General features: G+C 32.3%; 5 protein-coding genes across 5 annotated transcripts; 2 read left to right on the top strand and 3 right to left on the bottom strand.

Annotated features, from left to right (window-relative positions):
- Window positions 1-195: 195 nt before the first annotated feature.
- LOC134717910 (uncharacterized) lies at window positions 196-1,700 on the bottom strand. The gene is made up of 2 exons (XM_063580409.1): window positions 803-1,700; window positions 196-632 (listed from the first exon to the last, which is right to left on the bottom strand). The coding sequence occupies exons 1-2, from the start codon at window positions 1,698-1,700 to the stop codon at window positions 196-198; spliced, it is 1,335 nt and encodes a 444-aa protein (XP_063436479.1).
- A 13,456-nt stretch (window positions 1,701-15,156) lies between these two features.
- Window positions 15,157-17,402, top strand: LOC134719623 (uncharacterized). Its single transcript, XM_063582612.1, has 2 exons — window positions 15,157-15,673; window positions 17,142-17,402. Exons 1-2 carry the CDS (start codon window positions 15,328-15,330, stop codon window positions 17,291-17,293), a joined length of 498 nt encoding a protein of 165 aa, XP_063438682.1. The 5' UTR covers window positions 15,157-15,327; the 3' UTR covers window positions 17,294-17,402.
- A 229-nt stretch (window positions 17,403-17,631) lies between these two features.
- LOC134717909 (uncharacterized) lies at window positions 17,632-21,440 on the top strand. Its single transcript, XM_063580407.1, has 4 exons — window positions 17,632-17,638; window positions 18,870-19,501; window positions 20,467-21,314; window positions 21,368-21,440. Exons 1-4 carry the CDS (start codon window positions 17,632-17,634, stop codon window positions 21,438-21,440), a joined length of 1,560 nt encoding a protein of 519 aa, XP_063436477.1.
- Window positions 21,441-25,024: 3,584 nt separating this feature from the next.
- LOC134717908 (ATP-dependent DNA helicase RecQ-like) lies at window positions 25,025-32,600 on the bottom strand. Its single transcript, XM_063580406.1, has 5 exons — window positions 32,511-32,600; window positions 30,824-30,887; window positions 28,077-28,663; window positions 26,978-27,119; window positions 25,025-25,566 (listed from the first exon to the last, which is right to left on the bottom strand). Exons 1-5 carry the CDS (start codon window positions 32,598-32,600, stop codon window positions 25,025-25,027), a joined length of 1,425 nt encoding a protein of 474 aa, XP_063436476.1.
- A 7,382-nt stretch (window positions 32,601-39,982) lies between these two features.
- Window positions 39,983-54,526, bottom strand: LOC134717907 (L-xylulose reductase-like). The gene is made up of 7 exons (XM_063580405.1): window positions 54,475-54,526; window positions 53,433-53,530; window positions 51,596-51,750; window positions 50,316-50,358; window positions 49,287-49,451; window positions 41,858-41,975; window positions 39,983-40,107 (listed from the first exon to the last, which is right to left on the bottom strand). Exons 1-7 carry the CDS (start codon window positions 54,524-54,526, stop codon window positions 39,983-39,985), a joined length of 756 nt encoding a protein of 251 aa, XP_063436475.1.
- Between the last annotated feature and the right edge of the window lie 17,563 nt (window positions 54,527-72,089).

Below are 72,089 nucleotides of genomic sequence, written 5' to 3'. Positions count from 1 at the left end.
ATCCGCCTGCAGCACGTTCATCTACCTTAGAAAATGTGCTATACATGTTGTATCCTTTTAAAGATACGTTGTCACTTTCTTTTAGATGAGTTTCTTGAAGACAAAATGCAATAGGTAAAAAAGACTGAACTAGAAGTGTTAACGCGAGAAGATTTATTTTAAGACCTCGACAATTCCATTGGATTATATTTGTCATTATTTAATAAAAGAAGGGCGAATGCTGTCGAGTTTGCCAGCATTCTTATTTCGCTCACCCTGAGATCGTGATCTTTCGGGTGGCGGAACACTTTCGGTTTCCATTTCAGTGTCGTCGACAAGTGTTGAAAATCTGTTGTGCGAGGAGAGTCGTCGATCTCCAGGACTACGCGCAGCTGGTGTTACTCCGCCTCTACCCCTACCCCGCGACCTCGAATCAGAAGACTTTTGAGAGGATGTATTTCCTGGCTTCTTTTGGACATCCTTCTTTTCTTGAGAACGAAGAGGAGATGGGGCTCTGGTAGACTGTGTACTGAACGAAGAAGATACCTTCTTGGATGCAGATGAAGGAAGACTTTTGGAGGTGGAAGAATCATCTATGTCATTGGGAAGATCCCAGACAGATTCACCGCTCCAACTGTGTATTTCTACTGTTTCTTTTTTATTTGATTTTTTTTTCTCTTTTTGTTTTTGTGATGATAGTGAGATCTGTAAGGAAGATTGAGTTGACTGAGTACTGGTTTTCTTGGAATTAATATTTTATCGGTAGGTTCTGTTTCAACAGGCAGCATTTTAAAATTGTCCGCATCAATTGGCCAAGTCATACGAGTTTGTGTATTCTCGTGACTGAATGAGCGGACAACTTTGCTGGCGTACGATGGTCTGTTTGAAACAAGGAGATCATTCGAAACAAAAGCTATCTGTTTAGCTTCTGGGTAACTAATGTTCCTTTCTGTTTTAATTTTAATAATATTTTTTTCTTTAAGGTAAACAGGGCAGTCCCTAGACGATGAAAAATGGGATTCACCACAGTTTACACTTTTAGAAGATTCAGAGTGACAGTTTGTTCCCTCGTGTCCTTCGTCAGAACACTTGAAGCATCTCTGCTTACCACGACATTGTTTGCTTCCATGACCAAACTTTTGACAAGTAAAGCATCGAATTGGGTTAGGGATAAACATGTCAACTCTGATTCCGAAGCAACCTAAAGTGATAGATGGAGGAGGAGTTGGAGTTCTAAAGGTCAAAAGATAAGTGTTTAATTTGATTATATTTCCATTCTTTTTAATTTGAAATCTAATAACATCAGTTACACCTTGGCTTGAAAGTTCCTCACCGATTTCTTCCACGGTAAGGTCACCAAGGTATTGACTTCTGTCTCGAATGATCCCCTTACAGCTGTTCAAACTGTTATGAGGAGAGGCAGAAACAGGAAAGTTTGATATTGTAGACATTGTACGTAAATTTGTTGATTGACTTTTGTTGGAACATTCAACCAACAAATTGCCAGATCTCATTTTTGAAACTTTTTTAACAGTACCAGCAACGCTTTGAATTTGTTTATGAATTACAAAGGGTGATATTTTTGAAATTGGTTTTTCATCTGTTCCTTTTATTACAATAAATCTGGGCAAACTGTCATCTTCCCGACAGGGCTCTGAATCATCACATTTTCCTTTTTTATGTATTAAAGCTGATTTAGAGGGTTTGTTTTGTTGTGCCATATGAATGATACTTATAAAAAATCCGCTGCTGGCCAGAAAAAATAATCATTTTTTCAAGATGGCCACCATACATTTTGAAAATGGCGTCATAACAAATCAGCCATTAATGGTTAATCCTTTGAAAGGTGTGTTATTTGTGAAATCCATTGTTAGATTTGATAAAAAGAAAATGACAGTTCATAAATAACGACTAGACAATACATTAATGAAACTTAAGGTGACTTCCGGTTTCAAAATGTCGACTAACGAGTCAAATTTTTTTTACTTTCAAGCAATTTTACAAGGGATTTTAATCCTTGAAAGATGAGTTATGTATAATACAATGTAAGAAATGATAAAACGTTAAAAACAGCTCCTTAGTACGACAAAACAACACATAACTGAAGAAAAATAGTGGTTTCCGGTTCCAAATTAGATGCAAATACGTAAAAAATATTTTTCATCAACTTAACAATTATAACACATGCATGAAATACAAGCATGAAATTTGGTAAACAGGTGGACTGAACGATAATTAAAAGAAATCAGGTGCTGGCCATCAAAAATTTCCATTTTCTCAAGATGGCCACCGATCATTTTGCAAATGGCGTCATATCCAGTTGTAAATCTCTGAAAGTTGTGTTATAGGTATAATCCGATGTAAGGTTTTATTAAGCGTAAATTACAGTTCCTTAAGTACGGAAAAACAACACACAAATGACAAAAAAGAGTAATTTCCGGTTTCAAAATGGCGGCAAAATTTTTGAAAATGTATTTTTTTATAATTTTCATCATCTTAACAAGTGATATCACATTCTTTGTAAAGATTTAATGTCTAGTTTTATTAGAAAGACAGGTTCGTTATCTTAAAATTATCGGTCAGTAGCCAATAAAAAAACTCGTATTCGGACAGAACGGTAGCATTTACAGTCACCAACACAACTGGATGTTTCGCCTCGTCATTTCAAAAGTTCCCGACAGGAGGATGCAACTTTAACGGTAGCCGAAGGAGTCCTCGATTTTTTTTCTTTCATCCAACCCTAGTGTTCATGAATTGGTACATAAATCAGGCTGAGCCCAAACTTATCATCCTTGATACGCTGCCCTTCGATGTGCTCCGGAAAAAAAATACTCTTGTAGGCGGAACTACATCACAATGCCGCTGCTTCCTGGGTAAAAATTTACATCGTGCCTCGTTAACAGCAAATAGTGATGTTGTTTTGTCATACATGATGCAAACAAATGCTTCTTTTATGTCCTTGTATGTGTCTTTATATACTTCAGCAAAGAAATAAGTACGTCCCTTACATGTTGAAATACTTCCTATGTCATTCAAACTGACCTATTCCCTTAGTGTCACATGCACTGAATGTATGAATAAAAGGAAGAGTAGCTACACGAGGACCAAACGCATTTGATATATCACGTACAGGAAGCCACCAAAAGTCTTCATTCCTGCCAAAACCTATCCACAGTTTGTTCCACCATAGTTTTGGAGTGCTGCAATTCTTAATACTACTACATCTGTGTCGGTGCTACCTTGAATTACCGTCCTACAACAATTTTCATAATCAGGCCGAACATGGACAAACATTCGTATATCTGCTTCTCCATGCTTACAAGGGGTAGCTGGAAAGTATCCTTCTTAGTCTCTACAGAAGCATTTCTGTCGGCAAGACACTTGAAAAATTTCGTTTCGTTGTCATCTTCATAGAGAAAACTACTCCAGAACCCAAGTGTTGTCTTCTCACATCTAGCCTTTCAATGATTCATTTAGTAAATCTAAAACAATATCTACTCTTGAATACTTATCGATGCAAGATTTTTTTTATGGCCGTATAACACAATTGCAAAATCATCCAATATTGATTCCCTACAAGGTGGCCTGGAATTAACCATTGCTGCTCTATCAACGATAAATTCGTAAGAATTTGGATCTGCAAATTACAAAATGTTTCAAGTTTATCCATTTGCACCGATTTAATACCACTGTTTAAAATGCCATCCGAAGACAAAAACGGAGGAGCAGTTTGTCTTTATGGATTAAGAAATATTCCAAATCAATTTGTCCACTGCGACAAAAAATAAAGACTAGAAAAGATATCTAAGAGTGCTCTAGCTTTGTTTTTTACAAAAACGTTTACAGTTTTATATAATAAGAGTTGTTCTTTTTTAATCTGGTTATAAGAAACCGGTTCTCCTTCGTTTTGTATTTACTTCAAAGGATCTTCAAATTATTTGCCTTTGATCTTTTTAAAGAAACCCTTGTGTGTTCATTAAGACGTTCATCTATTATAGAATGCCTCAAACCACTAGATCTTGCAAATTTATCTGATAGTCTACTGACTTCTGGTCTAGCTACCATCAATACGTCTAAATGAGGTCTTCGGTTAAACCTATGACAACACATCGCCCTTTACAATTGCATTATTCTGTTTTTGTCTGATCAATTGTGTCATAAGAAAAATATGTTTTGGTCTTACGTACAGTAAAATTATCATTTTCAAAATCAATTGCCACCTGTGGGTGACTTAAGCGAAGGGAAGCCATATCTCGGAGAAGGTCGGTCGCGATCGAGAATATGTTACACGATCAAGACCTAAATGAATATAGTATCATGCTTTATATGGACTGTTGGTACAAAATCTGACTCATGAAATAAGCATACTACCAAATTCACAATAAGTTCTTATTTTATAATTGAACGCCAGGAATTGAACTGTGGTAGATATGACTATATTTTCTTACGCCAGTCTATCAAATCATTGAACGTCACAGAGTCATGACATGATTATAATTTCTGTGTTTAGCTTTCTTAAGCCGATATATATCTTTCAAGCTAAAACACATAGAGTTATCTGATCCGCGTGTCTAGTCCTAGGTACATTTGAACATACATACAAGAATATGCCGTTCTAGCTGTTGCAATAATGGTTTTAGTGAGGAAACATTAAACATGTGTCCATCTACCTTCACGTAATATATCACCAAGAACTTTAAAACAAGTCATTTCAACGTGAAATCCACCTTACATGACGATAAACTTATCTTCAATGTACAAATCAGGCAATTTCCACTGAATATCCATTACTAAAAGTGGCTGATCTACCGTTACTATTGATGTTCTTCTCGTTTTAACCACATTTTCCGTCTTATCCATCAAATACCTGTTCATTGCAACTGAATTGGCTTGTTTTTTAAAAACAGTGGCATTATAGATTTTACACTTACTTGCTTTTTAGAGAAATGAGATGAACTACGATTTATACCAGTTTGCCCTTGTAGTGCATACAAATCACTCATTATGTCTATGAATAGTTTGCCCATGCGCAAAATTGTTAAATCATGTGTGTTATAACCTTGAAAAATGTTATCAAACCAAATCATAATATCATTGAAAATCCCAACTCACTTATTTTATAGTAAATAGTTAAAATATTTTTTAATAAATTTTGTTACATTTTCGCGCATGCGCAAACCCGGTTTGTGTCAAATACTCATGTCTAGTGAATTATTCACATGTAAAGAAGGTAGCTACCAAACCTGACAGCTGTCACTAATAGAAGGTAAACGAAAAGTTTTCCAGAAAAAATCAGTATTTTCAAACTGAAAAAAACAGCCATTTTGGAAAACGGCGGTGGCCATCTTGAAAAAATGATTTTTGTTAATGGCCAGCAGTTGTTTCTTTAAAAGTATATAATAATGATGCTTTGTGGTAATTTTCATGCTTGTATCATCATTTGCACAATTCCCTCGATTGTGCCTGCTAATATCTTCCACTAGTAGTTCCATGTCGAATGTAAGTGAACGTACCAGTCAGCTTCATAGATATCAAAATACTACACGAAACAGTTTCAATGACAATACAATGATTATTGCAAAAATAAAAAGTACGGGAATTTTTTTTGGAAACCTTTTAAAAGCACTTCAAAAACGGGGTTGCTATTTTTGGGGTTAAACATTTGAAGTAGTTGTAACAGGATTTGAAAAAAATGATAGAACAACTTGTATTGTGAAAAAGTCTGACCTTATCTTATATATATCCATAATGTATACGTGCACTATATTTTGCTGTCAAAATTAAAGAGGCAGGCGATAATAAGAGGACAATCAAAAACCATCAGTCGGGAAAATCAGACAATACCATGATAAAAAGAAAACAAAAACGAGGAAAAGACAAAACAATAGTCTTCAAAACATACACAGAAAATCTAAAGAGTGAGTAAAAAACCCAACAAAACAAAACGGGGAGGATAAACTGACAACGATATGGCAAAATCGGAAAAAACCAAAGAACAAACAACAGTACAAAAAACACAAAAATTAATGTGCCCATAGGTGTACGATCATGAGCCTTCTCCATTTATAGTATGCTTTACCATGCTCTTAAATGTCAGCGAGCAAATTTGAGTTGTGAAATCGAGCATCCAAATCGAGGTACTGATTAAACAAGCATACGCTTTTTACTGTTACATCCAATTGTCTTTTGATTCTTTCTGTTAGTGTATTATTTGTAATAAAACTAAATGAATTTGTAAAAAACTAAATAGTATAGGTAGATATTAGTATTATATAAAATAAAACGTTAATGAAAAAAATAATTTCAAAAGTTCAGGTAAAGTCATATGAAACGAGTGAGTTGTTAACAATAATGTTTGTTCAATTCTTGAACCAATGCATGCATACATCATAAACTTAGTCCTCTGTGCACGATTTTATCATTATTTTCGCAAATATATCATATAATCGTCAATTGTTTTTCTGTCTGTTTGTTATGATTTAACAAATATGGCTGTTCATGAAATGCCGTGTTTTGAAGCCGAATTTTACCGATTGTCACCTTATAGTAAACAAATCACAAAAAGCATGGGTATTGAGCACGTGTTTAACATGTATAATCAGATATTTGTTTATTTCAATGACAGATCCATGCGTATTGTGGTCACCGGATTTTTTACGAGGAGGGTTACGCTCGGCTCACTATGCATACGGAAAATATGTCGGCGAATTGCTTCTTGGAAGCAAGCAATTAAAAATAAGCAAAACTTCTTCTAAATGTGGACAAATTAAAGAATTTTCCTCAGAAAACAGTATATGTTTACAAGTTGTATAATGAAATCTATTCATTTAGTTATAAAAAAACATATGCATATTTTTTTTTAATTTGAAGTTTCTTATGACTTTAAAGTAATCATGATTTATATAATTGATTGATTGTTGGTTGCTTAACGTCCAGTGGCAAATATTTCATGCATATTCAGGACGAGAACAAGTTAACAATAAATACAATAGGTAGGTTGTTATAATAGAGGATTATGGTCGGAGAAATTTGGACTGCCACTGGAAAATGAGGGTATATTGGATAGAGACAGAAATTTTGCCTTGCAACAGGCCACCTACGGACCCCTCAAAGAGTTGTTGCAAGAGTTCTTAACGTGCAAAGAGCGTGGCACTCTCTTTACACGAGGCATCGGATTTAACGTCCCCCTTCTGACCGGACGTGACTGCGAACTTGATACATCCCGCACAGCCAAACGGACGCCCCACTTCGGCAAGCGTTTTACTGCCGGTCGGGAGAAGACCAAGTGACCATATTTATATACCCCAGTCACCCTTGGGGGGTGATTTATATAAAAAAAAGAAGATGTTGTAAGATTGCCAATGGGACAACTCTTCACAAGAGACCAAAGGACATATAAATTAACAACTATAGGTCACCGTACGGCCACCACCAATAAACAAAGCCCATACCGCATAGTCAACTATAAAAGGTCAATAAACACTGCTGCTTGTAAATGGTTGCTTAAAAATGAATGTGTATTTTTCTTTTCCTTTGACATCTAATCAGCTTATGGTGTAAGCTAGCTTGCTTGTAACATAACTTCACACTGAGTGTTTTTGTTTTTTTTTTGCTTATCACATACAAGTAATTAGCCAGTTTACCTTACTACTGAAAGTCTTAGGGATTCAGGCTAGATAAACATATATATTCTAACCTTTGCAATGTATACATGTACTTTTTTTTCGGAAAGATGTTATATTTATTGCTACAAAGTCATCAATTTTTAAGCTACAAAATAAAAAAAAAATTAAACATTTGAATTTACTATAACACATTATATTGTTAATCAATGTTTTTGCTAATTATCTATTAAATCTTAAACCTACATTTCATTTGTATTGAATTATAGACATGATAATCTGCAAGGTTTTTTTTTATTTCAAGAGATCTACATCTGTTGTTTTTTTCAGTAATATACATATCAATTAGATTGTTCTTTTTATTATATAAATTCTATGTTTGCAAAAGTATGAATTATTCGAAATACTGAGTATCTTCTCCTCCCAGGCATAAATAACATGAACCATATTTGATTCAACGTTTTAAAATTGTGGGTTATCATTGCTCTTTAACTTTGTATTTGTCTGGCTTTCAAACTTTTGATCTGAGCGTTTCTGATGAGTCTTATGAAGAAGAAACGCGCGTCTTGCGTCTTAAACTATTATCCTGATACCTAGGATGACCATTCGTCTTTTAGGTAAGATGATAAACGTTCACTTCTTTTTTTTTGTTATTTTGAAAAAAGGAATAACATACAACATTGATGTCGCTGAACATACACATGTATGACAGTTAAATGTATAACCAGGTCAGTTGATCATTTTATGGCTATTCAAGACTTGGCATTTTAAACCCAAATGGAAGTGAATTAATTAATATTTCAGTCATGCTAGTAGATTTGTTTGTCACTTTATTAACATTTCATGATCTTTTATTGTTCCTTATCAAGTTTTTTTTTTGCATGACAGATCTTGATTCATGAGATTTAATTATCGGCAAAAAAGATGCCAAAATTTAATTGTTTTGAAACAGTAAATAGATAGTTCATGAAAAGTAAGATAAATTTATTCAGTAAGCGATCTTTTAAAATATATAAGTTGGTGCAAGATTTATGTAATTGACATCGATTTTATATATATCCTTATTGGTCCATCATTTTTTCTCAAATTAAGTTAAGAGGGGGGTAGGGGGTCGGTGACAAAACTAAATGAAGTATTTTTTTGTATCTAACATTGAACTTTTGATGTCGTCCCTGAAAGCTTACTTTATATGACGAATGGTACATGGAAACACGAGAAAATAAATATTGACATATTCGGTCGTGATTCGCGATGAATTTATGCCTTTTCATTAGGATTTTAGACATTGAATCGCTCACCTCGTTCAGATATGTGATTTCCATAATGTTTAACTTTGGCTAGTCATGTATACCTATTTGTCATTTCATTAATCTCATTTTTGATATTGTTTTGTGTGACCTTAGACGAATGTCGCTGTTTGCGAAAAAGAGTTAAAAATGTCTGGCGCTGGTAGGCGATGTGAAATATTTGTATGACACCTTATATACCAGTAGTTCGAAGACCTAGATGTAGTATACCTTGTATAATGAAGGTAAAATGAGGTCAAATATTTAAAGAAATAAATTTTAATATTTCATATAAAGCTAAGTGAATCTTCTAAGTAATTGAAGAAATAACTAAAGCTTTTTGTATAAAAAAAGATATAATTCGAAAGTCTATGTAACTTTTATTATATAAGTATTTGTGAAATTCTTCTTATTTGACATTTAGCGACATAAATAAGGTTTGACAGCTTAAACTCTTAGAAGTATTTCCTTTAGCAAAATATCTAATTTTTTTTTATTGTTCACTTAGAATTTTATCTAACCAAATAATCGGATTTCCCTAATGGTCATAAAAACAAAATATTAAGTAATTAAAAATAGTAACCCCACATTATGCAAAAATGTGAATAAGGTAAAGAGCCCTAACCAATAGAAACTGTCCTTATAAAAATAAAGGTCATTTTGATTGGTGAATAAAACAAGTCCAACCAGCACAAGTTCTAGTGGTTTAAAATAGGAAACCCTAAGGAATGAAACATTAACTTACTCGTATGGTTGGACTCCAAATAAACATATATTGACATCTTTGTGTTATTCACCATATATAAGGTTCGTAAACTTATATAAATTGTGTTTAATGAAAAACGTAACGTAATCTTAATAATCTTTTAATGTAACAGTTTATAACAGAATTCTTTCTTAATTAAAGTTACCATTAATATCGTAATAATCTATCTTAATTAATTCAAAAGTATTTTGATAATTGTTAATTCAATTTCATTTTTAAGAATCAAACTCTTTTATTTCATAATTATGTATTTGATAAATTTACTCGTATGGTTGGACTCCAAATAAACATATATTGACATCTTTGTTTTATTCACCAGGAGTCTCGAAAGAACGCGAACGATAGTCCCCTAATTATCGTAGTTAAATAGAAAACACAGGCATGTAAAACAGAGACATACTATATAATGAAGGAGTCTCGAATGAACGCGAACGATAGTCCCCAATTATCGTAGTTAAATGGAGAACACAGACATGTAAAGCACCAGACAAACAACACATTAAACCTTTCAACGGGAAAGGGGAGGCGACTGCCTTAGTTTGCGCTTCCCCCCTCTTTCCCGCATAACACTTGTATGCAGATAACGAATGTAAGGTAATTTCCATCTGTCATATTCCATTGTCCTTGGCCTCATTTCCATGGTCCAGTGACTGTTTGATAAATGCTAGTTTTGTATGTAGCATTTTTCATCTATTATGAGTAATGTGATACCTATACTTATTATGTGGGTTCCTTGTAGCGCCTACATAACCTCCACGGAAGGTTTACCTGACGTCGACTGGATCAGTGATTAACGTTATCGTACATGATTTTGTCCGTTTCTCAGATACCATAAGCAGTAGTTCAACTATAAATTGTGTATGGAACGATTGAAAGGGGTGTATGTCAGTCTGGCATATTTCATCTGATCGTGACCTGATTTCCATGGTGCATTGTTTGTACTAAGTGTTTGTGTTTGGATATGTATTTCCATCGGTTTTTAATTTGTATAACCTGGATTTGTTTTTCTCTCATTTAATTTATTACTTTTAACAACGGTATACTAATGTTGCCTTTATTTAGAGTGATATAAGCAATAAGTAACTATACAAGATGTATGAAATGCTTTTAAAGTGCACATATATTTGAGATTGAACTCATTTCAATGGTACTTTTATTAAATTAGTAAGTGTTAAATTTTAATGTTTTGCTTTGATTTTCCAATACTGCTAGTATTTGGTCAGAATTTTTTACAGAATTCTATAAATGTAGATCTTATTTTGTGCCATTTGTTTTTTCAAAATTAGTTTTGCTCTCTATGCTTCGTTAAAAAAAATTACGGGCCATTTAAGATGACGGTTGTGTATTCTGGACATTTTGGCATGATTGATAATCGTATTGTGTTGAATATTTTGCTATCTTTAAAAGTCTTTGCAACAAAAACAATAAAAAAAAACACACACACAAAGAGATGAATAAAAATCTTAACATGCAATAACTTTGTGAGGAGTAAATTGATATCTAAACAATGTCTACTTATTTGTTAATCTTATTTTACCGAATGTAAGTGCTCCATTGTTACTTTCAATCTATTATAAAATCGAGAATGAAAATCGAGAATGTTTCAAAGAGACATCAACCCGACCATATAACAGACAACAGCAGGGGGTCACCAATTGGTCTTCAATGCAGCGAGAAATTCCCGCAACCGGAGCCGTCCTTCAACTGGCTATTAAATAAATATATATATTATATACTTGTTCCGTGATAATGAACGCCATGCAAAACAAACATAGTTTATTTTAGTAACAATAGTTTAACTTTAAAAAGAAATTAATAGAATTCTAAAATATCAATCAAATGTATGATGTATTTGTTGAAAATGCTTGAAAGTCTCACTTTTATTGCGGGACCTACCGATTGTATTTATTGTTTAATTGTTCTCGTCCTGAAATATTTGCCATTAGATGTTAAGCAGCCAACAATCAATCAATCAATGATTAAAATGTCACTTCATCGTATTGGATCGTAAAAAATTTCCCAGTCTCGAGAAAACTCACAAAAAAGCTACAACAAAGTAAAAATGGCGAAATATTTTTGTTTCTTTTACACAATCATAACGCCTTATTATGCGACTATATAATCAACATGGACATGGATCGCAGTACAGAACAATATTCGAGTTGAACCTTGTGAAATAAGAAAGATTAATGATTATTCGTTGCATACCAGTTACTCAAGGTAAACAAAATTAAATGCTAGATGAGGTAAACATTTTATTAGTTCTTGTATGAAGACTGGCTAAACTAATAAATCATTTAATATATCTAAACAGTACAGTGTTTATCAAAGTAATAACATATATTCACATTGCAAAAATATTGCTACTCTTTTCGTCCGAAACGTATCAAGTGCTTGCAATCAATCGTATAACATCATTGCACAAGTAGTAAAATAAAAAATGCTGAGATAATATCCTAGAATAAATAAAACGTCATTAACAACACCTGTAAGTAATGAATTGCATATTTTATTGTTGCTTTAATTGCACAATCGTACAAGATACACCCAGTCAGAATATGTGTTTAAATTAGAACTATTGTTACTTTTTAACAGGGTTCAGTGCCATATGTATTATGTGTCCACCATCCACAGGTAACACGGCACCATTTATCATTGATGCATAGTCACTGAGCAGGAATGCAACGGTATTGGCAATTTCGTCTTGTTCTTGTTTTGACTATTTGTCATTAGCAATTTTATCAAAACAAAGGAATAAACCAAGGCCATACCGGGAACAAGACTTTTAACTCGATATAACATCTGTGTATAATATATGTGACAATCTGTATCATTTGGTACCATACAAACTAAATACATTTTTACGTTTTTAACAAAATGTATCATGCAAATTTCTTTTAAATAACTTTCAGATAAACTGATGAATCACGAATATTTTGATGATTATTTACATGCCATGTATCCCTGACTAATAAAAAATTCTACAAAATGAAAAAACAGTCTGTACTACATGTATTGATATTGACCTCGATATTGACACATATGGTTCACTTCACACTAAACCTATGACAAACATGATGATTTGAACTGTTCAATACATGCCATTCAATTAACCATTTTTAGCATACTTTGTTCCATTTTATTGTGTTTATGTCCTTAAATGTATACGTGGCACTCGTTGCCTGTTCACAATATACAAACTTCGTTTGTTAATTGATAAATATGTATGTTTTATGTTTTATAATTGAAAATAATAACGGTTGCCATGGCAAACTTTTTCTTTACAAGTTTACAATTTTGGTAAATTTTGACGATGCTGGTTCTATGGTGATTTACAGTGAAGTAAAGTGGTATTTTAAAAGATTTGACCTGTAATTCTTAATGATACATATTCCAATTTATAACCAGTACAGTAGTTCTGTAAATTATTTTACATTTTGTTTTCATTTGCTTGATAGAAATACACCCGAAGCTGTTTTTACGTGAACATGTCATTAAGAGCTAGTTACATATAGTTTGGTATTAACTTTACTACCTATGAATCGTCCCATCGGTATTCTTCCTGTAAAGGCATCTCTTTGTTCCTGTGAGGCCAAAATCATTGCACCCAGCGGTGTAATTACTCCACCTGGACTACAACTGTTCACACGAATCGTGCAATATAAAAAAATACATGGAACATCAAAAAAGAAAATAAAGCTAGTACTTCAGTCATTACATTTTTAATGCCCGGCATTCAAATTTAAACCAATAAAGCTAATTGCCAAGAAACATTTAGTACTTAAATCGCTTATTGAAGCAAGGGTAGCAGAGCGGTCTAAGTAGTCGAACTACCATATCACAAGCCAGTCAATGCATATATTGTGAGACCGAATCCCGCACTGGGCAGGTGCACTCGACTCCAATCTGAATCGACTAGGAGTGTCCGTTTTTCTTCTTAAGTATGCTGGTTCTATCCGGCTTCCTCCACAAAAATAAACTGACTAAATAACACAATAGTGTTGAATTTAGCGTGAAACGCTTATTAATTAACGAATCAGTCTTGATACGCCTGTCCCAAATAAATATTATGTAAATAACATGATAAACATATTTATAACTGTCAAAAGAAAGAAGTTAAAGTTTACCTATAATCCAAAGTTAACCTATTAACCAAATAGACGAAAGATACCAAAGGGACAGTCAAACTCATAAATCTAAACAAAACTGACAACGCCATGGCTAAAAAATGAAAAAGACAAACAGAAAAACAATAGTACACGTGACACAACATAGTAAACTAAAGAATAAACAACACGAACCCCACCAAAAACTAGGGGGGTTCTCAGGTGCTCCGGAAGGGTAAGCAGATCCTGCTCCACATGCGGCACCCGTCGTGTTGCTTATGTAATTACAAATCCGGTAAATAGTCTAATTCGGTAGGTCAAATTCATGAAAGGGAAGGGGATTGTAGTTACGACGTAAGGAACATATCCGATATCATTTGTGAAACGGTTATTCCATAACGGTCAACCAACTCGTGATGGCGTCCGTAAAATTTACGAAGGGATGATTTCAACTTCACCATTTGGAACTCTTGGTTTAATAGCTTCCTTGTGAGCAGTAACCCTCTATCAAGAAAATCATGATAGGAAATGCAAGCACGGGAATATCGTATCAATTGGGAGATATATACCCCGTATGCAGGTGCTGCTGGAATGTTGCTACTTAGAAATGGAAAGTTCACTATTGGAAAGCTGAAATCATCTCTTTTGTCGTAAAGTTATGTCTTCAACCGACCCTCATTGTCAATTTCTAGATGTAAGTCAAGATATGAAGCCGACTTAACTGTAACTGTGTATCCTTTATCTCCAATTCGATGGGATAGATGCGATCCACATAGTCACCAAATTTTGAATTGTTTAGTGAAAGAACGTTATCTATATAGCGGAAAGTAGAGTTAAAGGATATGTGGGGAAAGCAACAAATGCGGCAAAATATGACATATAGAAAACAAAATGGTTATGGGGTAAACATTTGTGTGACAACAACTCAGACGATACATAAAAAATCAGAATAATGAAGAAAAAGTTAGTTTCCCTATATACGTGTACCTGCAGTGTTGGTGTACGAGGAGCGTTTATGATTTTCATAATGTTACTTGATATGAAAAATTTACAAAAAAATAATATTTTTTACTTGTAAACGTAAATCCTGAGCCTGTAATAGCCGCTCTTCTTGTTCCATTTGAATTGATAGAAACAGCACTGTCGCCTTTCTTGTTCTCATAGAATCATATGATATGAGCTCCATGTTTTGTGATCGTCTTTCTTAACTGTCGTATTAGACTGACCAGTGCATATCGCGCATGACACTTTACATGTATTTCAGCGCGAAAATAACTTACATTTAGCTGGATTTATTGCTAGGCTGGTCCTCTCCCTTGCAACATACGGGTATCACAGATACCTTTGTTGTCAAGGGCCGGTAACTAGTAACCATTTTCTGTGTCGGAATTCCGACACAAAAATATGCGCATCCAAACTGGCGCATTTATACGGAAACGGATGTTAAGAACGTAAATACGCCTGCTGGAAGGACAAGGATGAGATGATTTATAGGAGAATTTTTATATATATCTTTACCGTTTTATATTTATATATATATTTTTTAACTTGATAAATTTTTTATATACATGTCTGAATCTGGTCAAAATGTTAAGAAAAAGAACACTGATGAATGTCTGGTATGTTCAAAGCCACCGTATCAATCTAAGAAAATATCTTCAAAATTATTAGATTTTTCGATAAAGGATTTGTTGTTAAAATATGGAGGGATTTCAAAGGATAAAGGGGTGATTTGTCGGAATTGCGAACGCAGATTAGAGACACTTCACAAGAAAACAGTAGAGTTTTATGACGAGTGTCAATCGGCCGCCAGAAAAGATGACTTTACAACACCAGTAGTCTGTAACAAGAGGTTACCAACTTCACCTCTTGTTGGGTTTCACCCTAAAAGAGCGTCTCTTGAAATTAATGAGGGTAGGTAACAAGCGAATTTCATCCCAATGCAACCAGTTATTATGTAATACAGTCATACAGTGTTAATCTGAAAATAGTCGGAGATTACTCTGACGTCCGACGGCTGTTTTGCCAGACAAGCTGGGGCCGTCTGGCAAAACAGCCGTCGGACGTCAGAGTAATCTCCGACTAATCTGAAAACAGAAATCATTTTGAACAAAGTTATAAAGGCACACTACTTATGAGTGGAAAAATAGCCTACATAGATATATATAGGAAGATGTGGTGCTAGTGCCAATGAGACAACTCTCCATACAAATAGCAATTTATAAAAGTAAACAATTAAAGGTCAATTTACGGCCGTCAACACAGAGCCTTGGCTCACACTGAACAAATTTACAAAATTTCCCCAAAATTACCAAGCAACTTGCCAAGCGTAAAACCATTCAAACAGGCTAGGAAAGCCAACGACCTAATACATGTAGATAATTTTTATCTCAAGTAAAGATTCTGGTCAGTTTTATTTTCCTGTGATGACACAATCCAAATGCTTCAACAACTAAAAAAATTTCCAGTTCTAACACATGTCTAAATTGAATTATCTTTTATAAAAATGTATATATTTGACTGTAAAATTCTGTCCACTTACATACATGTATACATAGGGATCAATATTTCATGGAAATCCAAATGGATCATATTATTTGACACCAAAATTATATATTTTCTTTTGCTTTCTTTTCATTATAAATGCATGAAATGTACATGTAGTAAAGTTCTTCAAATTAGATTTCCTTTCTTCTTACATGTATTGTGATTGTGCTATTGCAATTAGCATTACATGTTCATTTAGCTGGGTATTTTTTGAACTTTAATGCCCATATTCACTTCCATTAATTAATAATTCTTCAGTAATAAATTCCACCAGTCTTTGCTTGTTTGATTGTTGATTTGTTTGCCATATATATTTTTGTAAATCATAGATACATTTATATATATCTAAAATTGAGAATGGAAATGGGGAATATGTCAAGGAGACAACAACCCGACCACAGAACAGACAACAGCAGAAGGTCTTCAGTGCAAGGAGAGATTTAAGCATGGAGGCGTCCATCTGCTGGCCCCCAAACAAATATATATACTAGTTCATTGATTATAAATGTCATACCAAACTCCAATTTATACAATTTATACACAAGAAACTGAAATTAAAAATAATACAAGACTAGCACAGGCTTTTATAATTGGACACATATTGTCAAAGTCTTAAATTTAAAAGAACCTTGATATGATCAGGATGCAAGGAACAAACATATAATAACAACTTAATTCTGTGAATAGATATAGACAGATGTGGTATGAGTGCCAATGAGACAACTCTCAAATCCAAATATCAATTCATAAAAAAAAACATATTCTTGTTTGTACAAATGCTTTACTTTTATTCAATTAAGTTACATTTGTAATGAGACGCATATATATTTTACAGATTTTCAACAACCAAGTCAACATGCAAGTTCTGAGAATATGTTTGTTGATTTATCTTCCAATGCAGAGCCTAGCAATAAAGGTGTGTATCTAACATGTCTAAACATGACAATTTGTTCAATTTGTTCATTTAATTTGTTTAAATTTATGTGATTTGACCAGTGCATGTACATGTATGATTTTATGGTTTTTTTTTCAAGTGGACAGACATGCTAAGCACCATTAATCTTTGGTAAATTTATAAGGCTCCATACACCATAGATCTTTGGTTCATTTACATTTGTATGGAACATATATAAACCATATATTTAGTGTAAATTTATATTGCAACATACACACTAAATACATGTTCAATATATCTATGGTAAATTTAATTTGTACTTCACCATTCACCATAAATCTTTGGTATATTTATGTCACCATTTGATATATCTTATATCTATGGCGGTACATTTATATCTAAATCATAATTATTTTGTTTCATTCTATATATGTATGGTAACCTCTTACAAAAATAACTCTTCCTTGCAAGCAAAAAAAGGGATGTCCTCATTAAAAACAACATACATGTAAAAACTACAGTAAAGCAAAAATACTTTTATACTGTCATATTATGCTAACTTTTACAAGTTAAGAGAAACTCAGACCCATGTTTGAAACCATATGGTTTTTTTTATTTGGGAAGATAAAAATAATCTAACTTGTTACTGTACCTTAATGAGGAATTGGAAAAACTATCAACAATGAAACAAATCTTTGTTTTAATGAAAACGCTACTAGTATGTCAATAAGCTATTTATTTAAAAAGCCCTTATTTTACGGCCAGTTAGTAAATGAACTATGTTACTTTTACACACAAACTCCAATAACATTTATTCAATATACATACATGTACTACAAGAAAGTGTTCATGAGTTTTTACTGCTTGTTGTTCATTGATGGCCTGCTTGTAACAATAATCCAACAGGTCTCTCTGAATACTATTATGTAGTATTGATTCAAATCAGCAAAATTTCTTGACAATAATGGAAATGTATATATATTGTTATTATAATTTTTTGTTCAGTTTTATGTTACAGTTATACAGTTATTTTATGTTATGGTATCCAATCAACTGAAGACAGAAAAGATACAGCGCAGCATACAGAATGCAATTCATCTGACAAACCTTGAAACTTACAGGAAAAGAACATTGAACATATAATTTATTGTACATTTGGCAATTAAAGTTATTTGATATACATGATTGGGGACTGGGTTTAAGTAAGAGGTATACACTTACCGATTACACCCAGATAAATGTCCTGATACTCTTGGCATTGAAAGTAACTTTTATTGCATATATGTGCATTAAGTTAACTTATTAATAGATCTAGTTTTGAAATAAAGTGTATGTTAATAGTATGTGCAAAGATAAATTTTATCCTTTTAGATTATACATGTTATATATGCAAAGAATAAGAATATGAAACATAACAGAAAGGAAAATAAGTAACATAAACTTGAATTGAACACTTACATGGGAGATAATCCTGATAATCTATGTCTATGTATTTCAGCTTCTTTTTTTTAATATCTTTTTATTATAAAAAAATGAAATTTGTCAGTTATGATATCCATTGCATACTTTTTCAAACAATATTATTTTGTGGTCAAAAGGCTCTGTTCTCATAGGTTTTTCCTCTGTATTAATTTAAATGTTAAATATAAGCATTTATATTCATTTTAGGAATTCCTGACCATAGTTATGCTGGTGAAACCATTACACCAATTTTGACACAACCGGAAAATAATGTAAGGACATGTATTGATTCTGACCATGATTATATATACATGAATAGAAATACACTTTACAATCCAGTTCTACCAGATATTACAACATTTTTAAAGACCACTACACCAAGCAGAAGTAACAACCATTTAAACCAGGAAGAGAAATCCATCTTAATCAATGTCATTCAAAATGACAATAATATATATGGTGCATTAATGAAGATGGATAACTTTAGAAATGGAGTTATTTCTGAACTATGTTCAGAAATAGACTCATCAATTTCTACAATGGGAAACAGGAAATTGCTGTTTGTCAGTGAACTAATGAAAAAAGATGTTAGTAGCTTGAAATCGCTTGAATGGTCTAAAATAATCAAAGAAATGATGGAAAAATTACCAGTACTTTGCACATTGCTCTTTTCAACCATGCTTCCACCACAACAACGATCCTGTTACACCAAGATTGAAAAAGTTATACCAAAAGCTGCATTTGTTTATGCCATTTTGATGCAATCCAGAAATATAGAGTTGAGCCGTGTACAGAGAATGGTGTCAATGTTATTGATGGATAACATTTGTGATCAGAAGGTATAAAAAAGTATAATATAGACTTCCACTGTTCTTTTTGCACAAAAAAAAATTAATACATAAAAAGTTGTTTCATAGGTGATGGGTATCACAGCAACTTTTCACACTATAATGCACTATAATTCTCAATTACAATTGTATGGGTGGTGGGTGCTGACAAAAACTGTTTTCCAACCCCACACACATTTTTTTTGTGGAATAGCCCCAATCAAAATATATACAATATATGAGCTCCAAGTATATAGACTGAAACTTGTAGTTGCATAGTCAAAATGAATTGAAAAAAGATGTCTTTCTACAGCCTTTATAGATCTCAGATATGAATATATTTGCATTATATTTAATAGAGAATGGAGATGGGGAATGAATCAAAGAGATAATTATAGATTATCGTTGATTATCTCAACAAGATTGATTTTGTCACTTGAGCTGGTACAGCGAAAGTGTGAAAAGCAATAGAGTTGAGATGACCAATGATAATCTGTTTATCGCTATTTTACCTATGACGACGTCAATTTCAATGTCAATTTCGTTAGCAACGCCACATGGCCTCCTTAGTTTCTAGTGATAATTTTTCCATCTCAAGCAAGAAGTATGATATGAAAATTATCAAAAAAAAAAGATCAAAGTAAAAATGCACTAAATAGCGATAACAACCCTAATGAAATTTAACGCAATAAATACACATAGATCTGTCATTTAAATAAACTGTTATCTGATTGTAGATGTTACATGTATACAAATGCTTTAATATCTATGCTTCTGTGTTGATTGTTTACTACAAGATGACAATCTGTATATATGGTTTCAAATTCAAAACACTACAATGTGAGAATGTTAATCTTTAGATTGTTTTTCAAATTCATTGTTCATCAACTTAATGATTTCCAAATATTTATAGTGAGGGACGGTATATTGTGTGAGCATTAAATTGTAACCCACAGTTCGTATATGTGTATTTTTAGGTTTATGATCGATTGCAGCCTTTAGGAGCATGTTTATGCTATGGCAGAACATTGACAGTTGTAGATCTAATTGGAGGTAGCTTCAACCACCACCTCATAGACAATCTTAAATTGAAAAGATTCAGAATAATTGGGGACAATGTGAATTGGAAAACATCTGTACATGACGAAAGAATCGATAATAAGTCACATATGGAACATGCTTTTGCATCTGCAGTAATTGTACAGAATACTGATTTTTCTTATTTACATATGCCGTCACCATTTCATTGTACTATGCAGGTTAATGAATTTAGGGATTATATACCTAATCCCAATGATATTCAGAATATCAAGTACGACTACACCATATTGATTGCTCGCGTGCTTCAAAATCACATCCCTTTCTTCAGACAATTTAAAGATGTAATTCCAAATGAAATTAGTTCTCCAATATCAGATAAGTTAAAACAAAAATCCAGAGTTATCCCGCTTGCTGTATTGCACAAAAATGAACAGCGCTATCAAGATGTAGTTGGAATACTTGATTACTACGAAAAGGTTGTCGAAGATGTATTTTCAAGTGTTGGAAAACATATGGATGATGTTAAGATTCACATTGGGGGGGATTTACTGACCAGAGAACGTTTTTCTGGGGCAAAGAATTTGAGAGCCCACCATGTAGATCCAAAAGAGAAATTCAGTCATCTTTCCCCAATAACTTTTGAATTATTTCACCTATTAATGAACTTTTTAACCATGACATTTAAGATGCTATATTCAAAGGAAAGTGGAGCAGAATTGGGAACATTGAAGTCTTTTCAAGATAGAATTTCAAGATCCAATGTGGGAGAAGATGTTAAAAACAAGTATGATGCAGATAAAGACTTTTTTATTTCTGTTGTGGACATGCATATTGTAGAATGCATACTGCATTATTTTGGAATGGAATCGGTTTCATCTGTGCCTACTGTACATGTTCCACCTGCATTTAATAACTTAGAAGAAAAGCGACAATGGTTGTTTGAGACAATTGGTGATGTAATTTCCAAATATGTTTTATCTGATGGCAATACAAATGAGTGCTGGACAGAAGAGGCAATAAAAGGTATTTTTTTAAATGAATTATTGATTTACATACAATAACATCATATAAAAAAAGATATGGTATGATTGCCAATGAAACAACTCTCCACAAGAGACCAAAATTACAAAAAAATAAACTTATATAGGTAACTGTACAACCTTCAACAATGAGCAAAGTCCATACCACATAGTCAGCTTTAAAATGCCACGAAATGAAGATGTAAAACAATTGAAACAAGAAAACTTATTTATAAAAAAAATGAACAAAAAAAATATGTAACACATAAACAATCACTATAAAACAGGCACATACATACATACATAATGTTGTGGGATCCCAACCATATCTCTAACCTGGGACAGTGGTATGACAGAAAATTCTCAGACCAATAAGGCATTTGTTCAACTAGTAACTGTTTTTTTTGGCAAACATCCTTTGTTTGCATGATGTAATTGTTTATAGTCTTCAAAAGTTCTTTGTATCTTTTTTTACCTCAGAAGTTATCAGGTACCATGCATATGGAGTATTGACTGTATAATTTTTTTTATATGTATACTGCACAGTCAAATTGCTTAGGCTGTATATAATCATATCTGATGCAAATGCACTGACCCTGTCCTATTTGTATTTGATTATGACGTTGATAATATATTTCCATTGAGTTTGCCATTTGCTCCCAATAATGATGGTTTTTATACTACATGTATTGTGAATATTTCAACAGTTGTAGGGATGACAGTATATTTATATAAAGAATAACAATAAATTTGTCTTATAATAATAGAAATGATTTATTGGGTTATAATAGTATTCCACATCTGCCAAGGTATTGGCTAGAAATATCCTAGCCCAGGAAAATTACTAATGACAAATGCACTAGCAGAGAAATAATTTTCAGTACATAGAAATAGCATTTTACCTTTCAGTCAATCAAAAAACAGCATTATACATAAGTTGGAAAAATTCATTAATGATGAATTATCTGGATTTTAAAATTTAAACTAGAATCTGCTTAAATTTTGGTAACTGCCCTTTTGTTACCTATTGCATTGTTACTCAATGTATATGAAAAGGAAAATGTTTGAAACAAGGCAAAATATTTTACACTGAATTATAAAAAAACGAAGGATTTTGAACATCTGACAAAATTTCAACATTTTACCCTTATTAGAACATCTTCACAATAAAAACTAGAGAAAATTATTCTTCAAATTTAGAAGCTACAAAAATATATAAATACTTATGAAATACAATTATATTGAATAAGACATCAAATAATTTTCCATTCATCTAAATTATGTACAATTAGAATTTTTAATATATTATGCAGCATCATACGACTGCGGAGGTAGTAACCTGAACAGTTGTGGCAAATTTTGACACAATATTTAAACTTGATACTGCCTGAATTTGGATTGTGATCAAATCTTTGACATCACATTTAGGTTTGAGACACAAAATAAATGTGGTCAAAGATATCTACTGTTTCAATAAAAAAAAGTATGGAAAAAGATATGAACCCCTTAAATTCATTCACTTAAAACTAAAAATATTATAACTGGAAACCCAATGTGTCTTTGCAAGACGACATCATAGCTTTATGTAAAACCCCCATAAATGTGTGCAGTCTTATAAAAATCAATCCTAACATTTGTTTTGTGATTTATACATTGTGTTGAATTATTAATTTTTCTATTGAACTGGTAACCCACATTGGCAAATTATTTTTCAGTTAATGGACAGCCAGTTGTTGTACAACTAACTGATGGAAGAAAAGTAACATTAATGAAAAAGTCAAAAGCACCAAAATATGACTATGTAAAAAATTATGCACAGATGATGCTAGAGCTTGGTCTGCTTTTCAAAGATCTAATGGATATGATAAAATTGCCAGAGCGAACCCGAGGCATTAGGCTATTGAAAGTAGCTATGCTTTATTTCAAAAGTCATAAAAATTTGTCAAAGTATGCTCTTGACATACTACGCTTTCTGGTTCACCAACTTATACTTCTGTCTGAGAAGGAAGCAAATGAAGAATTTTATGGGCTTTTTGTCAACACAAATGGTCACTTTAATGGCCACATCCCTGCAGACTTAGCTATGGAACATCTAGTCAAGAAAGTGAAAGATCACTTAAAACATATGTTTTCAAATAAAACAGAAAGCAACATAATGAATAGGACAAAAGCTCTGGGTGCCATTCGAGACATTGCGGAAAATTTTGAAAAACAATCAAAGGTTATTATTAGAGCCAAAAAACATTCTGACAAATCTGCTGCAGATGATGAAAAGATCATTTTAAAAGACCTCAGGAAATTGAAACCATTTCAATTTGAGGCTGGCAGAGCACATGAACATTTCTCAAAGATTCCTAGCACTATAGTGAATCAGCTTAATACTAGCCATTACTTTGAATGGATTGAACCAAGGATACAGATGTTTGCAACAGAAATTGGAAACTGAAGATTTTTAAAGTCACATACTAATTAATTGGTTTGCTTTAATGTGGTACCTAACACTACAGGGAGATAACTCTGTAAAATTAGCTAAATGTTTTAATTACGTTTTGTTGTTAAGGTAATATTAAGCTTTTCAAAGATCAAAATAGGTTTTTGTCAAACTGCTATATAACCAGTGTAATTTTTTTGATAAAACAGTTGGGTTGGTTAAAATTTTTTGAAATTTTTATTTTTTGTCAAAGGGTCAAAGTAAATACTTTGTCAAAATTTTAAGAAAATTAAACGAGCCAAATTAATGTTAGTGAAAGTGTTGGGTACCACCTTAAGGTAGTATGTGGAATTGAGAAGTAAATGACAAATTTTGTTAATATTTTGAAAACAATGATATAAAATTGTGTGACTCCATATACTAGGTTTTACTGATTAGACATGATCAAAACAAGAGAACTGAATAAGTAAATTTCCAGTTTAAATTGCCAGAAGCCCTCACTTATAAAAGCTTATGAACTAGTTGAACAAATATTATAAAGAATTTTAAAGACTTATTTATTAAATGGTAAACTTTTAAGATATTTTTGAATGATAAACTTTATTAATGGTAGTTAATAAGTTTCAGTTTTAAAGTAAATGTATAGAAGAAAATCCTTGTTGTTTTATTTCTACCAATTTTTTAATTGGGGAATTTGCCTAAAAAAAAATAAGTGAGTTCTTGTTTTTTTTTAATTCTCATTTCAAAGTATTGAAAATTATTTGATTTGGTCATACATTATCAATTTACAACATGCTTATTATTTAAAAAAAAACACAATTAAATGTCAAAATCTGAAGCATTTGTAGAATTTTTTTTTAACAGATGTATATTTTAAGTACTGTAAATTCACATGTTTAGTATTAATTAAACTATAAATGAAATATGGCTAATTCTAAGGAATTATCTAATGTAAAAAAGCATATGAAATTGTTTGATGCAAATTAAGGTGCTTTTCATATGAATTTTAACAAATTTTATCATTAAGCACAATGTAGAATGAAGTTAAACCTCAGGACATTCAGATTTGACATTCAATATAATTTTGAATATATTACAAGCATATTCAAATTTCAAGAAAGGAAATTTTCTACATATCTCCCAAGCAGATTTATAAGATAAACAATTTTTAACTATCTCTGGAACAAGCTCAGAAGACAGACCTGTAAAAATTTCTGATTTTGGCATGTCAACTAAATCATTTTCCAGTTGAAAATATGCTGCTAATAGAGTTTGAAGCTGTGACGGAGTACCTTCTTTATCATCTTCAGCAACATCAAGGTCATCAAATGCTGAATTTGATAAGCACTCAATACAATTACAGTCCACCTTACAAATGTCACAACAGTTGTGTTTTATCAACAAAGCCACACATTCCCAGTCAAAATGTTTACAGAGAAATTGCCTTCTGCATGATTTAAGTCTACAAAATTGTTTGACTTCATCTCTAACTGGGGTGTTACCACCTAGGTCATTGTTGTTAAAGTACAATACAGCTTCACTTTGAAGACCATCTCTGCCAGCACGGCCAATCTCTTGCATATAAGCTAGAAAAAAATGCATTTGATTAAAGCAAAAATCTAATACTGTTTATGCAGATAGCATTCTTCTTGACATGCAGATACTATGTCAACTGCTAAAATATAGTAAATAGGTTTTTAAACATTTACTATGTAATTGCTTTCCTTTCGTCCAGCTTTATAGATTAGAAATAAGAATAAGGAGATGTGGTGTGATGTCCATGAGAGAAGTATCCTCCATAGACCAAAGGACATAAATGTAAGCTTTTTTAAGTCCCAATATGACATTTAACTAATACTATGAGCTAATTCCACAGCGTAATGTAATATTTAAAAGGTTCTGGCATGCCAAATTTGGCTAATACAAACTGTGTGATAATTTAGGCTTTTGTAATGCTGGTAATATCTTCTCTTAACCAATTTGATATTTGAATCATGTTGGAACGGCCACAATAGGTAAAGCCAGCCCAAGATATTGTGTAATCAATTTGTTTAGATAATTTAAATTGTTTGTTTAACTTAGGGAAGACAATCAATAATAATGCAAGAATTATCTCCCTTTGCACAATACCTAATAATCTTTAAAGAATTAGAAAAAGACAAGCCCCAACTGATTAAAAATGAGGGTAGTTTGTCCTAATAAACTTAGGTTGGGATCCTGCCAAAATGTTTAACCCCGCCACATTATTTATGTATGTGCCTGTCTCAAGTCTGGAGCCTGTAATTCAGTGGTTGTTGTTTGTTTATATGTAACATATTTGTTTTTCGTTCATTTGTTACATAAATGAGGCCGTTAGATTTCTCATTTGAATTGTTTTACATTGTCTTATCAGGGCCTTTTATAGCTGACTATGGGGTATGGGCTTTGCTCATTGTTGAAGGCCATACGGTGACCTATAGTTGTTAGTGTTTGTGTTATTTTGGTCTTTTGTGGATAGTTGTCTCATTGGCAATCATACCACATCTTCTTTTTTATATTAGTAATCAACTATGCAATTTTATGTTTGTGATATTTAAATTGCAAAAACTTCATTAGCACCTTTACAAATTTGACAGTGACTGCAGTCTAACACTTAAACATGTACAATGTATTAGCATTAGCATATTTACATGAAAAATGCATACACATAGATATAGTTATGTGTATTTTTTTTTAAATCTAATATATTAAGATAAATTGAAAGAGATTAAAGCCATGTCCAGAAGATTTGTTATCCCATACATGTATGTGTAATAGTCATTTTAACCATCTGCTATAATACCCTCTAAGCTTTGTGTTATTTATATACTGTTCAGCAGTAAGAGTGCTATTGACACCATAGGCTGATATGATTATCAATTCATACAAAACATAGAAATGTGTGATAATGCACCTTTTAAATAATTGTAGTTGAATGATATGTGTAATATTTATTAGCTTGTAAGTTATCAATCTTACTTTCTACAGAAGTAGGTGGTCCATAATGTATGATTCTTCTTATATTTGGTGCATCTGCACCCATCCCATATGCTTCAGTTGCAAACAGTAGTGATATATTCCCATTCACATCAGCCATATCATCAACAATTATCTTTTTCATCTAAAACAAATACTTTCTTAAAGCTTGACATAACCAAGTTCGTCTTATGATTGATATTACAAATTAGTCCGTGTATATAATCTTATAAAGATGTTTACTGTCAAATAAAGAATTGTATGATTAAGATGCATTTTGAAAACAAGTTTACTTTATGTCTGTATATATATATTTTGTTGTGTTATCTACTGAATTTTTGTATGAATTATCAATATTGCTGTACATAAATATTTTACCCGATATAAATTATACAATATTGTTATTTATAAACTTCTCTGAAAGCTTGAAAAAAATATTGTTGGAACAAGCAATCTACGAATAAAATCTTACTGAATGTGATGAGTTTCAAATTGATGTAAATTGAAAAGCATATTGTACAAAAACTGATTTAAAAAGCTCATATATACATGACATATTATGTATGTACAAATACTATTTTTATCTATATGAAGAATATATATAACTGTTAAACTGTTCAACTTTTAGAATTTCAATTGACTTGCATATTTATATCTAGAATTAAATTGTGGCTATTTTACATTTTGTGTTAAAAAAAATCAAGATTATTGATTTGGTCCTTTGAATAGGTATTTAAACCAAAAAATGTGAGAAACATGAACTTCTTCTTTTGTTTGACAATTAATTGCTAGTATACATTGTACCTACACTTTTAGAACTTAAAGATAACACCAACTATTCAAGTTAAATAAACCATTTAGTATGTTTATTTTTAAGATATGCAGGAGAATAAAAAAAAATCATTTTGATGGCAATGCATATATATCAAGTATATGTAATTAAAAATATGTATCAATTAATTGTACATTAAATGTTTTTATCTATTTTGGAAATATTGTAATAAATGTTTATTGAAGTTTATTGATGTGTAATATTTGTTCAGTCATTCCAAAAATTAAAAGGAGCCAGCTTATAGCAAATACCGGTATATGTTATACAAACCTGATCTGTACATGCTGAATGATACTGTGAAACTCTCTGAATCACAGCATTTGGATCACTTTCTTTTGCTGCTTCTTGGCATACCATGTTGTAACCATTTCCACACCACTTTAGTTTGCTGTATACTATAGTTTTTGGAAAATTATCTGCATCATCACACAAGCTTCTCAACAAAGGTTCCATTACCTGTTTAAATGATTCTTCTGCTGTATTTTTTCCTCCAGCTGATGGTAATCTCTTTATTATTGTAATTTTCACATTAGGCCGATCAACACATGCAGATATGGTTGTAAAGCTTTTCATTAGAAGTATGTCAGTTATTTCTCTTATCATAAGCTTTGTTGCTGTAGCTGTTAATGCCACAAATTTTGACTCTGGGAAAACTGACCTTAGTTTACTAATTTTCATATAGTCCGGTCTAAATTCGTGCCCCCACTGTACTACACAATGTGCCTCATCTATAAATATGTGAGTTATCTCTTTTTGCCAAGAGTCTGTACAAAGAATATCACATACTTCCTTCTTCAAAATATCTTCTGGGTGGCACAGTAAGTAGGTATAACTACTTTTTAAGATATCACTAGAACCTGGAATAAAAAAATTTGATATTTTTTCTGGTGTGTATAAGATGATATCTATTTTTTATAGAACTTAGAAGATTAAGTGCTGAAACTTGCTCACATCAAGACTTTTTAATTTAGACAATAAAACTAATCAGGTAAATCGTGGTTAAGATATAGGGCAATATTACATGTGGTGTAGCATTCAACTGTTTTCATTGGATATGACGATCATGTGTTTCATAAGTTATTTTTATAAAAGTATCTGTTGTCTGCTCTATGGTCTGGTAGTTGTCTCCTTGTCACATTCCCCATTACCATTCTTAATTTTGTTTTATCTATTGTTTCATATATTCATTGTTGATGCTATGTTTCTATTTATATGTTTATTGGTGGTCAATATAAGAAATCTGTTGCTAAAAGTAGAATCATGACATCACACATAACAACCATTGAGGAACCACCACAGCAGTCATAAAGAAACTTTGCAAATTTTAAAAGATCTCTTCAAAGAATGTCAAAAAAGTGTGGAAATCTGATTATTTATTTAAAATTTGCAAGTCAAAGGACCATAACTCCACACAAAATCATCAGAATGGGACAAATTTTGATCCTGATCTGTAACTGGTTATGATAAAATAATATACCAAATTTTAAATCACTATCTTCAAACATGAAGAAAAAAGTGAGGAAAACCAATTTGCCAACCTGAAAGATGGATGGACACATAGACAGACACCATTGACTTCATGGATAGAGCTAATTTGACAAGACCATGGATTTTTTTTTTTTTTTACACTGATGATAAAAATATATGGTGGCATACAGGAATTTATTTATATCAATGATGTGCATGTTCATGTATTTTAGTCTAAAGTTACAAAAGATAGAGAAATTTTCAATTTTAATGCATATTCTTTCAATTTAATTTTATTCAGGGAATGGTGAATGATTTTTTTGTACATTTTCTAAACATGTCATAAATAATTTGAAACCTATGGAAAGATATTATGAGTGCTTTCAAAAGATTATGTACTTTTTTTTAATTCAATTGAAGAATTTGCATATCCCTGTAAAAAGTCATAGACAACAGAAGATTAAAAAAATACACCTAATGTTTTGAGAAAAGGGACTAAAAATTCACAGGACTACATTGTTGTACATTTGTTTGTCTACAGTTGGATTCGAACCAACATACACCAAAGTGTATTCTCCAAAGATATAGACTTGATTTTAATGTACTTTGATAGTAAATCATAATTAAAAAAAAAAATTCAATGAGATTAATTTAAAAGAACATAAATAAAAAAAATTGAAATCCATATTCTTAATGAGGGTTACTTATACTTTTCTACCAGTTTTTCTTATAATCTCCATAGATGAATCTACGAGCTTTTTCTATATTTTTTTCCATATTTTATAAAAATTTAAAACCCTAAAAATAAATTCATTTTTTGATATATATTTAAGTCAATGTTTGTTGTTCCTAATATTTTTTTAACTGTGCATTTGCATTCAGATATATTTCCCAGACCAAATTTAATTGCTCATAGTGTATTAATTTACGTTTTTTGATTGAGTTAAGCCTGTCAATTAGGAGATAACTGTGTTGTATTTTAAGCTTCGACATTGGGGATTTGATGGTCGCAAATTAAGTTTACTGGCGACGCTTTAGCCATACATTGACCTACAATGGTTTATTTTTTATATTGTTATTTGGATGGGCAGTTATCTCACTGGCACTCACACCACATCTTCCTTTATATATCTCACATTAGCTGCGGTATCGTAGTTCTTTAGGTCCTTTTGTTATTTTTTTACTATTTGCGGACCTCTATGGTCCGCAAATAGTCAAAAAATAACAAAAGGACCTAAAGAGCTACGATACCGCAGCTAATCTCACATAAACACTAATCACTATTAATAAAATCACACACAAAAATTATGGAGGAGGTGACAAAATTGTTATTGGGATATATTAGTTTGTTTAGGGGATACTATAAAGGGTGCAAGTTCCATAGCAGGAAAGTCGCCTCCCAAAACATCAATATAATAAAACTATAAAGGTTCTTGTATTTATTAGGAAATCACCGGCGTTTTATTTGTTTGATCTGAGGTTTGATAATTTATTTCATATGTACAGTATCAATTTTTATTTTATATGAAGCAATGTTGATAATAACATACCCTTCTTTATCTCCGATATCAATGACGTGTCTACAATAACTGCTTCACTACCGAGCCGTTTACTCTGTTCAAGAATGATGGCATTCAATGGGCTGATGATGATGCACTTTTTTTTTGTCATGTTCATGATCACTTCAAAAATTAGAGATTTTCCATAGCCAGTTGGCAATACAATCATTGCGTCATTATGGTATGCAGCAGAGACGGATTTAAATTGTAACGGTTTTAAAAATGAAAATTCAGTCTTCCTTTTTTTGTTAATTGCGGCCAATGCGATTTTTGTCTGTAGAGACAGCGTCATTGCTGCCATCGCCATTTTGTCTCAATATGGGATATCCCTTTCTAAATATAGATATATTAGGTCTGGTTCCCTGTATATTTTATGTAAATTAGGAAACCTGTAAAAAAAGATGGTTGGTCATTACCTGATCCTTATATCTGTCAAAGCCAAACAGATAAAGGACAGAGAACCAGTCTAGATTTATTGCCATCGTAGTTCCATCTTGTCGCCTTCGTACTTTTATTCGATGGCAACACGACGGGATAACGAGGTCTTCACGAAGTCGTGTTACCATCACAAGCCCTTCGGGTAGCCTCGTGATTCATTCGTGTAGACATCGTAATGTCAAAACTGCCCGATGGAATCGACGGAAACACGAATGCAATACGATGTTTAAAGATGCATTCCCGGTGACATTACGATGGTGAGGATGGTGATACGAACTCAATACGAACCCTCAACATCGGACGCGCCTTCGGGGATTTTTAACATGTTAAAAAATTAAGAACCCTTCCCGAAGTTGTCCCCGAAGGCTAGAAAAAGTGGCCGATGGTTAAAGATGGCACTACGAATAGCCCGATCTGCATTCGATCAGTCCCGATTTTGAAAAATTCCATAATCGTGTTGTCATCGGCGTAAAAATCGGGACAGTGTGACGCGGGCATAACAAAAGAAATTGCATCTTGATCCAGAACTAACTTTGTACGGCAACCCAATTAAAATGGTTGATGAAACCAAATTTCTTGGTTTAATTTTCGATAAAAAGTTAACCTTTCTACCCCATATCAAAATGTTAAAATCGAGATGTTTAAAAGCTTTAGATATTTTAAAAGTTGTCGGCAGCACTGACTGGGGTGCTGATCGCAACATTTTACTCAATTTATATAGATTCTAGTTAGATCTAAAACTAGATTATGGCTCTATATTGTATGGCTCTGCAAGGAAGTCCTACATACAGATTATCGATGCTGTGCACCACCAAGGTTTGCGTCTCTGTCTAGGCGCATTTAAAACCTCACCAGTTCAGAGTCTGTATGTAGAGGCTGATGATCACTCACTCTCTGACAGACGTTTGAAGCTTGGACTTCAATATGCTGTCAAACTAAAAGCCCATTCAGATAATCCTGTCTACAGCTGTGTTTTTAATCAGATGTATGAAGATATTTTTGCAAAACATGAAAATAAAATTCCTCCGTTAGGTATACGTTTAAAACCACATTTAGCTTCTTTTGATTTAAAATCTGTTGCTCAGGTTAAAACTTGCAAATGTCCTCCATGGGAACTTCCCAAACCAAAAATGATATTTGATCTCCGTGAACACAATAAAAATAAAACAAATCCTCTTTTAATTCAGCAACACTATGCTGAAATTAAAGCCGATTATCTAGATTTTTCAACTGTCTATACTGATGGATCAAAAGATGGTGACATAGTTGCATCTGCTGCTGTCTTCATGGACAGAGCTGCAACCCTCCGTTTGCCATCTGATGCATCCATCTTTACTGCCGAAGCAGAAGCAATAATGTATTACTTCCTCAGATAAATCCAAATTCATTATAAGTTCGGATTCACTTTCATGCTTACAAGCTATACGAAATACTAAAATTAAAAACTCAACAATTCTCAAAATTTTATATGTAATGAGGAATTTAAAAGTTCTTCTGAAAGAAATAATATTTCTATGGGTTCCAAGTCATGTTGGAATTCTTGGAAACACAGCTGTTGACCTTGAAGCAAAGAATGCCCTGGGTGACCCTCTATCTAACTGTGATATACCATATACTGATTTTAAATCTAATATTAGAGAATATGTTTTTTAATATATTGAAAAATAAATGGAGTAAACAAGATGATAATGAATTACATGAAATTCATTCTTATTTAGGCAAACCTTTTAATAATATTATGTGCAGAAAAGATCAGAGTGTTATTACTAGATGTCGTATTGGTCATACTAGAGTAACACACGAGTATCTTTTAAAAAATGAAGATGAACCACAATGTGTACCTTGCAACTGCAAGTACACTATTAAACATGTTTTAATTAATTGTATTGACTTTGCTGATATTCGTAAGAAGCATTTCAATGTCAACAATATGTATGATTTATTCAATAATGTTCCATTTACAAATATTGTTGCTTTTTTAAAAGAAATTGGAATTTATTATAGAATATATAATGTTATTATATTTAAATCGATTTTAATTTTAATCACGTTAATTTACTGTTGATTTTTATTTGTATACAATCAATTTGCTTTAGTCAAGAATTTTAGTATATTGAAGGACTTTTTGTCTTATTTTAAAAAATATGCTTTAAATTGTTAAAATATTCGAATTAGCTCTCGCTAACATGCATGATGACAATTGCTCAGTAGCATGCATAATGTATGACAAAATGTGAACCGTTCTAAAAATATTAAAATACTTTAATAACAGGTGTGTTTTACATATTTATCATATAGTAAAACGCATTCGCTGTACCAACCAGAAAATTGATTGAAATGAATTATAATTTGAATCATATAGTAACGATTTTGTGGTTAGATATGACGTGTTTTAAGATATAAAAGTTACGATTTGCAAATGATATAAAGATAAGAAGATGTGGTAAGATTGCCAATGAAACCATCGTTCCTTATAAACCAATTGGAGCCGGGTTAATTTTCAAATGTATATAACTATATTACGTATTTATATAATACCTGAGATATGTTCAATGCTGCCTTAAAGTTGACGTCAAAATGTCTGAAAATAAAAAAAAAATCATGTCAAGAGATTTCACCTTATATGTTCAATGTGCTATTATGAAACAGTTTATTATGCAATAATTGTCCAATGCAAGACAAAAAATATGCAGAATTCCAAGTTCTAACTGTAGGTATAGTCACATATCCTTAATCACTAACTTTTTAATCAATTTTCTTGGCTGCAACTCTCCAAGATAATTTCAAGTGGAAAAAGAAACTGAAAAGACCTGCTTATGAGTAGATGAATATGTATCTTCTCCTTCTCTGGCCGGAATAATTTGTCTCGATACTCATCGGTCGGTTGCAAGATTTTACATCTTAAAATGATAAAGATTGATGTTTGCTTCACGACCGTTGGGCACATATATATTGTAAAGGACGAAAATAAATTAATGGTAAAGAAAATGATAAGCTTTAATAGAATCCGTTCGGGCGGAAGGTGGTAGAAATTTGAACTTACACTGATATAAAAAAATGATTGAAGGATGTTTACTTTCAATGAAGGCATTTGAATATTCCGAGCGTAAAGGAGATGTTTTAAAGGATAGTTTGTTTGGATAGTTTGTCTCAGTCTTTTAACGTTTATATAACCATCCTGACATGTTGCCCTGTTTTTGTATGTTTAGCAAGTTAACCTATACAATGTATGTGCCTATATAGATCAATACAACCACAAAGCACCATGAAACATCGAAGTAAAATTGTGTTTCTTATGAAACTGTTAGACAAGCTAGAGGTTTAGCTATAAAACCATGTTTAACCCACAATTTTTTTCTTAAACTTCTAATAATGTTCTGTTCCAAGGCAGGAATTTGGCAGTTGTTAACAAATAGTCCGTCGTTTCTATGAATAAAAGAATAAAATTATTTTATTAAAGTGTCACGTATTGATTAACATCTATGTATGTATGTAAAAATAATTTCTGTTTTTTTTTGCACTTCAAACGGTTCCGTTGTTTTCCTCTTATAATTGATGTGATTTTAGTTTGTAACCCGGATTTGTAGTCTCTCAATCGATTTATGACTTTTGAACAGCGGTTAACTTCTGTTGCCTTTATTTTAACGGTTTTATTATCAAGGTATTGGACATAGCTTGCATATGCTAGCCCTATGCTCTATTTTTAGATATTTTCATCATATTGATTAGTAGGCGGGATGATTGGAAAGATTATAAACCAGATACCTTCATGATGATTGTGGTCAAGCTTGGTACCAGTTGGCCAAGTAATTTCAAAGTATAGACAAAAACTGTTCTCCTAACGTTATTAATAGTGCTATTTATTCTTTGAAATAGGTACATGAGCTGAATGGTTTTGCTGACCCTACTGATAATTCTTTCGTTAAATCATTACAAGAATCAGCCAAGAGGTTAAACGGAAAACCTGTAAACCAAAAAAAGCCTGTTAGTATCGACATTATTATTGAACTATGTACAAAATTCAAAGATTCTAATGATTTATTAATTGTAAGAGATTTAGCAATGATAGTGTTAAGTTTTTCAGGATTTCTCCGTTTCGACGAGCTTAGTTCTTTAAAATGTAAAGACGTAACTGTGTATGATGAATTTTTGAAATTATTTATTTCTCATAGCAAACCGGACCAATATTGACTGGGTTATGAAATTTTTAGTGCAAAAGGGAAAACTATAGCATGTCTAGTCAGTATTTTTAAGAATTATATTGATTAGGCTAAATTGAACCTGAATTCAGATTTTTACATATTTCGACCTATATTTAGGCATAAGTCTATAGCTAAACTTATTTACAAAAATAAGAAAATAAGTTACACAGCAGCTAGAGAAAATATATTGAAAATTCTTGTTTCTGATCATGGTCAGTGGTTTTTTGTTACGAATAATTGTAACTCAAATTTTGTATATACTGTCCAAGTATACCTCTGGAGACGGTCTTCCAAGCATAGGGTTTGGACGCAGGTTTCCAACTTTTTTCCACTACATATTTGGTATTTAATGTAGTTTGACCCGAGTTAACTCGTTTTGGTTGGTTTTTCCTGGCCGGCGGGATCGTTGATGAAAGAGCCTTTGTTATTATTTGGTATTTAACTAAATATACAACATGTATGTCATATATCAGCATTCAGTAATCATATATAATTGTATTGATTTATTTATGTATTTATGCTTTTAGCTGGGTTATCGGCTAGCTGTCTGGGTTATCGGCAATATGAATATATTGATCTGTTTTATTATAGCCTATGTATTCAAGGGAAAAAAGGTTTAGGTAATACCTAATGTGAATTTGCATTCAAAAGAACAAATTTATAAGATTATAATTTATAAATATAAATATTTTTACAAGTGTTGATTATTTCTGCTAAATTTAAAAAAATAAAAATAAATTGGCATTTTAAAGGGAGGTTGCTCTGTAATGATGCATTTTCTGAAGGAATCTACATGGAATTTTGCCATTTTGCATTTCAGCCGGAAAATAACGCACGGTGACCCAATCTTTTCTTTTGATATATTAAAGCATTTTCTAAAAGCATTTTCTAAAAGATATCTTCTCGTATTGTTGTATTTTTGAACATATATCAATAAATACTAGGTTTGGCAAATTATGATTTTTTTTTATCATGTTTAATTTAGACTCCTTTTCCACCTTAAGAAAGATTTAACTAAATATACAACATGTATGTCATATATCAGCATTCAGTAATCATATATAATTGTATTGATTTATTTATGTATTTATGCTTTTAGCTGGGTTATCGGCTAGCTGTCTGGGTTATCGGCAATATGAATAATTATATTGATCTGTTTTATTATAGCCAATGTATTCAAGGGGGGAAAGGTTAAGGTAATACCTAATGTGAATTTGCATTCAAAAGAACAAATTTATAAGATTATAATTTATAAATATAAATATTTTTACAAGTGTTGATTATTTCTGCTAAATTTTTAAAAAATAAAAATAAATTGGCATTTGAAAGGGAGGTTGCTCTGTAATGATGCATTTTCTGAAGGAATCTACATGGAATTTTGCCATTTTGCATTTCAGCCGGAAAATAACGCACGGTGACCCAATCTTTTCTTTTGATATATTAAAGCATTTTCTAAAAGCATTTTCTAAAAGATATCTTCTCGTATTGTTGTATTTTTGAACATATATCAATAAATACTAGGTTTGGCAAATTATGATTTTTTTTTATCATGTTTTATTTAGACTCCTTTTCCACCTTAAGAAAGATTTAAATGCACTTGATAAAAACTACAAACATACATTGATTAAAATAATCTAATTTTGTTCCAGGTTTTGCAATACATTGTTTCACAAAATGTTCAACTCAATTATCTTCAGGAAAACTCTGGAAACATAGGGTTGTATGTTTGGCCACAATCAAACGAAATTAGCAGGCAGCCAGAAACGGACATTATCGGCATACTTCATACACCATTCGTGGAATAAGACTTCAATTTTATGCTGATCAAATATCTGCTTTTCAACAGAAACAATGAAGTCATTGTCAAAGTAGTGACTCTTCATACAGGACATCTTGTATATGTGTGACTAGTATTAACGTTTGATTGAGTTATTTTGTTTATTTTCAAAAGTTGGCCAACAAATTATTAGTTTATTTTCAAATCAAATGTTTTAAACAGTGGTTACTTTCAAATTAAAAAAAGGAAGACCTATCATTCAGGTTATTGTATTATTGTAATTAATATTGAAATAGGTATTGGTATATTTTGATATTTTTTTCATTAAACATTTGTTTTTAAACAAACATAGACAAAAACTATTTTAAGGAATTTATATTCAGGGGGGAAAACTTATTATAACTTGCCCTAAGTCATTTTTATATACTGTTATTACTTTGCTTTCTCTATTCTAGACATTTTTAGGAATCGAACATCGAAACATTTAAAGAATTTTGTGGGCATTTAAATTTGTCAGGAGTGCAACTATATATACACAATATCATTAATGTTATGTTCATGTTCTGTTTATTTATATAGTTTCAAGTTGTTAGGAGTGCATCAACATTAATATTATAAGTGAAAGTTATATATATATAAAATAGAAAAAACAGAGAAAATAACTATTTACTTTTATTTCTTTTATATGTTACAAGGTTATCGTGTTGTTGTGCTAAATTGAATGTGTTTTGGCATATTTTAGTCCATTCAAACACAGCAAAGATTGTCAATTCTTAAAAAATAGTAAATGAAACGTGATGAAATTTAAGCTAATGCACACAATTAGTAACATAGCTGAACCACTATTATATTTAAATGAAACTATAACATCCAATCTGAAAATTCCTTACTATTAATTCAGAAATCATGGCCTATTTTGATAATGTATTACTGTTTTAGCATGATATATATTGTGGGTCAGGAGTACAACAAAACAGGAGATATAAGTAAGCTCAGAAAGGTAATCATTTAAGAAAAAGTATTAGAAAAGTATTAGATTGCAGGTTATCAAAGGACAAATCTGTTAAATTTTTTTTATAATTTAGTTCATTTTATGGTTATTTGACCTCTTTTCCAAATAATGTGTCAGGAAAGTCTATTTATATATGACCTGAAATGAGCTAGATTCATATATTCAAATGACAGCTGCATTAAAAATAAAATTTGTGTTTCTTTGACTTCTTCTATGACCTTCTCGGTATATTAACTTGAATGTATATGTATCAAGATGCAACAAAAAAATGCACCAACATAATGTTGAAATTTGATAAAATTATTAAAATAAAAAAATTGGACCCTTTTTTTTTACTTTGCCGTAAAATCTTTATCTTTTTCAGTGAATATATTACAGTGGAAGACGTTATAATACTATCGAATGAGGCCAAAATTAAAAAAAAAATCAAATGAATTAGACGGAATGAAAGCAATTACAGTAGCTGCAACTTATGCAAGTGAAAACACCTAACCTATACCTTTAGTAGACACATCCCAAATCATAGAATGTGCCTCTTTTAACGGACTTGCTTGTAACATTAGACAATCTGATCATTTATATAATTGTTCTTATTAGCTTATTTTTTTTATTTACTCCAGACAATCTTCTTACACTATCTATAACGGTGATAAAAAGGCTACTCAAAATATGGTCACCATTAACAAAACATTACTACATAAAACCCTCATTCATCTGAAACCATGATCAATCATGACCACATTTCGGGGTTATATGTCACTATATGTCACAAGAGAAGAATCCCCCAAGGTTGACTGGGAAATAAACATATTGACGCCATTGGTCTTGTTCCGACCCGTAGTTTAAGCCGGGCGTCCGTTTGAATGGTGAAGTTAAATCCGATGCCTCGTGTAAAGAGAGTGCCAGGCTATTTAAAAAAAAAAGAAAACTTGCAAAAACTTTTTGAAGAGTACGTAGGTGGCCTGTTGCAAGGTTAAATGTATGTTCCTATCCCTTGTATCGTCAGTTTAATTTGCAGGATCTTGATCCTGGAGTCTCTAATGCAGAATCCTCTTATTTGATATATTGTTTATTTGTTGTCGTCCTAAATATTTGCACTGGACATTTAGAAACCAACATCAATTAAGATAGGAATCTGGCTAGTGCCTTCAAAGTTGATAATGTATATTATCTGACCCGCATGACGCGAATGAAAATGATGAAAAAAGATATTAACATTATTATATACTTTTGATTGTTTTTGTGGGGTACAGGTTTTGAAGGGTTTAGTATTTAAACGTGAACAGCAAGTTTAAATGTTCAAAGAAATACATAGTTTTTTATGTGTGTATGCAGACATTAGGCAATTTACAACATCATCTATTTCCACAAAACTACAATGCTCCTTTATCATGTTTATCCACAAATATGAATGAATCCACAGTACTAAATATCCCTAATCCTCTCAACACAATTGAGTAAAGGGAAAGTACTCGTAATGAATATTGCAACACCGCTTGCATTTAGTAGAACATGAACGTTACAAAACAAAACGTAGTATTAATGCGGAGAATATTTAATAAAATCACTAAACAGCCCTTAATATCGGCAATTAATGACTGTGTCAATTTATTTTTGCTGCAAAAGCATAATCGTGCAAGACACACCAGGTCATACTATGTGTAATAACTAAAATGGATCCGTTTTCATATTTCTAATGCCAAAATAGGTATCCTGGTCAACTACTGTACGGGATTAGACGACATGTGTATAATGTGTCCACCATCGACCGGAACCAAGGCACCATTTATCATAGATGCATAGTCACTGAGCAGGAATGCAGCTGTATTTGCAACTTCTTCTGGTTCTGGAAAATAAAGATGAACCCAATAATACAGGAAGTAGTTTATGAACTTATATTTGTTCCTTGAAAATAGAAAAAAAATATAAATAAACAAATCCTTTCAAGAAATAAAAACATCACGCTATAAATTTGTTACGTTCTGACGATTTCATTGATTTAACTTAATCAGGAACGTTCAAAACGGAACATGACGGCATACATATGTTTGAATAGCGATATTTCACCAAAATTGACTTTTACGTTATAGTTTTTGGCAACATAAGAACGTGCCAAGGCCATACCTTAAAAATATGTAAATAAACTCAACAAAGATACCAGGACTTAATTTTATATATACGCCAGAGGCGCGTTTCGTCTACAAAAGACTCATCAGTGTCGCTCGAATCCAAAAAAGTTAAAACAAAGTTAAAAAAAAAAAAGAAAGCCAAATAAAGTACGAAGTTGAAGAGCATTGAGATCCAAAATTCATAAAAGTGTTGCCAAGCAATACAGCTAAGGTAATCCATGCCTGAGGTAGAAAGCCTAAGTGTTTCAAAAAATTCTAAATTTTGTAAAGAGTTACTTTATAAATTAAACAATATCAATGATAATTCACTCACAATATTATCCCTATATAAGATATGTTAAGCAAATAAACTTAACCCGCCACATTATTTATGTGCCTTTCCCAAGTCAGGAGCCTGTAATTCAGTGGTTGTCGTTTGTTTATGTGTTACATATTTGGTTTCCGTTCATTTATTTACATCAATAAGGCCGTTAGTTTTCTCGTTTAAATTGTTTTACATTGTCTTATCGGGGCCTTTAATAGCTTACTATGCGGTATGGGCTTTGCTCATTATTGAAGGCTGTACGGTGACCTATAGTTGTTAATGTTTGTGTCATTTTGGTCTTTAGTGGATAGTTCGTCTAATTGGCAATCATACCACATCTTCTGTTTTATATCATCATAGATATCAGAACTAAATTATCTCAAATCAAATCATCTTTTTGCAAAAGAGAATAACAATTCGTATCTAACAATTGTGTATACAAAATTTGCCATTTTAAACCCTGGATCAATCCATCTCGTACAATTATTTTGTGTAATATATGATAAAAAGGTGAGGTTCACACCAATGAAACAGCATGTATCACCAATATGTTACCACTGTGTATCCAAAATTTGCCATTTGAAACCTATAAACAGAATATTTTGTACATTTTTTGTGTGCAATATATGATAAAAAGGTGAGGTAAACACCAATGAAACAGAGTTTACCACAAAACAAAACAAATATAATTCTTCCGTATTTTACGAATGGACATACATAAATATTTTCCATTTGTATGCCGTCATGTATGAGGGGGAGCTTGTTAAAAAAAAAGCACGAATGTACACTCAAGAGTGTTAATATTGCGTATAATAGGGCAATTTCTTATGATGTGTAGCACTTCGTTGTTGACATGAATATCAATTGTATGGTAATTTCTGATACATTTCCTGTTTACAAAACTTTTTTCGAATACTAAGGATTTTCTTTTCCAGGAATACATTACCTAAGCTATATTTGGCACAACTTTATGGAATTATTTATAGATAGGAAATGTGTGAAACAAAGTGTTGACGGACGGCAATTGTAAACCATAATACATGTTCATATACAAATTCTCACTAATAATAATGTAAGATTTTCGTAACGATATTTGACTATCAGTGTTTATTTTATCAGACATATATAATTGTTTAACATATAATACATATGCACTCCACTACCTATGAATCTTCCCATCGGTATTCGTCCTGTGAAAGCATCTTTCAGTTCTGGTGAGGTCCACAGCTTCTCACCCATGGGTGTTAACAATCCACTGGGGTTACAGCTGTTGACACGAATCTGACATTACAAGAATTATGTTGATAAAAATCTATCACAAAATAAATCTTAAAATCGCCGTCGCCAACATTTAAATATTGTTATGAGATGACAGATGTGTTTGAGCTTTTGATTTCCCAATTTGATAAGGTACTTTCTCTTTTTTAAATGTCCATGGAGTTCTATTCTTGTTTTACTATATCTTTTAATCAAATAATGTCATTTGATCAACATTAACCGATGTTTATGTTTAGTTTATTGTACAGTTAGGTCACTAATTAATTATTTCAGCTCCCCAAATGTTTTGATTCAGCTAAATGCACGTCTAATGACATTTAGGCCTATATCAGTCAGGGGCATTACTTAAACAAGTAACAATTAAAATTACCTATACAAGTAATGTTGAAAACGAGGCTAATTTAAATATAACTTATATAAAGTATTTTTCTGAATATTATTTTTATAGGTGTCCAAGAATACAGATTTTACTAGTTTTAAATAATTTTCACAGTTATCTGGTTATTTTTCCCTTAATATATAAAAACTAATTCTTCAGAAACACTAATTAACTTTCCGACGCACTTATCTTTCATACCGACGCTTCTGAGTCAAAGATTGGTCTCTTGCGACTATTAAATTATCATTTTCCTCTAAAATCTTGAAGGTAGACTGATATAAATAGATAGATACTTGTGAATTAATTAAGACCTGAAGTTATTTATAATTTGTAACCTTAATCAATTGCATATGTGCCTTAGATAAGTGTTATTGCTATTTTTTTCAAAAATGTTTAAAATAACTTATTCAAGTTATATTTTTGTCATTATTTTCAAAGTAACTCTTTATCTCTATACTCCTCTCAAATCTGATAAATTCTTTATTTTATGATATGAAATGTTGTTTAAAATCATGAAAACTACATTTACTCTATGTTTCCTTCGAAAATTAAAATAACTTTATTAAGTAATTTTATTACTTTTAAAATAAAAAATTACTTATATAAGTAATTAAAAAAAATTACTTGTTTAAGTAACGCCCCTGACTGTATATTAGTCCTCTTTCGTACAGACCTCCATACGAAAGACTAGCAATGCGATTACTTTTTCCTTAGTATTTAGAATAACTTTGTAACATAGAAAGTTGCTTAGTGTAGCAATTGCTAATTATTGCAAACCCTTCTCCGATTATCGCCTGATTGAGAATACCGTATAATAACCTATAATTCACATATAATGTAAGCTTATTTCATTCAACCTTGGATTTAATTCTAGTAACTATTTTTCATTAGAGAATATTGGCTGTAAATAGGATAAAAGCGTAGATCTTGATATCGTTGTTTTGGTTACAAAAGACCGAGTTATTGTTATGTCGCAGGAAGAATGGGACACCATATAAAATCGACTTGGGATGAGGAATAAATCACCATAAACCCCTAAACTTGTCGTTGTAATGCGTGTGGGCCATTTCTGCATTTAATGAGTCGTCCAATATATAAATACTTTATTGTATAATCTGCAAGTATAAAAATTGTAAAATATCCAATAAATATGAACAATATATTTACTGAAATATTTGCATGCAACGGAGCTGTATTCTGACCTTAACTTATATACCAAAATGCGGCTTTCAAGCCATACTGAATTCTTTATATGAAATACTGAAATAATTTTACTTGAATTGAAATATTTTAAACATTGCTAAAAGAATAAATAAATTTACAAGTACCTGCAGCGTAGACATTAGTCTGCCGCCTCCCCGATTGTAAAAATGACCAGTGACGAACTTTAAAAGTGAAATTGTACTAATATATATATGGTTAGTATTGCATCGCTTTGAGCTCATGCATAACTCATGCTATTTAAATATAAATATATATAATTAAAATAATAATAAGAATCGCTTTAACTTTCTATTGTACTAATTTAAATATTGAGTACGTAAAGCAAAGTATAGCGTATAAAGCTATAGTCTATTTCAAAAAATGCAGCGCAAAACTATTGTCAATCGTCAAGAAACATGATGATATGAAATATGAATATGATATGAATGGAAAACATATAACACAGAAAACACAATTAATATGAAATGCATAATAATCAACCAAAATGGATAAATATATCCGGTGACATACACCCCCTCCTGCAAAAAGTTTCGTCTCGAAACTATATCGAAACCAATATATCAAACCTTATACAATAATATATGACACTTTTGAAATTTGGGCATTCTAGATAGGCATGCGGCAAACGCCTCTTTACCATATAGCAATGACCAAATTTCAAGACACCCAATAGGATTCACAAACAAATAACAAAAAAAATGATATCAAAAAGTTGAATAAAATTTAAAAAAATCTTCCCCCATTGCTTTGAATTGCCATTGACAAACGATCAATCCAAATTCTTGCCAAATCAAATGTTGGATGTACCCCATATACTAATCTGTAATACAAATATCTAAATTTTCCACTCTTACATTTATGTACAGAAGAATGAAAAAATGGAGTGATAACATGATTTGTATGATTAAATTCTGTAATAAAATTATTTAAATCCTGTATAATGGAGTAAAGTTTTAGCTGCATCCTATCGTATGCATTCTCATACTTTAAATGACTTGTTTTTCCAATAGACAATCTATGTAAATTCCAAACACAGAAACTCATAGTTGTAACAGTAGCAAAAACTACCTTACAATTTATACTTTTCAATTTAGTTTCTGTATTTACTATAGTATTCTTTAGTCTCAATGCATGTTCGAAACAACTATTGTCAGTTCTTTTAAGAAATGATTCCTCATAATTTGATCTACGATTCCTTTCTAAAGAACAAATAACCGGTATTCCAGCTATGAAATACACGATTTTCAGACCGTCTATATCTCTAAGATCATCATATGCATATTTCCACAAAGTTTCCAATTTTCCTCCAGGCACTACATGTAACGTTTTACAACGAACTTTGCCTTCTAAAAATTTTCCTCTACTAGACGTGTAAATATATGTATGCTGATTCATTTCTGTGAAACAAACAAAAATGAAACTAAATAGAAATAAAACTAAATTCCAAATATCAATAAAAAATATTCAAAAGTAAAAACATTAAAATACTAGTATCTAACATAATCTTGAAAACGGACTGGCGGTTTCACTTTTCTACTCGACCGCCGCACTTGAATTTCAGACTCTGGTTGGACATACTCTAAAGCGCTCGGCGCATGATTATCAGAGGCGCTTGACTCTCGATTATCAGAACTGGTTTCTGATTCACTACAAACAGATCAGACAAACTCCTTTTTTCTTCATCAACAGCGCTTTCAGCACTTTGAAAATCTACATTTCGGACAACCTTAACCTCATTCAGGGAACACAAGTGTGTTTTAGGTTTTATGACCATAGCTGTGACCGTCATGTTAAATATTCTAAGTGGGACCCGAAAAGTTGACCCCTTAACGTTTACTACCCGTGGGTATACTGACAAGTCATCTGACAGACTCTCAGTCACTACTGTACATGCTTCTGGTGTCTTGGACCTTGCTAAACCAGATACATTTAAGACAGATAAAGGTTTGATCTTGATGGGATTTTTATTCGTAGAGTAAACTTGACCTATTGCTTCATCTTTGATAGAATTACAAGCAATATCCCACTCTCTTGGGATCTTGTCTATGTTAGTTTGCTGTCTACCAACCATAGAACAATAATCTAACAATTTGATAACATTAGTACCAATAATAACAGGTACATTTTTGTTATAATCAGTAAGAGAGACAACCAACAATGGTATCATAAAATCTTGCTCTACAAAATCAACCTTTATACTAGCTTCTATGTAACCTAAATACGGTAAAGTGGTACCTCCTGCCACACTAATTGATAAGCTAAAGTCATCTAAACTTTTCAATTCAGGTGGAGGTGTTAACTCATTCAACATACCTTCAGATATTGTTGATATCATGGACCCTGTATCAATCAAAGCCTTACACTTTGTATTATTAATGTAAATAAAAGATTCATTTGCTAAACCAATCATACGTTGAGCAAGAATGCTCTGCGTACAAGTATCAACAAGTTTGGGACTTGGCACATTCTCAGGCCTATATAAGTCTCTGATGTGTCCCTCAACCGAGACCTTTACCCGTTTAAACCCCTCGTCTGAGAATTATAATTCTGGTTTTGTTGGTTTCCTGTATAGCCACGGCCACGCCAGCCACGGTTATTATTAAATCTATCCCTTCTATCAGACCCTCGATAGTTCCCGCGACCTTGGCCACGAAACTGACTATTTGACGAGCTCGTATGATCATCAGGTTTACTTTCTTTTAACTTCTTTAACTCTCCCTCAAATGATTCCATTCTAGTATTCAAGAGCTTCATGGACTTAATCATCTCTTGCATACCTGACTGTTCAACAACCGCAGGTTGATGTTGAATCTTATTGTCAGAACCTGAGACATAATTTGATAAGTCCAATTCAATAGATCGGATCTCTTTTAATAACTGATCAAATTTTTCAACAGTATATACAGGTATCTTGGGTTTTGCATATGAAGAGTTTGAACAAGAAACGGTAGTATTATTACCAAAACCTGCAGCATAAGTTGCCACTCTTGCTATAGACGAAGACCTAACAGGTGCCAAAGGAGGCTTAGTATGAGCAGTAGTTCCCTTTATAGGAGTACTATGTCCAAAAGATACATGCTTCTCACTACTTAATTTATCAAACTCATCTGATGTTACAACTCTAAAGCTTGTATTATGATTCAAAAACTGAATCATTTTCTACATACATCAATAATAATGCTGCTACAAATTATCCAACTGATACTCCAAGTGACCATAACACTGATGAGGATTTTTATATGACTAAAACATAATTTTAACAATGATCAGGGTATTGAATTTGAGGTAAATCAAAGCGCAGATTTGTTATTACCAGAAGTTCAATTTTAGAAGCATGATCAAGACCTTTGAAATTAACTTTAAACACAGGATTTTATTCCCAAGTCGAATAATAAAATCAGTGCCAATTTTAAGCATAGGATTTTATGAGATTAATTCGTCAATAAAGCATTATTGTCTTATCATGTGTTCAAAATGTAACTATAACACTTCATCAATGTATGGATCTGAAACACTAGCTCTAGTGTTTACAATATCGGTTCAAATTACTAGCACAACCATTCCTGGTACAAAATCAATATACGGCAATCATCCCTGGTACAAAATCACCAATCTAGTCAAAATAAAATAATCCCAATTGTCATAAATTTCCCCTTCAGTAAATTATCTGTTATGCCTTATGATAAGTGGTGGTTAATTCACACTGGACCCCGATTAAAAAACCTAGTGGACTTTTGTTAATTGATAAAAAACACAATATAAAAAAGAAAATGTTGTATGATTGCCAATGAGACAACTATCCACAAAAGACCAATTTGACACAAACATTTACAACTATAGGTCACCGTACGGCCTTCAACAATGAGCAAAGCCCATACATCATAGTCAGCTATTAAAGGCCCAGATAAGACAATGTAAAACAATTCAAATGAGAAAACTAACGGCCTTATTTATGTAAAAAAAAATTAACGAAAAACAAATATGTAACACATAAACAAACGACAACCACTGCATTACAGGCTCCTGACTTGGGACAGGCACATACATAAATAATGTGGCAATTTCATCCTCCGTATAAAGTACAAATGCGGAAACAAACCTCTGTTACATTGATTTATTGATTGTTGGTTGCTTAACGTCCAGTGGCAAATATGTCATGCATATTCAGGACGAGAACAAGTTCATAATAAATACAATAGGTAGGTCTTGTCATAATAGAGACCATAAGAGATGATACTCGGAGAAATTTCGACTGCAACTGAAAAATGAGGGTTAATTAGATAGGGACAGAAATTGTGCCTTACAACAGGCCACCTACGGGCTCTCAAAGAGTTGTGGTAAGGGTTCTTAGCGTGCAAAAAGCGTGGCACTCTCTTTACAAACCTCCGTTACAATAACACAATTTAGTTGGTAAAACTAGTGTGTCGACAACTGATGCTTCAATGTCTCAATAAACATATTTCTAGCCAAAACACGAAAGATGTTCAAGCATTACCAATTTCATATCATAAACGCAACAAGATATTCTAGTGTTATCTCTTACTGCGCACGCAGACTGATTCGTCAATCCCTAAGATAATGCATGTTCCACGTGCATTTCCTCATTCTCTTACTGGCTAGCGTCGAGTGGAGATCTGCAAGAAATTCACTGTTAATTAACAAACTCTTTTTGTTGTTTTACGTTAGTGGATTTGGGGATTTATTTTAATTTCTCGCCGGGATTTTATATGCAAATGTCGTCATGGGCCAGTTAAAAGATGACGAGATTTCATTAGAAGACAATAGTGCGGCTGGTAATTTCGCCGACGAACTCCATGTTGACCACACGGCCGACATTTAAGAAGCACGTGGGCATGGTTCGCAGTCATATGTCCGGAGTGACAATAGTTTGACTAATCAACACAAGAAGAAAAGGAAACGGCCAAAGTATGCCAACCGTGATTTTCCTTCTGATTTTTCTGAGTCGGACATAGATGGAAAAAATCTAAGGCCACAAAGTATGGCAGAAAAAGCAAAACACCCTCAAAGAAGGATGACTTTACTTCCGATTCCGAGTCTAATTCCGTCTTTAGTGAAACTGTATCGAATTAAACATACAATGACAAAAACGGCAAGAGTTGTCATCGTTTTAATCCTTACAAGAAGGAAAAAAACAGGACTCCAGTTTCCTAAAGATATGGAATTATTTCTGATGATAACTTCACAAAAAGTTGAGTTAATTTTGAACACGATTCCCGTTCCATCATATTGATCCATTGATTTTCTCAATTACAGAAGAACAAAGTCGTAGTACAAATATGCAGATAGATAAGCTTTCGTCAGTATTAAAACAAAGCTTACAGACACCATTGGGCCTCTTGGTAACTTATGGATGTTATTTGAAGATATTCGAGCAAAAATCGATAAGGGGTGTGACGATCCTAGTGCGCAGGCGCATGTTGGCAATGTTGACCTCCGTCATATTCTTGATCTGCTAGAGAAAACAATTTGTTTGATTGGACAATCTAATGTTGCAATAAATTTTCAGATCCAAAAAAGGGTAGATGACTTCTTAAAGACAAACAGGAATGTTTAGCGAAAAACGACAAGTATCTGTTTGGAAACGAATTCAGGGAAGGGTTTCATATCTTATTTCGGTTATTCATGAAATTAGAATTCCATTTCGAACACTTCCTGTGCTTATGAAATTCCAAATTAATGACTAAGTTTACCTTCAAAGGGCCAAACTCTAATGCCATAGACTTTGTGAGCATATCCATAGCTGCCTTCGTGGTACAATAAACAGGATAACCAGGAGTTGCAAGAAAACCGGATATACTGGAAATATTCACTATGGCACCATTTCCTTTTCGTGCAACAATTCCTTTGGCAAAAATCTGTAATGAGATAAAAAAATAAAACGTGCATATTGGGTTCAATTTATAGTCTACGTGTTTAATAATAAACAGTCCACATTTTAGCTAACGGTCCATGGAAAATTATATAATGGTCTGATTCATTCTGAAATTAACTGGATTTTTAATATTATAAAGTAAAGATTTTTTGAAATTGTGTTACAGGGGTTAAAGCAAGTATCAAATTATTATATTTGTGTTGTGTAGTATGATATGTTGGTGATGTCAATGGCTGTAAGTCTAAAGTGAAGTTAAATTTTAAGCCGACTTTATATACATGTACGTTATAAGGAAGTCAAGTTTAGCTGTTGTCCATTCGTTTGTTGTGTTTTATCATTTGATTTTGCTATTTAATTGGGGACTTTCCGTTTTGAATAAACTCATCATAGATACCAGATATAAATTTTGTATATACGCCAGACGCGCGTTACGTCTACAAAAGACTCATCAGTGACGCTCGAATCCAAAAATATTAAAAAAGCCAAATAAAGTACGAAGTTCAAGAGCATTGAGGACCAAAATTCCTAAAAGTTTTGCCAAATCCAGCTAAGGTAATCTATGCCTGAGGAAGAAAAGCCTCAGTCTTTCAAAAATTCTAAATTTTGTAAACATATAATTTATAAATATAACCATATCAATGACACTTCATGTCAGCACAAAAAGTGCTGACTACTGGGTTGGTCATACCCTCGGAAACATAAATCTCCACCAGCGTCTACAAAAGACTCATCAGTGACGCTCGAATCCAAAAATATTAAGAAAGCCAAATAAAGTAAGAATTTGATTTTTCCTCGGAGTTCATTATTTTTGTGATCTTACTTTTTTACATACATATTATGTTAATACCTGAGATATGTTCACAGCTGCCTTAAAATTTACGTCAAAATGTCTACAAAAGATCAAGGATTAAAAGAGTGCACCATGCAATGTAGTATTCAACAATAAGTTTCAAAGCAATTCTTCAAAACACGTGTAACTACTGTTTACACTGTTTGCAACTATTCAAGCTGGCAACAAACCCTAAAGTATTGCTCAGATGTCAAATTTAATATATATCGTAACTGGAAAGCAAAGTCCGGTCATCAAATGGATGCAACTTTGTTCTCTACCTATTACCCTTCCCCTGCAACTGGTCACTAGCCCGTCGTTTGGACGAAAAGGCAACATGCCATTTTCTAATATGAGTAAAACATTAATTATAATGCATAGCACTAGACATCATATCAATCCATTTCATGCAGGTAAGTAGACAGACTCATTCGAACTGCCAATGTTTTTGTGCTTCTTTTTTTTATATCTCCTTTGGATTTACAATTTCGTTACATATTTTGATTCTTTAAAAGTAAATGCAAAACGAAGACAAATTCGAGGTCAAAATAAATCACGCATTACAATCAATCAATTCATTAATTTATAAAACACAGTCGCAACCATCCTTTCATCATGACCAGATCCACATGCATTATATTAACTAAACATTGTTTTACAAAAGCTACGAAAGGACAATAGTTCCTCTAAGGAGTTATTTAACACTTTTATCCCTTAGTTGTTTTGTCTTGTAATGTCGATCACTGTTATTGTTTACTTTTTCTTTTATAAATAAGAATTTTAAGATATAGCTAAACAAAAGTAAACCCGCAGTTAAACCAATTTACTAAGTACTGTCATATACTAACAAATGATTTTTCTGTTATGTTAGCTTTAATATATCTACTTTTGATACGATTTCTGATTTCTAAAGTTCACTCTATAATACTTTTGAAGATAACCCCAATCAATAAATCACCGTTTAAAGGCAGAAACTTATATGAGGAGTTTAGACACAAAACCAACAGAATGACACTCATCATAATTCCGTTTAAAACAGTGCTACACCTTCAACACAATATGTCATATTTTATTAATAGTTTCATTTTGACAATGCACAAAATATGTTTTGCTGAAATTCAAGATGCGTACTTTAATTTCCTCTGTTGTGTATTGTGTACTGTTGCTGCCATGCAAGCGTTTATATAAATAGTTATCAAAAGTACCAGGATTATAATATTATTTTTATTGGCGTACTAAATTATAATCCTGGTACCTTTGATAACTATACACTGTACTCTAATAGTAATATAACTTACTCGTCTATAAACTCTTCTGTTACTTCAAGAACAGTTTTACATCCTAAGATTGCTGCATTATTTACCAAGAGATCTACTTGTCCTATTTCTTCGATCACTTTTCTTGTGTTGTTCCAGTTTCCGATATCTAAACATCGTGTTTCAATTGATGAATCCTACAAAAGTTTTATTTATTTCAAATGTTTCAGTACCTTTTACGCTGTCGATAATAATATATTTACATTTAATTTCTGTTTGAGACAATACTTTGAGGTCTACATTTCATTTGCATTGTAGGTTGGTTACTTTTGACGCATAAACATCTTTTTTTTTAATATTGAAAGCAACCAAGAATCAATCTTTTTATTGGTATCTACATTAAATAAAATTCTTATTGAATAGATAATCTGCCAATCTACATTGTATACTAGTACAAGATAAGATGGTATGCTTTATATTTGTGATTGCTGTGTTGTCTAGAGGCTATTTACGAGCTTGTTTTACTCCCCTTAGCCTATGTGAATATTAGGCGGAGGACACTCTAAAACATTATAGACAAGAATAAAGTTTAAGAAATAATTATCTGTTATGATGACTTTGTATTGCTTGTCATTTAGTCTTGCTATATCTTCTTTCGTTGTAGCTCATTACAAAAAGGCAATCACTCAAATAAAGAGTGACAGTCTACTAGCTTCTTTGTCAAAATTTAACTTGCAGATAATATTTTGAGATTTAAAGTGTCTATTGATTTATTATAAATTTTATCGTATAACGCACGCAAAACTCGAAAAATGTAAAAAAAAAAATCATAACTTTCAGGTCAATAACTCTTACAAGGAGACGTCTGACAATTTCCGTCATGTGTCTTAATTGAAAACCTTGTCTTGTTGTTCATTTTTGTCTATCAAAGTGTCCATAATGTAATATAGTTTTAAAGATATCAGACAAAAACAAACAAAATATGTAAAAATTGTCATCAACGGACAATAACTCAAATAAGGAGCTGATTTTCTCCGTTTTATCTCTTTGGTGGATATTGTCTTGTTGTTTGTACTTATTTAAGTTTTTATCTTCCTGTTACATGTTTTAAGATATAAGGCAAAAATGCAAACTATTAGTAAATATTCTCATCAATTGACAATAACTTGTGAGGTTGTCAACTGACTTCGACTATGTTAACTTATTTGTAATACTTGACTAACTGATCAGTTTGCATTTTTCTCTATCAAGTTTTCAAGATACATGAAATGAGCAAAAAAAATCAATTGTTAATATGTCGTTATGTACTACAATGTATCATATTATTTATTTTAAAGTATATCCCTGTCCTGCGTGTTCTTGCATGTATTTGTACTGTATTCCTGTCATATAACGTTGTCATTTAAGCTGTATTTTTAACATATTCACATTAAGATTGAGGTTTACTAGACATAAAACCAGGTTCAACCCACCATTTTGCCTTTACATGTCTGTTCCAAGTCCAGAAGAAGGCAGTGTTAATCAAATAGTTTCTGTATATGCTGCATTGGCGTTTGTTTTTGATGCACTTCGGTGTTTGGTTGGTCCTTTGCTTTCCTCGGTTTTAGTTTTATGACCTTCGAACAGCGGTAAACTACTGTTGCCTTGATTTAATGTTAAAAATGAATGACAATTGGTAGAGCTCAACATTCTGAATATGTTTGCCCTTTTTAGATTTTCGTAATTGATAACATTTTCTTAAGTATAGAACCAATAGCATTTCCCCCAATAATCTATTTTTAGTCATGGCGACCATGTTGATTTGAAGGCGGGGTCATCCAACACATTTAAAAAAAAACCTTGATACCTTAATAATGAAAATGGTGTAAGGTTGTCTTACCTCCACTTTTAAGCTGTCAAGATCTGATTCTGTCCTGCTTATAGCAAACACCTTTGCTCCAAGATTTGATAATTTAAGAGCAATACAGCGTCCGATACCTATCAAATGCGGAACACATGATGATAAAATTATCAAAATAGTAATAAAAGAACCAAATAACTTTCAAACAGGCTCTTTTACGATACACCGAAAAATCTTTCTGATTTGCCTTGAAGAACCCTTATCATAACTCTTAAGGATCACAACATTACTCACTACAAGTCAAACGTCTTCTGAAGCCTATACTACTCATGTCAAGAAGCGCTGCTTGTATTGCCATTTCATGCAAGTTAAAAAAACTATTTTAGATATTTGGCTGACACATGTGTTCCCGCCCTTTTGTTAGGGGAAATAAATCAATTAATTAGAACATATTGTCAAGTTTGCACTATTTTCAAATAAATAGATATAACATATCAAATCACTTATGTGATGAATTTATTTTGAAAGAATTGATTTCTTTTTAGCGCTCATTTATTTGTAACTTTATTGCGTTGTATATAGCAGCTGTACCTTAAAATTTCTTTTATCATTCCGTAGGTGTGGTCACATTTAAAAAACAAATCTTTATTGAAGAGATAACACCCTTATACGTAACTAATAGTTGTTCTTTTCTAGATAGGGACATCATGTCTTTCGTAAAAGTAAAAATGTGAATACAAAAATAATACAATAACTTATAACTAAGTTATATTTTACAGACAAAAAGATCAAGAGCATGTTTAGAAAACAAAATCACACAGTAGTTGATAATACAAGAATTAGATAGGAATAATAAAATTAACGGTACCAATTTTCTTGCACCAGATGCGCATTTCGACAATACATGTCTCTTCAGTGATGCTCGTGGCCAAAATATTTGAAATCCAAAGCTTATATACAAGATGAAGAGCTATAATCCAAAAGGTCCAAAAAGTTTAGCCAAATCCGTGAAAGGAATCAGAGCTTTGCATGAGGGAGATAATAAATGATGTGAATAGAACAATATATTTTATAAACCTACCTTTTCCGGCGCCTGTTACTATGGCCCTTTTCCCTTCAAATTGAATATTCATTATAAAGTATAAACTCTAAAGTTGCAAAATATTTAACACAGCTGCTTGAATTCCGTAATATTATTTTAATGCGGTAAGGGGTTGAACGCAGCTAACTTTTATTTGTACAAATATAATGGATTTTTTTAGCAATGTATAACTTATGTTGGGGACATGACTTGAACACACAATACATATTGTATATCGCACAAAGAAACAGTCTTCGTAACTTATGAATAAACATTCCATTGTTAATAGGTCATATTCATACCGATATAAAAAAAGAAGATAATTGGAAATTTAACAAGTTTGATATTTGTTCAATATTTAAACAATTATAATACATTCACGCATCTCGTTTATTCAGTGGTAAACCAGTATTTGAATCAATTCAAATATCTTTTTCTCATGATAGGTTGATCATGACGGGGGAAAATCAAACAATTCTTTATTTGCACAATGTGTTCAAAAACCTTGTTATAATATAAGGGTTTTAAAATCATTTAAAAACTAACATCAAATAGATATATGATCTGAGTAAGAGCACCTGAAATCACCCCTAGTTTTTGGTGGGGTTCATGTTGTTTATTCTTTAGTGTTCTATGTTGTGGCATGTGCACTATTTTTTGTCTGTTTGTCTTTTCATTTTTAGCCATGGCGTTGTCAATTTATTTTAGATTTATGAGTTTGACTGTCCCTTTGACAGTTCTTGTCCATTCGTTTTTCATGCGTTTTGCCATGTGATTATGGGATTTCCGAATTGATTTTCCTCCAAGTTTTTAAAGTATTTTTGTATCTTTCGTCCCTCTTTTAAAGAGAAAACTTCTAATTTTACAAAAACTATTATAAAAATCGACCTGCGATTTGTCGATCGTAGTTTTTGCTTGACCTGGAGGAGACAATACCTGACCTCTACAAATACCTTAATAACACAGAAACCCGATCCAATTTATATGTTGTTTCTTTTATTTACGCTGATGTTTTGATAAATTTAAATTTATACACATTTTACAATGTCGAGAAAGAGTAAGAATATTTGGCGCCAAAACAACGGAAAATAACCTGCCTCTTCGCCTGCATCAGTATTTTATCGTAATTTTCCTGGTACTTCATTCAAATAGCGTTCAGTATATAGCAATTTTGGTAAGAATTACTTATTAATGTTACATGTTCTCTAGAGGACCTTTTCGACAGAGAATTTAATACCATTTTCAATTATTCCCGATGACAAAAATGTCAACTCAATCGATTTGTTTTATTAGTGAAAACCTTATCTATTTGATGACATAATTTCTTCATTAACTGTACATGCAATATTTTTGTATTTATTGTTAACCATGCACACAGGTTTGCAAGATACATGAGTTATGTATGTGTGAATTGTGTATTAACAGTAATTGTGTAACAATAAAGGAGAACGATGGAAATTTGTAACGTCATCGCATGATCTCGTGACAAAATTAATTGATGTAACCCGTGTCCTTATAATCAATACAAGTGTCATTTCTACCATGCTACTCTGAGTTATATGATAAGGTGTCGGTCCACAAAAATCATGACATAAGGACCAATAAGAAGCCGGAAAACCTAGTCATTAGTATAAACACTTAGATTTGTGTCAAATGAATGCATTGAGGTGAAATAGCAAATAGTATAAACGGTAGAACACTATGTATGAACTGGGACAGTGGGGACCTCCCAGAGACATGGAAATAATTGAAAACGCACTGCGAATTAATGTGTCAAGGGCCGTAAAAAAGAAACTAGAGGCTCACCTGACTATACTTGGGTTTTGAAATCATATAAAAAAAAGTTAAAATGTGGCAACAAAGTAACAACACTTGACCAGCACCTCCTTAGGAACATTATGCCATGTTTAATTTGATTCCATTCAGTGGTTGTCTAAAAGAAGTCGTGTGTATGTATTCCCCATAGGGTCCTATGTTAAACTTAGTCCACAGCTGACGGCCATCTTGGATGATGGAACGACTTCAAAGTAAACACTTGGACATCACCTCATAAGAAACATTCATACTATGTTTGGCTTGATTCCATTCAATGGTTCACTAAAAGAAGTCATGTGTATGTTTGCATTTCACATATGGTCCTATGTTTAACTAAGTCCACCGCTGGAAGCCATCTTTGATGATGGATCGGCTACAAAGTAACAACACATGGTCATAACCTCATAAGGAACATTCATACTATTTTAGGTTTGATTCCATTCAGTCGTTCTCTCACAGAAGTCATTTGTATGCATTTCCCATTGGGTCCTATGTTAAACTAAGTCCCCCGCTGGCGGCCATCTCGGATGATGGATCGGCTACAAAGTAACAACACTTGGTCATAACCTCATAAGGAACATTAATACTATGTTTGGTTTGATTCCATTCAGTGGTTCGCAAAAATAAGTAATTTGTATGATTTCCCATAGGGTCCTATGTTAAACTAAGTCCCCCGTTAGCGGCCATCTTGGATAATGGATCATCTAGAAAGTAACAACACTTCGTCAGCACCTCATAAGGAGCAGTCATGCCATGTTCGGTTACATTGCATTCACTGGTTCTCTATAGGAAGTTCAAAATGTAAAAAGTTAACGCCAACGACGACGGACGCAAAGTGATGACAAAGGTTCACTTGGCCCTTTGTCATTATGCGAATCCCGATAAAATGGTTAGAAACAGGATTGTTTTTGGTACAAAATCATCTAGAAATAGGATTGTTTTGGAACAAAATCATCCAGAAACAGGATTGTTTTTGGGACAAAATCATCTAAAGTTCAGAGAATAATTAATTAATGAAGGGTCAGAACTTAAATTAGAGAAAGCCTTAGATATAGCAAGAACTTATGTGCTTTCTCAAAGACAATTACAAACAATGAATATTGGGGAAGACCCAAATGTCAACAATATAAACAAAAAGAAAATATACTCAAAACAAACTGAAAAAAACAGTTATCCGCACACATATGAACAAGTTGTGAATACTAAATATAAGCAAGACAAATCAAAACTACACGTACGTCAGAGGTGTGGTTATGACCATAACGCAGGAAGTTGTTGACCAGCTAAAGGTAAACAATGCTAAAAGTGCGACAAGAAAGATCATTCTGCTAAAATTGCAAAACTAGAAAAGAAAAAAAGGTACATGAGAAATCCAGTGAAGAATGTTATAATTACTATGACTCAAGTGACTCATTTATTTGTTGGTGCACTCTACAATGAACAAATTAGCGCGACACATGGTGTGAAGATAATTATCACAATTGAAAATGTCAGTATTAATTTTCAAATTGACACCTGTACACGGTGTAATGTTCTGAATCATACAGATTGTCAGACTCGTGAAGATTTAGTGTGTCGCTTTTCTTCTTACCACAATGAATTAATAATCATGCATTTGTGTCCTATATGTACGATGCATAGTCGCATTTGTCATCCAGTCTTAGGATTATTCAGTTTCGTGTTTTTTTGAGAGAAAAACGAAAACAAGGTGTCCGGTTATTTTTTTCGTCATTGGATAGAATTCAAAGCATTTTTATTAATAGTCGTGCCCATTACCAATCCCAGCAAAACATATTAATACCTTTGTTAATAAGTGACTTATACATTGCTTCCTGTACATACTTTTTTTTAAAACAAATATATTGCGTAACTTATACATTTATTTTGAAGTTATTTCATCGTCACCTGATTTGACCTTTCTTATGTAAAATAATTACTGTTAGAAAGGTGTATGTTTGTTATAAGTTGAGGTTATAAGATTATAATGATGTGTGGTAATCAAATAGAAGTATTTGATGTCCAGTGATGTAAAAATGATTAAGCTGCACCTGGTGTATCGAATATCATTTAGGTCATTTTTGGGCAAGGCCGTTAATCCTCATCAGGTACCATAGCCTTGTATCATAATAATTACTATTAGTTCTTGCTCTGGTAACATATCAAATTTAGTGTTATTTTTAGGGCACGACACCTGGTGAATCTGCAATATCATTATTATTCTAATGTCCATTCTTATCTAATTACTATTAATTGTTTACAGTGATTATAATTTTGCCGAGGTCAAATACTCTTTCACGTTCTTATGTTTACGATAATCAATCATAGGTGGTCTGGGAAATAAATTCTTAGCAGTTATATCATTTTCTATTAACTGCCAATGTTTTCTTATTCGTCTTCCCAATTGTTTGAATAGTGGATTAAATTTAGTTGCTAGAACTAGTGGTTGACAGTTTTGTTTATTTCTTTTTTTATAACATAATGTATTCAATCTTTTTTTTCTCAATGCTTTATCTATTAGTGGATTAATATCATTTTCCGAGTATCCTCCGATCTTATGAACCTTGTAATTTCCCCAATTATAAATCCTTTGAATACAGATGCTGGGTGAGCAGACGATTTATCTAAATATTGGTAATTTTCTGTAGGTTTGCGATATCATTTGACATCTAATATCTTTTCTGTTTCAAATCGGGTTCCTTTAAATATTGTTACATCCAAAAATTGTATTTCATTATTAGAGATTTCATGTGAAAATTTTAATAGTTGGTGAATACTGTTTGCAATTTGGTAAAATTCCTTAAGAGACCGTTCGCTTCCTTTGAATAATAAAAATCCATCATCCCTGTAGACAGAAAGAAGAGAAATGTCAGACGAGTATGGGAACCGTTTCAATATTGCAGAAACGATTTCATATATTCTTATATCTGTTAAACTTGGCGACATTGGGGATCCCATTGGAACCCCAACTTTCTGTTTGAAAATTTGTCCATCGAATTCAAATTCATTATTTGCAAGGGAAATTCGTAGCAATTCCAGTTACACTGCATTATTAGTGGCCACGCTCTGTCGATTGCATTAACAATTTCAGTATGATGTAGATTGGTGTACATGCTTGAAATATCAAATGAGCTCATTAATATGTCTGCTGGTGCTCTTATTTTTCCAATTTGTTTATGAAGGAAGTTGTATCTTGTGTGTATGTCCAAAATTTATTGACAACTGGTTTGATAAAATAATCGATATATTGGGCAATTTTTTCCAATGGGCTATTAAATAAGGATACGATTGGTCTTCCTGGGACGTTTACATTCTGTAAATGATTGATATCAGTTTTAATCTTTTCTCTATCCGATTGATTGATTTTATGGAGTTTTGGTAGGAAGTATAGTCTCCCTATTCGTTTTCCCTGGTCATTTATTAGAAACTTAAATGTAAATTCATCAATGTAGGATTCATTGTGTAGACGATGAATAATAGTGTTGATAATGTCTAGTACTTCTGTTGTATGAGATTCGTAAATTCGTTCATAGTGTACATTGTCATTTAATTGGTCATTTGCCATTTTAATATATAGCTCTTTATCAAGAACAACTGTTGAGGAGTTTTTATCTGCCTTTTTGATAATTATACGTTCGTTTGAACGTAGTGATTGTAATGCTTTTCTTTCATGTTTAGGCAGGTTGTCCTTAAATGATTTAATTTGTATTTCGTCCAATTCAATTCTAGTTGAAAATAAATAATTTTCAATTGCATTATTAGCCCAGTATGGCTTATAACCACGTCTGGAAAGAAATGGATGACGATTGTACTGGTGAGATCCATTATCAAAATGATATTTGCATCTCATTTTACGGGCTAGTTCATTGAAGTCATTTATGAAAGTTTTCTTAGCGTGTCGAAGATTTGGACTAGGAATTAATTTTAGTCCTTTCGCTAAAACTAGAATTTCAGCATTACATAGCTTTTCTTTTGTGAATATATCAACATATTTTGCAGCTCTCTGTACTTTTTCCGTGTGTTCATATTGTCTTCTTTTGTGTTGTCGGTTTATATTGTATGTTTTTCTTTTTTCTGTATTTTTAGCAATTTTGCGTTTCTAATCCATAGCTTTGAACGATCTATTCTTTCTATTCGACATGATTGGATGATAAGTTTTCCTAATGTGCTTATTCTTATATACATATAATCATTCACGTCTATGAGTTTGAATTGAGATAGATTAGCTTATAATCTCTAATTGCGAGATATAAGCTGTATTGAATTTCTATGGTGAAATATAGTAAATTATAAACCTCCCTTTTTTTTGATTTTTTTTTTGTTATAATAAAACACCCATGCAACCACGCATCCCATATTGTTTATCACAAATATGGAGGGAAAGCATGCACAAAGATTAAAAACGGGGAAAACATTACAAAGCTAAATAACCAGGTGCAAGAAATAAAAGAAAAGTGGGCTGAAAAATATAGAGAGGCAGCGCTGAAAGCAATCACTAAAGAAGAATTGAAAAATGATAGAGGAGATGTACAGAAGTTAAAACATGAAACAGACCAGATGAAAAGGAAACCCTAGAGGCAAGAAGAAACTGAACTAGTAAAACTCCGAAGGGAAATGGACGAATTAAAGAATAATATGAGACACAATAGAAACAATAGAGGATCATTCAGAGGAAGACGTCGCCACTATAAATACTGATTACACTATAAATACTGATTACACTATACGTAACAATGCCTAATACTCAAAGTGTAAAATGTAAACATTATAACAGGAATTATATATAAGTTATGATAGAGATATATTTACAAAAATTGGATTAATTTAGGGACACAGCTTGGGATAACATAATTTGTCTAACTCAGCAGGTAATAAAACTAGTGTTACATTCTGTTTTATTTATATGAAGACTATAAATTTTCAAAGAGTTGTTGCAAGGGTTCTTAAAGGGAAAATTCACGATTTTTCACTTATGGTTTAAATATGTTCATTATGACATAATATATATATTCACAAAGTTTTATTGCTATATGTGCAGTAATAAAGGAGAAATTCAATATTTAATGAAAAAATATTAACTACTTCCTGTAGGTCGTGACGTTTTCTCCTGGTTTTTGCATGCCGGGATTTAAAACACAATCATTAAAAGTCTTAAGTTTTTAATCATATTTTAACGTAATCGTAAGCGCGCCGATGACTTACGCTTTATCTAAATAACCATCCGATAATAAGAAGATAAAACGCACAGACGTTCAATTGTACATATTCATGAGATAAATTTTCTATGTTAAACGTATATATTCGAATTATTTTTGTAGACAACACAAAAAGTTATAAATTTATTTTTAATTAATTTATTTTCGGACTGATAAGGTGAACAAAGTAAAGTACAATAATCTGTAAAGACAATATGTTGGTGTACTCTTATTGACCTTTTACTATCTCTGCTATGACTTGGTTGATACGATGTGTGTATTCACGGTTCTGTGGCAATACTCGTAGATGGCTTGTTGAAAGGTAAATTGTTATTTGCACTTCGGTATTTAACCACGCCTCTCGGGCACATCTTGCCAGGTGTGACTGTCTATTCGGATCAGTGAATTATAAGACAAGGGAGCATTCAATATACATATTTAAAATATATATTCAAGTTGGTGACAAATAAAAATTGATCGCCGTGGAATAATTTAATTATGTTTGGTGCTATTATTTATTTTAATTCAAATAAGTTAATTTACTAAGAAATACACAATTTTCGGTTAAAGACGGGAAACTAAAATCAAATGTCCGATTGAAATGATTTACACCTTTTGTCCTTGATTGATGTCTAATAAAAAGGAGAACTTAAGAAATTATAAATAGCTTTACCAAAGTATTTTTATTTTTTTTTATTAGGCAAATAAATGAATGAGAACACTTAGATTTAGACTTTTTAAAAGCCACGTATAAATTAATAACTGGAACTCACTGAAGATAACTCTACCGAAGCGGAATATAATATGAACGAATAAAGAAAAAATATTTTTCTACTTGAGAAGTTTTTAAAAATTGACAGCAAATTTAAGGTCTTCTTGGAATGGAATCGAAAAATTACGAATAGATATTATTTATCAAGTGTGAAAAACGTCAACCAAATTTAATCACAATCGGGGACGTCCTTATTAAAATAGTCTTTGTCTCACAACGTATAATACTTAATAACTATTTGACCAAAGATGTTTAAAAACAAAAGACAACGAATTTAATGTCATCTTCCCCTATTTTTGAATGTAATTATAAGTCTGTTCAACTGGCAAGAATAGCCCTAAAGCGGACAAATATTTGAAAAGCAGTTTATTCTTTAAATTTGCTGTCATTGAATATCAAGAAAGAAAATAAATCCCGAAAATGATTTGAAACTTTAATACTCAATAGCTTTCCTAGAAAATATTCACATCCCTCGGGGATTATTAGTGTACGTCCAGTTGCATATGTCGGAACAATTGTGGTGATGACGAATTTCTTTCTTTATTCGAGAACAATCTAATTGATATATAAATCTGTGATTTTACTATGTTCATAACTTCGATGAACCAAAGCAAGTTATAGATCGACCTGTATTTAAATCAAATTGGTCCTCTTCTTCTTTTGGTATACAATAGTCTATCGAATTGGATGATTACATACTATTAGTATACGCAAGGATTTGTATAGTTAGTATACGTGGACTAGTCTATTTACAAAACTTTTACCCCAATTTGCACAAAATGTATGTTTCTTTCTTATGTTCAATGTATACATGTATATATTTTAAATTGCGCTGTAGTTCCGTAACTTTCTATCCGGGCGTATAAATGATACGTCGACAAGTGCGCACATTTTTTTAATCAACATTTCTGGAATGATCCAACGAATGTAGGACAGAAAGTCACAGGACAAAAAGTCACAGACAAAAAGTCACGGACAAAAAGTCACAGGACAAAAAGTCACAATTCAGTTTTTAGAGTATTTTTCTTTAAACAAGAAAAAATAGTTTTAAAAACAAAGTTTTTGTTTTCTTCTTGAACTCTTATATATAAAGCAACTTTGTAATTAAAATTTATTCAATAAATATCAATGATGAACAAATAATTGTTCTGAAAACAAAATGTCAAAGTGACTTTGTACTTAAATGGCTTCATGGTGCCAAGAAATGTCCCCTTTGCATGATTAAAATTTGATAACTTTTCATTTAACAAAGCTTATGAACAATGTCCTACACTGAAAAATAAATAGATGTAATAAAAAGAAAATATTTCAAGATCTTTCTCTTATATATTCAAACAATTGTCAAAAAAATAATTGTGACTTTTTGTCCTGTGACTTTTCGTCCTATCAAATTTGTAACTTTATGTCCTGTGACTTTTTGTCCTGTGACTTTCTGTCCGTTTACCGATCCAAATATGTCCTTTACTATTGACAACGAGTAAATATTACATTTTCCCAGAGACATATAATACAATTATAAACAAGCGTATGAGTTAAGTAATGACTAGTATATTATATCACTTTCGGACACGGAAGACAGAGATGTATATTATACATGCACCTGATAGTTCAGTTATAAGTTATCGGCCGTGTACACTGATCAATACCTACAGAAGTGAAACGATGCATGAAATTGCAAGCCCGACAGGAAATCGCTTGAATACCTGGACGTGTCACCTTTCACCCCTCACAATACCTTTGGGAGTAATACCTAAGGCCATGCGGGTGATCAGTGGAGCGAAGATCCTAATTTATTTGAATAAAGTATATTACTTTAAAGAATTATGAACGAATTAGATTTTCGAAAACAATTTTCACGGAACACTTATTTATGATTTGAACTTTGACTTTTTAACCGATTCCAATATTAACAGTTTAAAAATAACAGTCTATATGGTTATTAAAAAAATAAGAACATTGTCCGTATCAAGTAAGTTAGTCAGATAAAACAACCGTACGATTGACAAGATATCGACACGTAATTAAGACTACATCGGTTACTGTAGTTTTGTTTCTTTGTGGTTTATAGACATATCGGATTTTTATTTGGACAAGATAACAAAATGGCGGAAGGCCGAGAACTGATACTCAAAATTTAAAATCGATGGTGATCTCTTATCTAGCGGAATAAAACTTTAATATTTATAAATTTGAGCATTTTTATACAGAATGGACATAATATCAATTTTTGATTTTTTTGCGAAGTTTCCCTTTAACGTTCAAAGAGCGTGGCATTCTCTTTACACGAGGCATCGGATTTGACGTCCCCAATCTGACTTGACGTGACTGCGAACTTGATATATCCCGCACAGCCAAACGGACACCCTTCTTCGGCAAGCGTTTTACTGCCGGACGGAAGAAGACCAAGTGACTATATTTCTATTCCCCAGTCACCCTTGGGGGATGAATTGATAGTAAAAATCAAACAGACTTCATTTACAGTAATGAATATTGAAATTAATATAAAAAAATGACAATTTTGGAACAAAGGAAGAGGCGTAGAAAAACAATTGTCCTGTCCCCCAAGTACCTGTAAATGTTGATACCTTTCCTCTACAGAAAAACAGAAATTGGGAACTTTGGAAAAAAAAAGCACGAGAGGTAGAATAACAATTGTCCTGCCCCAACTTCCTATGACTTTCGATACCTTTCATTACATATTTTGTACAAAGTTAACCTTTCAACACATTACATACTTTCAACCAAGGCATGAATGCCTAAAATTCCTGTTACTAAAATTTGAATATTTCGAAAAAAACAACCAAAGGCTTTTCTTATCCCAGGAATAGATTACCTTAGCCGTATTTGGTACAACGTTTTGGAACTGTGGGTCCTCCATGCTGTTCAAATTTGCACTTGTTTGGCTTTATAACAAATTTGATCTAAGTGTCACTTGTGAGTCATGTGTAGACGAAACGCGCGTCTGGCATTTTAAATTATAATCCTGGTACCTTTGATAACTGCTGTAAAAAAACTCATTTTCGCGAGCATAAACATAACGTGAAAATAAATTGTCGCGTATAAGTAAAACTTCGAGCTTTTCTTATTAAAATATATACAAAAAATAGAAAATCGCGAAATTCAATAGCCGCGTAATAGACTAGAAAAGGTAAAACGAGAACTTAAGTATCCGCGAAAATAATTTTATTTACAGTATTTGATTTAGCAATTTCTTATCATTTTTTCTCTTACATTTGATTCAGCAATTCTTATCATTTTTTCTCTTACATTTGGCCTCACCTATTTAAGTCATGTGATTATATGTTTGCATTTCATGGTTTATTTGTGTTTTAAAAACAACAATTGGTCCAAATAGTGTTAGTGACTGTCATTATTTTATTTATATAGTTGTGAAAGGGAATTTACTAGTCAAAGGTTACTCTGACGTCCAACGGCTGTTTTGCAAGACAAGCTGGGGCAGTGGGACGTCAGAGCTTGGCGTATTTAATTATAATCCTGGAACCTTTCATAAATAGTTGGATATAATTAGACGTAGATCACAATTTTGTTAAAATTTAATACTTTTATTCTTTGTAATTTTAATTTTGCCCTTTGGCATAGCACTTTTGCACTGAGAAAAATTCTGAAAACCTCGAAAAAGTGCAGGAAAGAGCACTCCGTTCTGTATATGCGGATTTTACCAGTTCCTACGAGGACCTCTTACTTAAAGCTAAAGTAAGGTGCCCTCTTGTAGATCAGACGGACAAGAACAATGGCTCTAGAAAATTTTAAGATTATAAACAACATAGCTCTAAGGTGCTTATACAGTTTGGTGCGTGTTTAAAAATCTAAATATTCTTACAGGTATGTAAATATTCTGGTAAAGTCAACCGTTACCAGTCTTACATCCATGGTGCAATATAGGGCTTAAATCTAGCTCTCCTCTTATTACTTTCCAATTACATAAATTGTTTGTTTTAACTGCCCAGTTGACAGCATCTATTAATCTCCTGCTGATAACCATATTATAATTAGGTGAGGCTGTATGTATTTCTATAGAGTCAATGGTACATCTGTGTTGCTAAGTTTGTTTATATTTTTCACATGTTGATTTCTGTGTACATAAATGTGTAAAAGAAAGAAAAGAACTGGAATTTTTATATGAAGTCTGATGTGAAGTTCCAGTTATGAAGAAAAAAAGAAAGAAATACAGAACTTTTGTAAGTTATTAATAATTATTGACGTTATATGTAAATCAATTAATATAAATAAAACATAAAAGATGAATTCTTATACTAAAGAAATTGCCCCCCCCCTTTTCGATAATAGTATTCCCCAAACATATTTTCACTTTGTAAAGGGTATTTGTTCTAGACTTTGTGATACATCAATAGTAGTAGTTTATGCATGCTGCTCATCTATTTCTATTTTCCACTATTTTTTCATTTTGAAGGCAGCAAATACTTGTAATATAGATGTAAAACATGAAAGTATTCCTAATTTTTCATTGATTGAAAGTAACCTTCGATTTTTGTCGAAAAAAGAGACAGAGTTCCTTCATTGTGTCAGCATTGTCGTCGTCGTCAGCGTCGGCCACCCATATTCCCTCTATGGTTAAATTTTTTAAATTTGTTATAACTTTCTTAACCTATCATGGATTTGTATCAAACTTGGACTGTAGCTTTTTTATAGATGAAAGATAGTATCCAGAAGTAAGTTGTGTAAAAAAAATCCTGTCTTCCCGTATTTAACTTGTAAATAGACTTTGTTTTTCTGCTAGGAAACATTACATTTACTCTGTAGTAAAGATTTTATAAATAAATTTTGATAGCTTTCTTAAACTATCCTGAATTTGTACCAAACTTTAAGCCAGAAAATTTTTTACGATCAAAAGCTAGTATCTAGAGGTAAATTGTGTTTCTTTTCAGAGATAGATGGCTTTACCAAAGTTGTTACGTTTACCATTCAGAACAGACATTGGGGATGGACAATGGATTGAACTAGATGAATTTATATCTTTTCTTCGACAATATCACAGTCCATCTGATAAAATTAAAAAAGTTAAAAGAAGCAACATTATTTCAGAGTTTAAAACACATCAAGTTAATTTAAAGGAAAAAGATGGTATCCTTTACATCACTATCACAACTGTACTTAGATATATTTTCCACCACTATGATCAACAAGCCATTTGCCGTGAATGTGTTCATGAAATTCAACAAAAAATTTCAAATGAAAAACTCAAGCACCCTGCACTGTAGAAGAAATCTATAAACGTATTACCAATTTGGCATTCAGAAGTTCTGTAATTGAAAATCATATTTTCCAGAATATAGACATAAATGAAATTTATATTCCTAGTCTTTACATCCAATATAAAACTGATTTTTCTAATGTGGAGTGGACAAAAATTTGCTACTTTGAATTTCATTTTTGCAAACGCCTACAAGATTTACCCGTAAACTATGAGTATGAATATTTGATCAAGAAACGTTTGGAATTTGTCAACGAAATATAATAGAGTCGCGCCAGCTTATTACTGAAAGAACTAAAAGAAAGAATATAGCTATAGGGAATGAGGATATTACCATACACGTCGGGACAAAGCATCTACCAAAAGTCATTGAGACACAAATTTTGGAAGAATTCTGTGACTGTGGGATAAATTCTGTCTTCTCTCATGAATGTCTTAAATCTTGTCAACATACAAAGTCTGTACATTTATATGTAGAATTACAGCAGAATAATTTAGAAGATGTTTATACTATTTCAGAAGCCATAACTAATTTCCTTGCCGATCGTCATGAACTTACTTGTGAAGAAATTTTGTTTCTCAAACAAGACACATTTTTGCCATACAACGACTCTTTAGGAAGACCATACCGTTACAGATTCAGAGAAGATTTGCTGACCATGAAACGAAATGATGACATTTTACATCACTGGACAAACTCAAACATTTCTGATATCGAAATCCCACTTGATGGAAATAACGTAGGAAATTGTTCTTCATGTGATACTTTAAGTATCCATAAGCCTTTGTCTTTGCAATCATTTCATGTTCTTCAAGAATGGACACTTGATGTACCTCTCATTGAACAAATCATATTGGAAAAGTTCATCAATGGAAAAGTTCATCAATATCAATAGTGTTAAGAAAACAGGAAATCTTGAAGTTCTTCTAAAAAATAAGTTTACAAGACTCTATACTGCTTATGATATTCTCTTGAATCTTTCCAACAGACTCTTTACTGGTGTTTTACAAGACTTGAATTTTCAAGAGCTTGCGCTTAATTTCCAATCTGTCTCAACCGTTTTCTCAGTTACGCAAAGCTCAGGTGCTACATTAAGCTTGAATGACTTAAAGAAATGGCTAACGAAGATCAGTGTTATTATAACACATATTTGCGAAAGTATGATCTTGAATATTACACTGAGGCTGGATTTTGCAAGAAGAACATTAATCTTAAAGACTGCCATCTAATATTGTTTATGGACAATTTAGTAAGACTTAAGATTAGAGCTGATCCATGTCCAGGTGAAAGTCGTGCTTTACAACTTTGTACCTTACCAATTACCCTGAAGGGAATACCTAAAGATTCTTTGACAGTTGCTTCTTTGCATGGAGCAGATTGTGAAGGACAAGATGAGTGCAATTGTAAAAAAGAGAGAAAACTTACAAAAGAAGATTTTCAGAAGGAACTGACCAACTTGTCTGCAAATGAATGTACGATGGCAAACAGTTTCAAGAAACTATTATCATGGGGATTTGACTTAAGTTTTTATTTTTTATAGCAAAAAAACTACACTCTCCGTATTTTTCATTCATTCGTTTTTTTTAAACATAAAAAGTAAACATCTCTTTTTGCATTTAATATCAAATGATTTTTTTTTAATCATTTCCCAATAATACATTAAATTGTATATCATCTGTCCAATAAAATAATTGATTGGCTTGTGTGTTGTACTTTGTTTTATCTCATACACACGTGTAAAATATTTGACTTCTCCAGCAGTGCAAAGATAATTATAACTGACAGATAATGGTTTTATACTGTGACATCTGAAACCAACAGCACCCTCTTACTGATAGTTATAATCACCTCATGAAGATAAGAATAAAATGTAAATTGTGCCATCGGTGTTAGACTGTTGCGGTAAAAAAAATCTTTTAAATTTGCCACTGCTACTTCATGGAACAGCCTTCCAAACCATTTCTAAATGTGTTGCTCATTTTATTGTATGCTATTTATGTGAGATTCAAATTTTGTATTACATGTTGTTTTTAAGAGTCAAATTATACTGGTTTTTTTTATGTTATTTATGTTTTTATATTCGGTTAAAAGCTCCTTTAAAGAGCTTGTGTTGTATATATGTACTTATGCCGAATACAGTTTTGTTATCTTATTAAATTTTGCGCCCAATTATTCAATTTAAAATCAGACATGATTGGCCTAGATTATTCATCTTAGTCATGTGATTTATGAACCTTTAATTTCATTGGGTGCCCATTGATGCTGCTTTATTCTTTCAATTTCAAATCAGATATAGTTTTTTTTTATTGCGAAATACAATACGTACAAAGAAAAAGATATTAGCGATATGATTATACTAAGTAATATTACAAATGTAGAGTATTTCAATAGAGACTTACAAACGGAGGATTGAAATCAAACAAATATGTCAGAAAAACTCGAATTGATTGATTGATTGTTGGTTGCTTAACGTCCAGTGGCAAATATTTCATGCATATTCAGGTTCACAATTAATACAATAGGTAGGTTGATACAATAGTGGCCAACTGGGATGATGGTCGGAGAAATTTGGACTGCCACTGGAAAATGAGGGTATATTGGATAGGGACAGAAATTTTGCCTTGCAACAGGCCACCTACGGACCCCTCAAAGAGTTGTTGCAAGGGTTCTTAACGTGCAAAGAGCGTGGCACTCTCTTTACACGAGGCATCGGATTTAACGTCCCCTTCTGACCGGACGTGACTGCAAACTTGATACATCCCGCACAGCCAAACGGACGCCCCACTTCGGCAAGCGTTTTACTGCCGGTCGGGAGAAGACCAAGTGACCATATTTCTATACCCCAGTCACCCTTGGGGATAGAAAAACTCGAAGATCCATTGACTACAATTTAGACTATGACCTACAAAAGTTGGCTTTAAGAGAAAAATGAAAAGTGAAATATAATGTGGACATTCTGATTGACTTTTCAATCCGAACTGTTCAAATCAATAGCGGGAAAAGTACGAAACCAAACAGAAACTGTTCGAACTGGTACATCTATCGCAGTGGTAAGGTCCTCTTCAACCGGCCGGAAGGAAAAAAAATAGACACGTAGCCAGACTTGTTGTTAAACCAGTTAAAACCACATATTTTACAGTGAGGATAAACTTGACATTATGACAGATGCAAAACATGCATGCAGAAAGAACAGTTTCCACACTGCTATAACAGCTCTTGGAAACTTGACTCATAAAATAGTAGGATATAGTCACGTAACCAAGAAACAAGTTAGGAGTTCCAAGAAGCACGACACATTTGGAACAGAAAAGCTATATGAAGATTTCAAAAAGAAAAAGGAGTAGGCCAAAGTTCATTCACGTGATAGAAATGCATGTCGGTAAATATCTGAGCCAAAACCAAACAGATGAAGTTGATTCCTTTGACATTTGGCATGGTGCAAAGAAAGTGCGCAGGCATATGGCTAAGATTATAAAGAGGACAAAAAAAAACATTGGAAAGACCTGGCATCCGGAACTAAGAGGCAAATCTGCCGGTGTTAAAACCAAACTATACTGGGCAATGAAGAACTGTAAAGGCAATGCTGATCAATTAGGACTCTTTCTTGTTTTCATTGTTGATCACTAAAAACAAGATCAAAGGAACGGTCATCAAACGTCTAAATGCAACCATAATGACTTAGTGCCGTCACGAGACATTATGCAGGATCCAACAGCAGAGTTGTTACTAAGGACAGTATCAAAATACAATCGTACATTTTACGGAAGCTATCACGAGATAGTTGACCGTAATGATTGATTGTTGGTTGCTTAACGTCCAGTTGCAAATATTTTATGCATATTCAGTGTTGCTCGAGTTTCCATATTATCGTTGTTCATATTGAATGAACCAACTTTGATATGTTTATCCCAAACTTGTTAAGTCATCGTCCGGTGTGCTGATGTAACAAAAAACAGACTTGTTTGCATCATGAAAATAACCAAAATAAAATGAATGTGAAGTTAGCAGCCAGTTCGTTATTCGATCTTCATTATCCAACCGGCTACTAGCAGTTGGTTCAATTGGTTGATTCATTAACGTCCAGTGACAAAAGTTTCCTGCATGTTCAGGACGAGAACAAGTTAACAATAAATACAATAGGTCGGTCTTGTAATAAAAGAGGCCATTCGGGATGATGGTCGAGGAAATTTTGACTGCCACCGAAAAATGAGGGTATATTGGATAGGGACAGAAATTTTGCATCAGCCCACCTACGGGCCCTCAAAGAGTTGTCTGACCGTTACGAAATAACCGTTTCACAAATGATATTAGATAAAGGAAGATGTTGTGTGAGTGCCAATGAGCAACTCTCCATTCAAATAACAATTTAAAAAAGTAAACCATTATAGGTCGATGTACGGCCTTCAACACGGAGCTTTGGCTCACACCGAACAAGGTATAAAGGGCCCCAACATTCCTAGTGTAAAACCATACAAACGGGAAAACCAACGGTCTTATATATATAAATAAACGAGTAACACGTATAAATTACATAAACAAACGACAACTACTTTACATCAGATTCATGACTTGGGACAGGTGCAAACATTTGCAGCGAGATTA

This window comes from Mytilus trossulus, chromosome 5, assembly GCF_036588685.1.
Source record: "Mytilus trossulus isolate FHL-02 chromosome 5, PNRI_Mtr1.1.1.hap1, whole genome shotgun sequence".
Taxonomy (NCBI): Eukaryota; Metazoa; Mollusca; class Bivalvia; order Mytilida; family Mytilidae; genus Mytilus; species Mytilus trossulus.
This window is presented reverse-complemented; position numbering and strand designations above follow the sequence as displayed.

Bases quoted from the DNA above. Each gene is read 5' to 3' on its own strand.
- LOC134717910 (XM_063580409.1), bottom strand. From the start codon at position 1,700: ATGGCACAACAAAACAAACCCTCTAAATCAGCTTTAATACATAAAAAA. The intron at 633-802 runs GTATGACTTGGC...CAAATAAAAAAG, and splicing joins TCACGAGAATACACAAACTC to AAACAGTAGAAATACACAGT.
- LOC134719623 (XM_063582612.1), top strand. From the start codon at position 15,328: ATGTCTGAATCTGGTCAAAATGTTAAGAAAAAGAACACTGATGAATGT. The intron at 15,674-17,141 runs GTAGGTAACAAG...TATATTTTACAG, and splicing joins GTCTCTTGAAATTAATGAGG to ATTTTCAACAACCAAGTCAA.
- LOC134717909 (XM_063580407.1), top strand. The intron at 19,502-20,466 runs GTATAAAAAAGT...GTGTATTTTTAG, and splicing joins ATAACATTTGTGATCAGAAG to GTTTATGATCGATTGCAGCC. The intron at 21,315-21,367 runs GTATGATGCAGA...TGCATATTGTAG, and splicing joins GGAGAAGATGTTAAAAACAA to AATGCATACTGCATTATTTT.
- LOC134717908 (XM_063580406.1), bottom strand. From the start codon at position 32,600: ATGGATGCATCAGATGGCAAACGGAGGGTTGCAGCTCTGTCCATGAAG. The intron at 30,888-32,510 runs GTATAGACAGTT...ATTCTTGAACAG, and splicing joins CACCATCTTTTGATCCATCA to AGTAAACGGCTCGGTAGTGA. The intron at 25,567-26,977 runs GTAAGATTGATA...ATTTTTTTCTAG, and splicing joins ACCACCTACTTCTGTAGAAA to CTTATATGCAAGAGATTGGC.
- LOC134717907 (XM_063580405.1), bottom strand. From the start codon at position 54,526: ATGAATATTCAATTTGAAGGGAAAAGGGCCATAGTAACAGGCGCCGGA. The intron at 53,531-54,474 runs GTAGGTTTATAA...CGCATTTGATAG, and splicing joins AGTAACAGGCGCCGGAAAAG to GTATCGGACGCTGTATTGCT. The intron at 49,452-50,315 runs GTATTAACATAA...ATCTCATTACAG, and splicing joins CAGCTGTGAACATATCTCAG to ATTTTTGCCAAAGGAATTGT.